This window comes from Protopterus annectens, chromosome 8.part1 (genome assembly GCF_019279795.1).
Source record: "Protopterus annectens isolate FY-2018-M chromosome 8.part1, PAN1.0, whole genome shotgun sequence".
In the NCBI taxonomy this organism is placed as follows: domain Eukaryota; kingdom Metazoa; phylum Chordata; order Ceratodontiformes; family Protopteridae; genus Protopterus; species Protopterus annectens.
The window spans coordinates 464,600,721-464,672,809 of record NC_056742.1 but is presented as its reverse complement, the minus strand read 5'-3'; positions in this window follow the sequence as shown (position 1 = coordinate 464,672,809).

The following is a 72,089-nucleotide window of genomic DNA, read 5'->3' as shown; positions in this document are numbered from 1 at the left end:
CCTCAGACAATGTGTATGAATACATATGTGCTCTAAGTCTGTCAATGTATCAGGTTAATAGCACCAACCTACTAAATGTGTCCCTGAGTTTGTTATGCAGTGTTCCTGATTCAGTGTTCATTCTTCCCCATTCGTATGAGAGGTCTGCTAGTGAGAGAAAGCGCATGTTCCGCCGACTACCTTAGAAAGATGATAGAATAATAGGGTTGGGATTATCACCTGTCCACATTTGCAAGGGACACTCCCCTTTGGGCAGTTGTGTCCTGCAAAATAAACGTAATTATGGCAAATGTCCTGTGATTTAGGGCAAAGATTTCCTATATTGTCTGTAGTAGTTGCATAAAACAATTATTTTGTACCTGAAACACCTAAATGTTATAAGAAACAGTATAAGCAACTATAATGCTACAAGAATAACCTTTTATTTAGGCAAAACTGTGAAGTACTCTCCTTTCTACTGGCTGTGGGTATGTGTTGCCCTGCAAAATCTGATGTTTCTACATACAGGTCCTATAGGGTTGCCACCTTCCAAATGGCCAAAGTGGGACATGTAGAAATGTCAGACTTTCCAGGACAAAACATACCTACAGCCGTGCATATTACAGAATTACACTTATTTGCACAAATAAAAGCTTATTCTAGTAACATTTGAATTGCTTATGCTACTTCACATAACATATAGAAGTTTCATATATAAAATAACTGTTTTATGCAACTATTAAAGAAACGTAGAATATAATATTGTCCTGTAATCAGGACATTTGCTATGTCTTGATTATTTTCGCAGGACACAGCTGCCTAAAGAGGGACTGTCCCTCGCAAAGTGGGACAGGTGGTAACCCTAAAGTCCCACCTTGGCCAATTGAAAAGGTGGCAAACCTATACTAGGCATGCGGTAGCATGACTCAGCCAATGGATGTGGCTCCCACAACCCAACTACTTGTCTGTATTGAAGAGCCTCGGTTCCCATGTATCAGCCAGATGGGAGCAGATTGTATGAGGAACACACAAATAATATGATTAATTCACTGTACAGGCTGCTGATTCTGTACAGTCGAATGCCATGCCGTCTCCTAATGGGCAGCCATTCCCAATACCGTAGTCATGTAGTCCGATGTAATAGGCATCACAAGGTGGGTGCAGATTGTATGAGGAACACACAATTAATATGATTAATTTACTGGACAGGCCGCTGGTTCTGTACAGTCGAACGCCATGCCATCGCCTAATGGGCAGCCATTCCCGATACTGTAGTCAGGAGTGGCCTTAGGTCAACTGGTGCCCTAGGCAAAAGGGCACCACGTCACCACCCACCACACCACCCAGTGCCCCCATCCTGGTCTACCTACACCAAATAAATACTGGAAAAGTGTCCCTACTAAAGCGGCGCCCTAGGCAGCCACCTAGTTGGCCTATGCTTAAGGTCGGCTATGACTGTAGTCATGTAGTCCGATGTAATAGGCATCACAAGGTGGGAGCAGATTGTATGAGGAACACACAAATAATATGACTGATTCACTGGAGAGGCTGCTGATTCTGTACAGTCGAACGCCATGCCGTCGCTTATATATATATATATATATATATATATATATATATATATATATATATATATATATATAACTTTTAGTTATACATACATATTGTAGATAGATTTTATGACTAGATCCAGATTTTTAGCACTTTTAGCCCTTTTTAGCCTTTTTAGTCTTATTTTTATCTATGTTTTTCATAGCTACAGTATTTATGGAGTTTACATCTATGCACATTACTTAGGTCTTTTACCAATAGTTTTGTATATAGTTTTTGTATGCAGTTTTTATATGCATTTATACGCAGTATTTTATATGTGTATTTTATATGTGTCTTTTATATGCAGTTTTCTCTATATGTAGCTTTCTCTACATTTAGAAGTTTTATATAGCTTTAATGCCTTAATTGACCTATGACATCAGTGATTGAGTCAATAGTTCCATCTGTATATAAGCAATGGAGTGTTTTATTTTCTTGTCTGATGAAGCAATTAGTTTTGCGAAAGCGCTCACCACTGTTCTTATTTTTTGTGTTATAAAAGACGCTATTGTGTGGTACCTCTGTGTATTTTTTGTTATATATAGTTCTGGTTTTGTGCACCTGGGTTTTACCTGAAGCCGTTTCTCTCTTTATACTGTAGTCATGTACTCCGATGTAGTAGGCATCACCAGGTGGGAGCAGATTGTATGAGGAACACACAAATAATATGATTGATTCACTGGAGAGGCCACTGATTCTGTACAGTCAAATGCCATGCCGTCGCCTAATGGGCAGCCATTCCCGATACTGTAGTCATGTAGCCCAATGTAATAGGTATCACAAGGTAATATTGTGGTCCTCGCTCCCACCCAGGGGTGACAGTGACAGATGCAAGCACCAATGTCAGTGCATTTGCAAGTGTGGGAGCGAGCGGGTGTAAGCACGTTTGGCTACCAGTATGCGAGTATTGCACTGGTAAAGCAATGTAGAGGCTAACTGAGTGTAAGAAGTTGTAACTGGAGGTCAGCAGTGCTTAACACTTCACAAACCCACTCACACCCGATCCCAACTGCTTTAATGTGCCTTACTCCCTCCGTATCCAATGGGCTTGTTCTGCCCTGCAACCAAATAAACGTCCTTTGCAAGGGTCGGAACCAGGACCCTGCGCACACAGCTAATGTGAATTACCAATACACCATGGCAGATATACAGACAACGGACAGTACCACAAACATATCATACATCACAGTCATTCAACAGTATAGGAATGTATCCCATCATGTAGATGTATATGTGAGTGTTTATGTCCAGCATATTGGTACATACATACATATATAGAGATATATCAGGAAGATACCATGTGGCAACAAAGCATTACAAATGAATGAAATTGAAAACACCAGCGACGCCTGTATTATGTAGTGGTGTTGCTGTATGTGATCTCAAGACTCCCTCAGACAGACATGTGTCAGTCATACACGCCAATAGTTGTACATTGGCCGTATACATTACTCTGTGCATGTAATGTACATTAACACAACAGTACCTGTCCAATCATTATGTGTGAACAGTACTCTTGCAAGGTGCTGTGTGCAACATCATCATCATGATAAAGGTAAATGGGGTAACCATATAGGGACCGGTAGTGTTGTGTGTACAATGGGGTCGTCCTCATCACATGTACCTGGACCATGTAGGAGTGATGTGCATACCAGGATCGTGCACCTGAGGGAAAGGGGTGAGGATAACAGGAGTGTGTTGTGTTGCATATTACAAGGGTTTCATGTGTCCAGTAGGCACGTGTGTGTAATGGACAGCTATGTATAGGGCAGATGTTGTCCTAGGAGCCGATTGGCCATATGTTTCCATAGGTGAGGGTTGGATGTAGGGGAAGGAGTGTAGGTATGGCCGTGGATGATAGGTAGGATCACAGAAAAGACAGCATGCAGGGTTGGTATATGACACATGTGGGGGGATACACCCCAGACGGGGATGGGTGTTCGGCATTCACAAGCCCGTGGGAACAGTGGGACAGAGGTCCCCAGCCATGGGCAACTGCCATTGCACCTAAACAGCTGCAAAGGAGGCAGTGCTGGGGGCTGTCCAGGAGGGGCAGCATTACCCTGTAAATGTGACACTCCACCCTTGAGCTGGTGTATCTGGCTTCCGAACCCCTTAGTGAGCCATCAACGCAACACATCTGGGACAGCACGACAGCACACATGTACCTGTCTCGTCCCGCTCCCAGGGGGGACATGCTCCATCCTCAGTGGTGGTACCACCAGAAGGTGGTGCAGAGCCAACAGTGGTTGATGTCTAAGGCCAGGCCCCAGATATGCTAGTGCCCAGTGCCATGGTCAGCTGAAGTGGGACAGGAGGTTCTGCTGGGACCTCCCAACCCATTCAGCCTATGGTGTTGCAGTTTAAACCCACATATGGCTTAGTGATAGACAACAGCCTACAGGTTACCTACGATAGTATGCATAGATATCACCAGCAACCCAACAGATGGTATACATTTGCAAAGGGAGCACAACACATGCATATATACTGCATGCCATCTGTACAATGTGTAGTAGATGTGTGACTGCAGCTATGAACAGTTGCCCATCATTGGCTTGTCACTGGGAATCCCACACAGTGTCAGTCATACCACTGTCTCGTGTGACAAATGTCCAGTCAGGGATGTGATGGCAGTAACACATCCCTATCATCATGCACTGTCTACAATCCTCACACCATGCTTCTGCTGTGCACAGATGTGTGTTCAGTGTGTAACACAGGAAACAAATGGTTGCACACACTGACCAGTTCACAGATGGCCCTACAGATGGGGTCCCTCATGAACAGAGTACTGTCATGTCTGTATTATAATATGCAGATTAGCCATTACCACACACATGTTAAACAGGCAGTAGTCTCAATGCAGCATAGCTACACTTACATGCTGTAGTCATGTGTGGCACATCACCCTCCTGTCTTTAGGCTATTTCCCACTGTGGAAAACGATTGAGGTACATCCAGATATCATCTGTGATGCCGTGTCAGAACACCGCATCCAGGTACCACTCACAGCGACTGTCGTGGCCAAATAACAACATGTTTTCCCTAGATAGTGTACTGTTTATCATGTGGATGGCTATGGGAATACCATCACAGATGTACCACATGCAATCAGCTAGAGGAGGACTGCAATAGGTGCAGAGGCCATCACCTGACCATGCCCATCAATTACAATACACATGCTGCTGCTGTGCAGGTGTACTCCTTCACATCCACCAGAGACTGTGTGGGTGGGGCAAGCAAAGTACACCAGCGAAGGGCTTGGAGACTTAACCATAAGCATGATCTGCCACATGCCGAACAGTACAGGGGTCAAACCCCTGACTGACTACTCATTACTACTACATGTGCATGACATTCCTACATTTGCCACAAAGGTGACATGTTGCTGTGCTGTAAGAACATATATGTGTGTGTAGGTGAGTGACATCTGCAACAGAGATATAGTAGACATACATTAGGTGTGGCACACATGGCTGTCCATGTGAATGGATGCCATTGCCACCACAACCACACTCTCTAATGGACATGCATTGACACCTTTGCCAGGGCCACAAATACACAACGTAACTACTTAGTTTGCCACACTGCAGTAATGCACAGGACTACATGCACCACAGGGGATATCTGGAGGTTTTATGGGCGAGGGCATGTGAAAGTGCTTGATATCTGTTGGTATGCCAATGAGGGTTATAATGGAAGTGACTGTGGTTGGGAGCATCACAACCCACACTCAGACACAGGGTGCCAGTACTGGCATGCAGGTATGCATTGCTTCATGGATCTGTAGTGGTTGGCTGTGCAAGATGGCTGTACAAGGCTGGGTGAGGGGTAATCCTTGGCATCGCGTCACCCGACAATGGTGTGCAGTGCAGGAGTGTAGTGTCTGCAATGTTACACACAGATGTGTACTGCATTATCTGGCCTGACACCCTGGTTACCAATGTGTATGGCCATAGCTTTGCAATGCATGCCATGTCTGTGCTTGATAGTCCTTCACATGAACATTGTGTGGGATGTGCATGTCCCACAATGCTGTGCAGTGACATGTACAGGTGTACCTGGTTTGGCAGACATATCGTGTACAAAGCCTGTTATCCCCTGATATGCCAGTACTAGCCTGGTGTGGCGAAACCTGCTTATAGTGAGCAGGTCGACCCAGCACCTGAATGGATAGTATGATACAGGTATTCCATGGTGTCAGTGGCATGGGTCCATACAGGGCACATGTGTACAGCATTGTCTGGCCTCTGTGGATCACATTTGATGGCACCACATATGTTGCAGGCATTCAGTGTGGAACATAGTGAAGGCACACTGTCCACATATATGTGCCTATTGTACCACTGTACAGGGTGCCATGTCCTCTGCAGGCCACTGCATTCACACCATGCCTACCATCTGTAACCAATGTGCAAAGTACTAGCAACATAGTGGGATATCCTAGCCAAGTTTGTTTGTGCATGGCACATGGGTGTGGGACATATACCGGGTACTAGTAGGGCTGCATACTTTGTTCACCTGGCCTTTTGCCAGATGTATGGGTATGGCTTGCCAACACAGTCATGTGGCTAACTGACAGCTGTACTCCTTGTGATGTGGCCAATGTGTCATAAGATGGACACCATATAGGAAAACTAAAAAATAACATGTCCAATGGTAAGACAATAACGGCCACCTCTACACAGGCTCTGACAGACAAACACACACTTGCCATGTCCTGTATACAAACCCCTACCATATCACACTGCAGCAATATGTGTTTAGGGCACACACTACGGCAAATACTGGGTTGCAGCACGCCTACAGGTGTATATCTAGGTGGGTGACAACAGCAGGAATGACAAAGGTGGTCATGCAATTTGTACAGAGTGTGCATACTCTACAAAGCACTGTACTTGTCTCACGCAGACACACACACACACACACACACACAAACACACACACACACACACACACTTGGCATGTCTGGGATTAAAGCACTGTCCTAACTACTTTATTACAGTACAGCATTACGCAGTTACAGAACGTGCTACTGAGATTACAGGGACACAGCGCTCCCAGAGTTGTATTTGTAGATGGGTGACATCATCAGCCTTGCCAAAGGTGGGTATAAGAAATGTATGGAGTGTGAGCAGTCTAAAAGCATTACTCTGTCCACAGGCAGATGGTGACAAACACACACGCACACACACATGGCAAATCTGGGATTAGAACACCGACCTAACTATATTATTACACTACAGCATTACGCAGTTACAGAACGGTGTATTTGTAGATGGGTGACATCATCAGCCTTGCCAAAGGTGGGTATAAGAAATGTAAGGAGTGTGAGCAGTCTAAAAGCATTACTCAGTCCTCAGGCAGATGGGGACAATCACACACACACACACACACACACACACACACACACACACACACACACACGGCAACAGCATTACGCAGTTACAGAATGTGCTACCGAGATTACGGGGACACAGCACTCCCAGAGGTGTATTTGTAGGTGGGCATCATCATCAGCCCTGCCAAAAGTGGGTATATGAATTGTATGGAGTGTGAGCAGTCTAAAAGCATTTTTCAGTCCTATTGAAAACGGGGACAAACACACACACACACACACACACACACACACACACACACACACACACACACACATACACACACCAGTGGTGGGAACGGAACACCTGCCTATTTACAGATCACTATTACAATACTACATAGCTACGAGTCACGCCACACATACTACACATTTCAAGGCTGTTATTATGACATTCTAGGAATGCAGACATCAACAGGGATGCTGCCAGTTAAGATGTACATACCTGTGAACTTGTGTGTTTAAAGTAGGAATCCATCCTGACCTGGAGTATGCCCATCTGTGGAATGGATGACTACTATCACTATACAGGGTTACAATGGCCATGCCCATATACAGAGGCACATAACCGACACAAGGTGTCACTGGGCATGCTCACACACTTAGTAGCACAGGGCTGTTCGTAATGCACTATGTGTCCATCTACACAAGGTTATACTGGGCATGCTCATACACTTAGTAGCACAGGGATATCTGGGATGCACTCTGATTCTAAACACGGAAGGCCACAATGTCCATGCTATTACAGGTAGATGTAAAGAACACATTGTAATGAGCTCTGGTGTTAGTAGTTGTCATTGTTAGCAGGAACACTGCTCTACATATATTTGACACCGGTGTTTTACACGTCTGCTGCTGTCCATCACCTTAGATGTACCATCCTATACCAAGCACAATATCACCACTCACAGTGATGTCTTGCTAGGAGTGGAAACTGCTTAACCAATACAATGATCCTTGCTAGAGGTGGCAACTGCTTGAACAACACAATGAGCTAATGTCCTGCTGTAAGTACGAGGTTGTCCAGTGTTTGTCATTCTGGGATGACATGACTGACAGTAGACAGGACTTTGACACATATCACATGCATCCATGATTCAAGGGAGTGGGGATAATACCCATCCGCCCATACAGTGCCATTACAAGAAAAATGTCCTAAACACAGGATAACACCCTGACACCTACAGGACAACTGCATTGTATGCTTATGCTAACCAGTGCTAGATGTGTAGCGTCCATAATTACAGCTGCTCACTGTAGATACAACAATGGCATGTACTGACATCTGTGCAGTGAGGAACACCTGGCTGATGGCTCTATAGTGCACAATAGCACTACCACCATATACCTCAGAACCAGACATGTGGGCCATAACACAGGTACGGACCTCTCCAGGTGGTGGTGTTCTCACATACATAGAGGCCACTCACATGTACTGACCGGTACCCCCACAAAAGGCATCGCAGATGAGTCATGTGCAGGACACAGTGTCACATGCTGCATTCTAGGATGTAAACCTCAAGACACCACCATGCCCTCGGACCATCAACACACATCCATACATATTGTAGGACATATAAGAGTACACCACCATGTGACCCTTGACCAGTGGACTGTACAAAGCTCTACATCGAATATAGAGAGTACCCATGTACTGACACAGTTGCATCATGTGTTATGCAATGCAATGATACCACTGTCTGTAACCAGGTCAGCTATACACATACCAGGGGCCCTCGGTTATTTACAGCATTAGCAGATGACTGTTGCTGTACACCAGTACACACCCTCATATATGGATATGATATACATGTACCTGCCCTGGGTATGTACATGCCACACACACAACATACATGTAAATAGCACAGCTGTTGTTGTCCTTTGTGCAAACAGGTGGCTACAGCCATTACACACATGCACATGGAATGTAAGTCCATGGCTGCTGAATGCTAACAGTACATAAGGTGTGATATCAATGTTGACAGAGGTAACATTCCATCTGTACCGGTCATCCATTACACCTATCATATCATACAACAATCCATGTGTCATGTATGTCATTACACATGTCCACCAATTGCAATGCCTACAAACATACCCAAATGACAGGATTGTAGGACCTACACACATGTACATGTCGTGGCATGCATTCAAATAACATGCGTATGCAGTTGCTGATGTATGCAGATGACATGTATCCTAGTACATCATGCAGTTGCAATGCAGCCTCAACATTGCCAACTGTATATAGTGATATGCTGAATGTATGGAAAGATGTACCTCAGGTATGGACAGATGTGTGGAAATAACTAAGTGGTGGGGCATCTTTGCAGATGGATGTTTGCTGAGGACAGCTCACAGGTGTGTCACAAGCAGTCCTACAATAACCTGTGTAAGCGGTAAGCAATGGTAAGCAATGGTTTCATTAATTGAAGGACATAACATACAACTTAGACAGCAGTCAGGGTGACAGCGAAGGTAAATCACTTGACACCTGTTAACAGTTAAGATGTCCCGTGTGCATATATCAGCACTGTTGACAAAGGAAGCGTCAGTACACTTTGTAATGCGTGCAATACTGCTGCAAGTCTGTCATACATATTATGAGCTAGGCAGGTCTTTGATTCACAGTACTGGCATGTGTGGTTGTGTGTGTGTCCATATATGTCACGTATGGTAGGGAATACATCTCAATTTTTACTCACTCTCCTGGACACTAGTGTACACATCTGTACAGACTGCAATGTAGAAAGCAGGACAAAGGCAGGGGCGTGTATCTCACACATGTGAGGTATCTGTATGTGCGTGACATAGGTGTATTCAATACTGAATGCCACAGTGTGTGTATGTGTGTGTGTGTGCGTGTGTGTGTGAGTGTGTGTGTGTGTGTGTGTGTGTGTGTGTGTGTGTGTGTGTGTGTGTGCGTATGTATGGCTGTCTGGTCCCTGGAGTGAGGATGTATGTTACAATACTGAACTGATAAAACCCCTCCCCCATCCAGGTGATGTAATCTACTATCCGTGTTGATGTCCCCAATCTTAGACCATACTGACTACCTGTACATGTGTATTCTCTGTGGCACGTCATGTAGGTGCACAGTACTGTAATGATGATTTTCACATAGGCAGGGGTCCTCACCTCACCAGTAGCAACTGTGTGTGAGTGTGTGTTACTGTGTTGGTGAATCTGTGAGTGTGTGGGTGTGTTACTGTGTCACTGAATGCATGTGTGTCAATACCTGAGTGTGTGGGTGCAGTTGTGTGTTGGCATCCTGTCATGGGAACTTGTATTACTGCTTCCCTAATGAGGCATCACACTTTCCACTGGCCTCTACCCTTGTAATCAGCTAGACCGCTCTCTTACCTCACCACTCCATGTAACTGTACCTGTGATGTCACCCTGTATGGATGTCACGTCTGCAGCCACAGTAGCTTAATACACAGCTATCATGCTCTTGTATCAGTAGACGTGTTTGGAACGTGGGACATTCTCACTGTTATGTGGCAGCTACACAGTGCATACTGGTATATTCATACATACCTGTGAGTAGTCCACATTGACATATGAGACACTAACTGCAAACAGTGACGTCTACCGGCACGTGCAATTAGACCTGAAGGAGGACAGCAGAACATCATGACCAACATGCAGTTACTGTTGTTACACAAGACACATACTGTTAACAGAACAAAATGCATTGTACACCTGCAGTACATGGTATGTCTGCTGCCTGTCAACAGTACTCAACAATGGTAAACTACACCTATCTTCCTAGTCTGTTCACCCTGTGCATCAGACCATATGAGCATGTCCCTGCACCAATGGTGTGGATGTCAGGGTGCGCCACAGGCATCATCATATGCACAGGGTGATAATGTTTGCCAGAGGCCTAGGCTGCACCATTGGATGACATCATGTGTGTGGGTTAGGGCCTTTGATCTAATTGGGTGTGTGTGGATGCATGTGTGTGTTACGGTGCATGTATGCACACAGTTCTGGCATGTGTCTGGCCTACACAGGGGTATTATTGACAGCTGCAGACTGTACAGGTCAGGTTTTACAGTTCTCAGTGTCCGGCTGCAGATATGTGACCTGTGCCTACCAGGGGTTGCACGGGCACTACCAGGCAGAGGTGCAGATTGGGTACTGTCTGATGTCACTTGTCCATTGGAACCGTGTCCCTGTTGGGACTGTCCCTGGCCACGTGCACATGGCCTGCTGTGTCGTGGTATGGACAGTACAGCACCAGATGCACTGCTGCTGCTACCGCCACTATGGGAGCGGACATGTGAGGTAGCTCGTACATGTAGACCTGAAACAGTTGATGTAGCAGGCCTACGTCGACGTGCCTGATGCCTCATTCCTACCAGATGTTGCAACACAGACAGCTCATGCTCACGGATTGTCATGCCATGGTCAAGGACTCCAACCATGTCACCCAACCGTCTATCCAAAGCTTCAGCAATTTGCTGAGCGTTTACCATTGCCTGGATGTTGTTGTTTAAAGAATGGACAGCAGCCCTCTGAAGCCTCTGATCTTCTCTGTTGTGCCATTCAGCATGTGCCTGTGCCTCCATTACAGCCTGAAACATGCATCTGGTGACACCAGCTGCTGTGCTCAGTCTTGCAGGAGCATGTTGGCCAGAGGTCCTCCTAGGAGAAGCACTGGCCACATGTCTGCGTGGGGCACCACCAGTCAGTTGGCTGACACCATGGTGTGCAGGCACATCTTCCATAGCCCCACACTTTCCTGTTCCAAGCTACCACATGCCAGCTGTCTTTCCTCTATGGTCACTGGTGACGGGGTATGTGCAGGCATGGGATCTGTGTGTGGGGATGACGGGGATATAGCTGGAATGGCAAACAATGGCACGGTTTCAGCCCCTGACAACTCTGCCTATGCCTCAATCATACATTCATCGTCACTGCTAGAGTCTGTGGGGACACTAACATCAGATGTACCGCAGGAGGGCAACGCACCTACATCACCTGTGAGGGCAGACAAGAACTGTACATTACAATCTATAAAATAGACACACACACAAAGACACACACACACACACACGCCATATGATATGACAGAAGGCATGCAACATGCATGTGATACGGCAGATGGCATGCAGCGCAGACAATAATAGTGGTAGTTATCATACATCCCTTTGTTGCACACAACAGCATGCATGTGTCATAGCAGACAGCATACAAATTACACAATCATAGTACTAGTTAGCATGCATCCCTGTGTTACACCATTTAGACCAGCACAGGTTAACAGTACACCTGCCTGATGTGTGGCATATGACCTTGACAATCACATGTAGTATGACATGTGATCTGCTGACGTGTGCAATGACATGCATACATGTTTAACACAATGGTGTCCTGTCAAATATACAGTGGGGTAATGGTGTCCCAATGCAGTGTTGTGTGTCCGCCCTACAGATATACTGCACATTTAGCTGATGTGCATGGCCATTGCAGGGAATCATGAGGCATCTCTATTGCTATACAGTGTGAGTTACAGACACAGTTCATAGCCATGACTGTGTTCAGATACAATACATATATACTGTGAAATGTGATCCACATCACTGAGGTGTATACACACTAAACATGATGTGGAATGTGTGACACATGTCACTGAAGGGTATACGAATGACACCCCTGCACATCTGCAACCATATTCCTGCTGCCTGGCAAATATGGCCAGACATGGCGAACACATCATTACACCATGTCCCATATGACATCTGTGTACCACACACACACACACACACACACACACACACACACACACACACACACACACACACACACACACACACACACACACACACACACACACACACACACACACACGAGGAGCAAGTATGACATTGATGTCCGACACCAGCAAGGGGAATGTACTGTATCTGTGGGCTGATGTGGATACTGTACAGGTGACTGCTGTCATTTTCTGACACCCTCAAGATGTTCAACACATCTTATGTGGTGGATTGATGTCACACCTACACAAGATGTGCACAGGCCTGTAGGATGTCTAGTGTTCCACATCTACAATATAGCCATTACACAAAGGCCATAGTTGGACCATGTGTAGCCATTGTACGACAGGGTGTACACACAAGCACATCACGTCTACTGTGTGTGTTGCTTTATGTCTCTGGCCACCCTCCATGGCCATGTGTGTACATGTGTTGGCCAAATTATTGTGACGGGTGTCTATTTCACATGTCTGTGTTGTCCCATATGACATACACCCATAGATGTCATATGTTCCACTGACGACAGGGTTATGCAGACAAAGGGTGGTATGTGGGATATGTTAACAGGTTAGTTAGGCAGTGTTGCAGCCAGGCCACTAGATGTCATGGACATGTCAAGATAGCACATCACATTGTGTGACATTCATAGCAGGGCTATGATCCACACCAGTGAATCCTGTGGGCTGGCCATACTCCAGCCCACTGTGTAGTACTGTTTGTATTCCCTACATGTGTAGTTCTGATCTGTAGTACATGTCCCTACAGTGAATAGCACCTCCACCATTGTATGCACAGCTGTCCACGCATCTGGCCATGACAGTTTGAGAGGATTCATGTTGGTGAGGTGATTCACATAGTTTGCAAGTGTTGCACATGGGTAGGCATTGTGATGCATTGCAGGTACGACCTGTATATAGTGACAGGACCATACATTATGTGTACATGTTGCAAATAGCCACATGGCAGATGGATCTGTGCATTACGATGCCTGATAAATAATAACAGTCTCACCTGCAATGGGCTGCTGTCGCAGTGAAACGTCAGAGGTACCTAAATAGGAGTAATACAGCAGTATGAGCATTACCCACGCCTGTATGATGGCTACAGGGTGCAATGTGCATAACACATACACAAGTACATTAGACTGTATGGTGTATGCACATGTGTGCATACACAGATTAGCATACTATAGCATGCGGCATGTGTGTAAACATGCCTTGCATATGATGTTACAGTACATATTGTACAGGACACATGCAATTATATGGAATATAGTTGTTACAGGTGCAGTACTGACTTACCAGGCAACTCCAAGCTCAGTAGTTGAGAGACACCCACCTCCACAATATTGGCTAAGGCTTGTGGATGTGGTTCTGCAGGTGTCCCCAGGTTGACCAGTAGCTCCTCGGTACGTGTGAGTGGGGGCTGGGTTGGTGGTCCACCATCTGTTGCACCTTGTTCCCTGGCGATTGCATTCGCACACTGTTTCGCCCATCTAATGAGGTCTGTACAGTGTCTGTGCACCTGCTGGTATGTGCAGTTGTGGTCACCCACATCATTAGCTCTCCTGCGAAGTTCCATCCACAGGGCATCCCACTGCAGTGCATCCTGTGGCACATGGCTGAACAGGATATCATGATTGTCAAGTAGGTATGGGATGAGGGCCTCATCCTCCAAGTGGGTAAAAGGGGGTAGCCTTGCACGCGGCATACCTGGAAGACATAATGATGGAGACAGGTTACAGTAACTCACAGAGACATACAGAGCTACAGCTGAACACACATACATGTGTATCGCATTTATTATGATTAAATAGTTGTATTTGCAAGTCTACATGACATTGACGTGTTTGTGTCACACACATGTGACACTCAATGGTGAGTGGATATTATCACCATATATGTGTGTGTGTCACCTGATTACATTGCTCATACTCCATGTGGATGCTGTCTTGATGTGAGCATGTCTGTTTGCCTGTACTGGTGTTCCTACCTATCAGCACATGGCTGGGTGTGTCCACATTAATGCAGTTGACCTTGATGCTGTGTATATGTCACATATAAAGACTTACACTGCCTTAACAGACATGACCTGTGACCCTGCAGACTTGCTCACATAAGGTTTTACATGTATGTGTTCTGCCATATACATCTACATGGCACTGTACAGCAATTCAACATCCTGCCATGTATCACCTGTGTTGCACATATGATACACATGGGACACTGGCTAGCCAGATGGTATTTGCAGGGATGGATATTAACTATAGCATGTACAGTCAAAGTCATCTAGTAGGCTATATGTCATGGGCCATGTATGAATCTAGGATAAAAGGTTACCTGGCTGTAGCCAACAGGCGGGTCTCTGGGGCCAGGTGGAGCAGTGCCACATTACTGATCCACAGGGTTAATGATACATTTACCATGTGGTCATCACACCATGTCTAAGAGGGGAGCGTTGTGCAGCTTTGACGGACAGGAATGCATAGTATGGCAGGACTATGTAAAGTGTATGGGACAAGGATCAGTCCAGCATGTGGAAGGTGGATGTCCATGAAGTATGTGTTTGAGATCAGGATGTGTACGTGCAGCATGTCCAACATCACTGGGTTGGACATGGATTTATTCAGGGTATGCATCATGCTACATAGTGGAGATGGGGAATGGGAAGGCTGGTGTAGGCCATCTGCACATGGCCAATACCGCTTAAAGGAAATATGTGATCTGATATGGGTCACTTGAGTGTTGTGTATGGTTGGACAATGATCTCTATATTCATGGATGGCACCCTGTCATTATTAGGTTTGCCTCATATGGCTACCTGACAGGTGTGGTGACATAGCTATCACAGGAAAGACAACTGCCGAGCTGCATCCCTTACATACAGTGTCCATTATGTTGACCACTGCCTAGGTGGTAGTTCATGGGTACAGGGTTATTAACATAGGGGTGACAATGCAATATGTAGCTGTCAGATTGTGGCCATATGTCACACACACCTCACCCACAAAGCTCCTTCTGTATGTTGTCCACAACACTCTTGAGTTGGCTATTGCTCCTAGGTCATAGTCATTCTCATACTTCAATAGGCAGATGCCTTCTGTTTGTCTGTGAGGTATGGACTACAATGAGGGGGAATACAATTAATTAACCCTGTCTTACTGTAGCTGCCACTGGTGTGATGAGCATGTTTTATTCAGACACCTTCTGTAGTGTTGGTTCTGCCAGCAGTCCCATTGCAAAACACTCGTGTGACATTGGAACGTACATCTAGTATACCGAGTGTAGGTGGAACACAGTATGGGTGATGATGTCCTATGACCTGGCAAATTGATGATATGCAGTGTGAAATCAACCTTGCTATCATCTACATCTGTACTGCTGACATCAAATAATTTGATCAAGGTTCATGGCCTTTCAGACCAGACTCAGCAGGGTAGTAGTGCACTACTTCCCATTATCAGTGGTGTCTCCCCCTTTTGTGGGTTGTGATTCCTGTTGGTGTGCACCATTCAGTGTGTACACAGCTTGACATGGAGCTATGTTTTACATGATGTGTACGTGGAGAGGATCTTGTTTTGCCATATGTGTATGATACAACCTGTGATGTGGACAGGTCCCATGCAGCCTGAGTGCAGCTTGTACCTGCATAGTTGTGGGTACAGGGGCTCTGTGGTGTACACGGATATATGATTGTGTACCTGTTGGGGGGGGCAGTGTGGTTATGTTATCCAAGACCCTGTCTGGATTGCTTATTCATGCTCAGCACTTGTTCAGAACTTGTAAGCACTACGTAAGCTACTAATTACTATAGCACTCAATCTTCCTCATTACCTAGAGTAAACAGGTTTTGTACATGCTTTTCTCACTTGCTTAGAGTAAAATAGCTCTTGTACTCACTTTCCCCGATTATCTAGAGGAAAATAGTTTTATATTCAGGCATGTCCAAGGGTCAGCTGCCAGTGTTCTCTCCTGTCTATCTGATGAATCTGTACATCTTGAGTAATGTAGACATTGCCTCATGTACACAGACAACCCTCTCCGCCTACCACCCAACACTACAACCTGTGAGAGATGCACTTATCTAGCCAAACTGGAGGTAAAGCTCTCTCCAACCAAGCCTGACCCTGACAGTCATGTGGAGAAGGTAAACATTCGCACCACACCACACTCATCACATAGTCTCACTGAATCTACCCCACCATTAACTGAGAAAACTACTCATGTACCAACTCATTAGCTCAACGCTTTCTGGAATTCATAAACACCAATGCCCTGGATCAACATATCCACACACCCACCAGGGGCAACAATATCCTAGACCTAGGCATTGCCAACATGAGTGACTGGTGTTCCACACCTGAAGCCAACTCCTCATTGGTCCGATCTGACCATGAGCTGAACACCATTGATATCCACATCCCGCCCCCACCCCCCATTAAGGAAACCACAGTATAATATGTCTACAAAGCCAACTTTATGCTTCTTAAGACAGACATGGTGAACGTCATGACACCCACGCAGATGGACAATACTGTTACAACTGCTGAATTCTACACAAATGCACTCTATAAGCACGCACACGAGTGCATGGATTGTTCTATCCCAAACAGAATCAAGACGCTATACTCCTAATTAAGGAAACCAATCTGGTGGTCCCCTGCCATAAACAAACTGTACAACAGGAGGAAGACACTGTTGCAAAAGAGAGTACAATCCCGTGCATGGAGGAGCTCCCTGGTCAGTCTCAGAAAGAAGGTGAGATCCCTTATAAGATCCTCCAAAGCTAGGTATGAAAACAAAACCGCCACTAATTCCAACAACAACCACAAAGCATTCTATAGCTATGTCAAATATCTCGATGTCAACACCCAGATCTGCTCTGAGATACAGCACAAAGGCACGAATATTACAGATCCAACTGATATTGCCAATATCCTGGCAGATAGGCTCAGTGCTACCTTTCCCCCCTCTCAAAGCTGCACACTCTAAAGCCAATATCACAGCATCCATGGGACCGGACAACATCCCAGGCTGCGTTTTACATGAACTTCAGAACGTACTAGCTCCCCACCTACGCACCATGTTCAATAATAGCCTTGCATCAGGCTTTGTGCCTCCTGAATGGCGCACAGCAACAGTTATCCCACTCCACAAAGGTGGCTCCACAACAGACCATGGGACCGATTGCCCTATAGGCCTGACTAGCCTGCTCTGCAAGGCTATGGAGCACATCATCATAGATCTCAGTCACAGAGACATTGGGTACGTCCAAACCTTTGACCCCTCCCAGTTTGGCTTTGTTAAGGGCAGACCATGCCTCCTAAACCTGGTGGACATCTTAGAGACAGTTACCAAGGCATTAGATGAGGGTAAGGAGGTCCACACAGCCTACCTAGATCTCTCAAAGGCTTTCAACACCATTCCTCATTCTAGTATTATCAACATACTCAACCACCTGAACATTAACCCCTACGTCATGTGATGGTTTGCAAAGTGGCTCATGGACAGAACCTACACAGTGGGAGTTGCATACCCTATGTCCGACTATATACCAGTTAGAAGTGGCGTCCCCCAGGGCTCAGTCCTAGGACCCCTCATGTTTGGTATATAATTCCCTGAGGTATGGCAAGCACAGGAGGGCTTTGGTTGAAAAGGTTTGCAGACGACTGCAAACTAGGAGACATAATTGTTTCCCCAGCTGCTACAGACACCCTCTGGAAGGGTCTCACTGAGATGGATACCTGGTGTCAATATTATGGCATCAAGCTGAATGCCAAAAAGTGCATAGTCATCCTTTTTGGATATAACTAATTACCCATGGACTACCAAATAGGTGCTAGTCCCCTACATACAGAAAAGGTAATAAGGGATCTGGGAACCTTAGTAGATAGCAATCTCTCCTTCGATACCCATAATGACAAGGTGGTTAGAATATCCTTCTATGTGCCCCCCCCTAATCTCTAATGGTTTCTCATCCAGATCCAAGGAGGCCATTGTGCCTCTCTACTCATGACTTATTAGACCCATTAAAGGATACAGCACCCCATTTGGGATATACCTTACAAGACAACTGCAACAGCTTGGAAGACCACAACAGTACCACACCAAGAGGATTACTGACCTCAAACAGATGACCTATGCATCCCAACCTAAGAAACTCCAGCTGTACTCGGTTGTATACCGCATACTCACAGGTGATCTCTGCTTGACATACAAGACCCATGTCCAACCCAGTATTGCTGGGTATGCTCCACCTAAACAGAGGCCTCTGAGAGTCACATGCTCTAGGGATATACACCTAACCACAATGATAACTAGGATGTGCTGGACAGATAGATTCCTGACCCAGACACTCCCCATGCTTAGGAACTTGATTCCAATGTACATCAGGCAGGGGCCCCCTCACTAGCACTCTTCAAGGGAAACCTTGACGTGTGGATGGGAGACAAGCATGTACCCCGGGGATCACTGCAGTGGCTCTGCTGGACAGAGGCACAGGGAACTAATGGCTCTGCCGTACAGAGGCACAGGGAACTAACCTATGGGGTGGCGAAAGTCAACACACTCTAGCTAGGCTTATAAATACCCTTGGTAAGACAGCCTAGTACCTACCTTTGCACTAATTACATGTCTTATGTGCATGGATAGTTAACTAGCTCTTCCATTTTACTTTGCTATCATGCTGATAAACTGTTGGGTAACTACATGTCATATGTATCCTGTTATTGTGTATTGTAAATGCCAATAGACATAACTAATGTTTGCTTAACATAACAGTAATGCTGTGTAACTAGTAATACATATCTGCCTACAATACTGTACATTACACAGTTATTGGCACAATATCCCACAATGCAAATCATCATTGCACAGTGGGTCAACCTTCGACATGTTATTCTCAGTAATACACCCATACATATGGCTACTGTTACAATATATCAACATATACTATCCCGTGTTATAGCACATACTTGTTGGACCAGCCCTGCCACTGACAGCGGCTGGTGAGGAATATTTGTGTTCAAAGTCCTTATATAGCATCCCTTGTGGTGTATGCGGTGTTTGCCTTGTGACCTACAGCAGTACACACATAAATACTACAAGCGTTACTATGCTCAACAATACATCACTACAAGATAACTGTTTCCACTATATGGATTGCATGCACTTTAAATATTACAGAACAGGTACTAAATACACAGACATACTGAGTGTTCTACATACCTTATTAGTAACCCGAGGTGTCGTTGACTGTTGATTCAATCCTTTTCAGTTTATGTTTCTTCTTTGTAACGTTCTGCTGGTATATACGGATGGTTTGAATGTGTGATAAGCCATCCTTTTCTAGTTAAACATCGGTAACATGTGCTATCCAGAACACCAATTGGTGTTCCAAAGTAGTTAATTAGATGCACATCAGCTGTGCAGCTACTCCATTAGCCGATACCATGGCAACAGTGGTGTATAACTGAGTACTCCTTTTGAGCGTTGTCCGTTTGCCTTACTTTTGAGGAAGATGGCCTGGATGTGTTGTTTGTGATGTATTTTAACAGCTATATGGAGACAGACAGAGATATATTAGCTTCATGACTCCCATGGATTGTGTGTAATGGCTAGACGATTTTGTTCTACATGTGAGTACAGCTGTTATATTTCAGAACATTTCTACTTATGCAGGATTTGTTTGTACCTGATACTTCTGCAGATGTTTCAGTCTGGCAAGGATGTTTGGGCAGCTCAAGGCTATATGGCTATGCATGAACTGTTATGTGGTTTACAGTGTGCTCACCAGACATCCTTGATTTGGTGTATCATACTATACTGTTACTCAGTAATTGGTAACACTTCCCGGTATACACACAACCCTCTGAAATGGGATTAGTGCAAACAAACCCTGTAACATCAGCAGCTTTTCCATTGTATAACAGCAACTATTTCACATAGGACCATGTTAGTGTGTCTCTGACAAGGTATGTTAAGGCTTCTGCAGATGTCGTACAGTGAGTGAATGATTTGGGATGTTAATACAGTTTGTATTGTAATTTGTTTGGGTGTGGGGGTGATGTTGGTGGGTGTCATGACAAATGCAGGTGTGTAGGAACTACTTTTATACATAATCGATATGTGCGTGAGGGTTCCTTCCCTATTTGAACACCTATCCTTTACTGGACTAATATTATGGTAATTGCAGGCTGATTCATTAAGGCACTGTTAAGTGGTTCCTGTATAGCATGCAGGTGATGTTAGTCCTTGAATCGTTTTGGCAATATATCAGAATGTAATAAAGTGTTGCCACATGAAAGCTGTGTATTTCTGTCATAGGTATTTGCAGTCATTGTAGTTGTGTTGGTGACTGACCCTCTTTGGCTAGGGTTGCCACCTTTTCATATGGCCATAGTGGGACATTTTCGGGACACACATCAGAATTTACAGGTCGACACAAACCCACGGTCAGTACAAGGGATAGAACTTTCCTTTCTTGCCTAAATATAAGCTTATTCTTGTAGCAGTTTAGTTGCGTATCCTGTTTCTTGTAACATGTAGGTATTTTAGATACAGAAAGAACTATTTTATGCAACTATTATATTACATATGGGACATAATTATGTCCTACAATTTCAGGACATTTGCCACGTTTAATATATTTGGTCAGGACACAACCTCCCAAAGAGGAACTGTCCCTTGCAAAGTGGGAAAGGTGGTAACCCTATCATTGGCTCATGTCCATAGCACATATTTGTAATAGTGTATAGGCATATACTCTGCATATCCTCTGCTCATAAAGGTTGGTCGTGGCTGAATGTGCGATTGCTATGGTCCATGTTATACTCATATATGAACACTTCAACTGCTGTATATGGGATACCTATGGAATCCCAAAACCATACAGTTCCATCGCCCACAGTACCGAGCCCAGACTCCCATACCCCACATTACCGACAGTAACTAGTGAAAGTAACACGAACATGGAACCCACACACGCACACACAGACCCACTGCTACCCACCACATCCAAACAAGCCATCCTACACTACATATGAGCAAGTGGGCAAGCCCCTCTGCACCCCCCACACCCCCTACTTTAATATTCTACCTCCTAGATTGCGCAAACAGACGCACAAAGCTAACCCACAACCACACATTACAGTCCCCCAGGAACACACACACCACACTCAGAACACACACACACACACACACACACACACACACACACACACACACACACACACACACACACACACACACACACACACACTACAGCCCTCAGAAACACACTTACACACAGTAACATACCAGAACCACAACACCAGAAGCACTGACTAACTGTCCCTTAACATCGTGATTTTAAACCTCGCGCATCTGGTGTTTCGGTACTGTATTCTTTCGGACCTTAAGCCTCGGGATTACGAGTGTCGGTATATCAAGCAGTCAGTATGTGGTAGGTATCCCATTTATATGTACCGCCATGGTTATGTAGATGTTGTTAACCTATCTATATATCTACATATATATGTATATCCCCATATATTGACATATATCCTTCTCTCTCTCCCTCTCTCTCTCTCTCTATATATATATATATATATATATATATATATATATATGTTGATGTGTATATATATATATATATATATATATATATATATATATATATATATATATATATATATATATATATATATATATATATATATATATATATATATATATATATATATATAAAACATACACCTTTCATTGGGTACATGCCGGTTTGTCCTATTTCCACACATTCCTACCTTTTGTGTTTTACCTGTCAGTATACACAACTGCCATTGGTACATCTCAGGTAGCTTAGTGGTATGTTATTCTGAAGATTGTGTACATGGTTGCGTGTTCTAATCCTGGCAGTGGTATTTTACCTCTCAGAGCAGGCACTGGTAGTGCAAGGGTGATTAACGCACATTTCAGCAGTTGTGTGTTCCACATGTTTATTATTCTGTGGAATACTACCTATATATACAAGCTGTGTTTAAGGTATACTATGTAACATGTAAACATCTGAGAAGATTCCTGTCAGGGATACTCCCCATTATTTGGAACTACATCCCTGATTACATTATACAAAACCCCTCACTAACACTCCTGGGAATCCTTGCAGAGTGGGTGGGGAACAGTGGATACACCCCAGGGATCTCGCAATTGGCTCTGCTCCACAGAGGGACAGTTAGTTAATCGATGGGGTGGCGACAACAGACACTTTTTGCCTATGCTTGTGAGTGGCCTCGTGCAGTTAGGCATGTACCTACCTATGTATCTATGAACCTCTGCATACAGTATGGACACATGCTGATAGCTTAATGTACTGTTCAGGTATTGACTTACCTTGTGCCAATGGCAGTTGTGTGTACAATAGTTGAGGGCTACCTATGTAGGATGCACACAGTAGACCACCTATACATGACAATTTTCAGGTGGTCTTGTGTGTGTGCCATCCATGTTTGCTGTGTGTGCAGGTGGAGAAGGGTGTCAGTCCATGAGTGCCTACACTGTCAGTGTGTGTGCTATACATTCCCTCTTTGCCAAGGCATGGGCATACTGGGCACGCCTCCGTCTGCCTACTAGGGCTAGCACAGGGTGTTCATGGTCTGAGTCCCTCTGTGCCTGTGGGTCCCTTGGCAATGGTAGTGGGCTGTGAGGGTCTTCACCATTCTGTCTCTGCTGCAGCTGTTTCCGCAGGATCATATTGTGTAGCATGGCACATACTATGAAGATGTGGGCATGCGTGCCTGAAGAGTACGGCAAGGTTCCACCAGATATGTCCAAGCAATGGAACTGTGATTTCAGCATCCCAAACATGCACTCTATGATGATTCTGGTTTCTGCGTGTGCCTCATTATGGCGTTCTTGCATGGCTGTGTGTGCATTTCTGATGGAAGTCATCATCCAGGGTTCCAGTGCATAGCCAGCATTCCCCACCAGGTAGCCATATGGGATGTCCCCCCTGGCAAATACCTGATACAGCTGTGAGGCATGCCAGATGTGGGAGTTGTGATAGCTTCCAGGGCTGCCAGCACACACATCCATGATAATGCCCTGGGCATTGCACATGACCTGGCAGTTGATGGAGGGGTATCCCCTGTGGTTTATGTATTGCCTACCCTGCTCACTGGGTGGTGACTTGATGTGTATGTGCATGCAGTCTATTGCACCCAGTACCTCCGGGTAGTCTGCCACACAGTGGAAGAGACACATATTGCTGGCCAACTCCTCCTGCATTTGGGGGGATGTATATGTGCTCATTGGCATTTGGTAACATGGCATCCAGGAACTGGTGGAGTACCCTGTATGCTGATGCCTGTGTGATCCCCATGATATCCCCAGTTGGCCTTTGGAAGGTGCCTGTGGCTAGTATTATCAAGCTTACACATACCTTTGTGTCCACTGGGATGGGTTCCCCTCTGTTACTTCTGGCTCTGACGCGTGGCCGGCACAGCTCAACAAGTTGCTGTATGATGTCCCTGTCCACCCTGTAGTGCTCTACTATCTCCAGATCATGTAGCTCCAGGTAGGTTACCCTGGGTCTGAACACTCTTCTCCTCCTCTGGTGCCTGGGATGGTTGTCAGCATCATCCTCCACACCACCATCAGTCTCCAACACATGCTGTTGAATCAAAGCTATGGCGGCCCCTAACAAGGTCATATTAAAAGTTCCCCATCTGTATACACCAATGGTGCAGAGTGTCTGGGAATACACAAGTGTGTGTGTGGGGCTTTCACATCTTATACTATTGTGCAATGGATGATGCTGGTGTAATTGGGTGTGTATGTGCAATTCCAGCTGTGGGGTATCTTAATTATTGGTTTTACAGCAGGTACTGCTATTGTGGGGCCTTTGGTGTTGACTTACACTTGGCTGCCATGATTCATCTATTGCCCTTTACTTCACTTTTCAACCCGATTCCCCTCCCATTGTCAGGCATGCATCCAGCTGCTGGCATTCTTGTTTTGTACTTTCACAACCCAGGGTTGTGTTGGGAAATGTGTCATGTAGCTGATCTACTGCAAGTTTGCTTTGTTCTGCTGTGACAGTTCTCTTTTCTTTGCTGTATGGCACCTCCCCTTTCCTGTTCTGCAGGTAGCTGCTAGCAGCCTTGTTAGCTGTTGTCAATGGCCCACTGTGAGTTCCTAGGTGTTAATTACTCATTTGTACTCCAATTACCATGCTGCAGCATTTCCTTATTGTCTTCCTGTATCCTTCCTGTTTCAGCTGTGGTGTGCGCCGCACACAGCCGTTTACTGGGTTTTGAGGTCGTTTTCATCCACATTCACATGCACTTTCGGTTACCTTCTGTGATCTCAGCTAAGCAAAGCTATGGCTACTTCCACACCCCTATCCTGCAGCTTTGCTTAGCAACAGGCAACCCGGATTAGCAATGGTTCAATGTGCTTACAGTCATGATGGAGCACCACCCCTCTCTTGATGTCATGTTTACCTCCGGGCCACTCCTGGGTGTTGTACTGCTATGCTGTTTGGTACATCCTCATGCCAGCGGGGCGTTTGCGATTCAGTATTACTTGACTCATTTGCATGGCATTGACTACTAATTCTTAGTTACCACGCAGAACACTGTCACAGACCCTTAGCAACCCTTGCGCCATAGTTCTGGTGTAGCATGCGTGACATTGACCATTATGGGGAATTCATGAATTGTGTTACATTGCAGTTATATGACATCTAAATATATTTTCCTTGTGATCCCATTTGTGCACAGATGCACTGCGGTTTTACTTTGTGTTAGTGTGGCCATGACATTAAATGTTATTTTTTATGTGTTGTGCATGTTTTTTTATGCCATTGGCTATATATTTAGTGATTGGCATATATTAACATTATAATACGTAAGTTTGGTCCGCTTTCATGGCTCTGATTTTATGTCTGAAAAAATGTAAACCATTTTTTGGTTTACATTTCTTCATGCTTATGCTACACCTGCACCACTTCATGAATCGCTATATACCTTCATTTGCATGCTACACTGCTGCGCGTGGGGTAATTAGCATACATGCACCTGGAGCTGCGCAGCTCTGGCGTATGCTAGTAGTGCATGTGGAAACAGCTCGTACCATCAATCGCTTGGTGGCCATATTTGGTGCTAGATCGCCGACGCTACTCTGGCGTCTGGTGCAAGCTTAATGAATCCCGGGGACAGTCTTATTTTGGAAAATGAACTTTTATTCTCACTTCCAAAATGCAGCCAAATTATTGCCGACCATTTTCTTGAAGTACCAACAGTTCTACAAAATGTTCTGTTTTTAACTGTTATTTTTGTTTTTCTTTTGTAGAAAATACAAAAATCCTTTTCAAGAAATATTTTTGTTTGTTATAACAGTTAATATGACAAAATGAAAAGGAGGACGCAAATGCATGAAAGGTGTAAGGAATGTGCTTTTGTTGTTGACAAGCTGCTGAAAACAGTGAGAATTAAATGTCAAATATATATTCTTAAAGTATCTCTCTACGCATTTTATGAATGCAGTTCTAGTTTTGAACTGTCATTTGATTTACTTTGATTCAAATATACAAAGTAATATTCTGTATGGCATTTGATGCATTGGGTGAAGGCTGTGAGCTGCAGTTCATGTGTTACAGGGTCTGGTTCCCTCAGCCTTTGTTTGCTTAACGTGTGACCTTGCACAAGTTGATTAACCACACATTGCTCCTAGGTCACCTGTCACAAGGGACTGTGGCCCTTCCTTGTTAACAAATGGGTGTTATTATTACTATTATTATTATTATTATTATTATTATTATTATTATTATTATTATTATTATTATTATTATTATTATTATTGTTATTATTATTATTATTATTGTTATTATTATTATTATTATTATTGTTATTATTATTATCATTGTTATTATTATTATTATTGTTATTATTATTGTTGTTATTATTATTGTTATTATTATTATTATTATTCTCTTTTGTGCAATCATTTTGACTGCAGACAGAAGAGCTATTACCTTTTATTCATGTCTGAATCTCTCATAAAATATGTGAGACTTTGGTGCAAGAAAGAAAATATGTTGTTTTAATACACTTTTCAGCTTCACAAGAGATGCCACAGGCCTTTTAAAATTAACCAATCTAAAAAAAATGCAAACATCTGAAGATTAACTGTGGAATCACAAAAGATGCTAAGCGTAAACAAGAACAAAGGTATATGTCAAAACGGGCATTCGCAATAATACACTTTGCAAGTTACACGGAGCAATATTAGACTCAAACTGTGGGAGACAAAAACAACTGCTTTGCACCTTCACTTAGACCTGGTGATTTTTTTGTAAGGTGCTATTCTAAACTGGAAGATGTAAACTGTTGTGCTTACTACAGCTTGTTCTGATTACTGCAGTCCGGCTAGTATTTCAAATGATTCTTCATCTATTATTTATAATAGTGTATTCAGTCTTGATGAAGAAATTACTGCTCTGAGCAACTGCTGTTACTTGTTATTCATTGATTACAGTCAAATAGCATCACAACCTCTTTGACTGGATACAAAAGTAGCTCTTGTGTGAGAGATTAATGTAGTTTATATGAGATTAGCAACATATCTCCATACTGCTTTAATAATTCACATAACAAGGAACACAACAAACTGCTATGTCCATGGGGTAGAAAGGTATGATTAGCAAAAATAGAACATTGTGCAAAGCAGAATAGATATGAATTTTTACCATTTTATACTGTAATTTTACAAATGCATATGTATTTCTGAACTTGCAGATGTAACTGATGCAATAATTAATTTTGCATCAAAGTCTGTTTTTATCAAGTGTATTTGATCATTATCTGCGGGTTGACGGCTTGCCACAAATTAAATTGCCTTTTATATATCTTTGTCAGATAAACCTGCTGGAAAAGGGATTCACATTCACAAGTGACCCAGCAAAATAGCTGATGACAACAATGAAACCAATTATGTATGTATTTGGTAGTCTGATCCACAAGGACTATCTTGGTCAATCACCTAGTAAGTAAATGGAGATAAAAGGAATCAAACCCTGAACCAGGAAGTAGTTAATTAACAAATCAAGAGTTATAATTCTCTGTACTAACTGCTAGACATCAGAGTGTATAATGCAAAGCAAGTAAAAAGCATATTCTCAGGGTGTTGGCTGCTGTCTCAAATACAGCCTAAGAAGTGATAATTTAAATTTAATGTGACAAAGAGTTCAATACAACAGCAAATGAATAGGAAATGGGACCACCTGTCACACATTGATACACATTCCAGTCTTCAATCAGTCAGCAATGTCGTAAAAATAATAATAATACACATGTGTTAACCAGTACAGGCCTAATTAATACATAGTTCCTTTTCAAGGACAACCTGGGAGTGATGTCTGGTTAAGTGATTTGCTCAAAATCACACCGTGGGCAAATGAGAGCCAAAGGAATCAAGCCCCAGTCCATAGGAACGCCACGGGTTAGAGGCAGAAGCATCTGTGCTAACAGCTAGGATGTGCACGGAATGCAAAGTTATGCCTCACAAGGTTTGATTTTGGTGTGTTGTAAAGGAGAACAGACAATTCAGAGTTTATAGTGCATTAGGATTTGGCATGAAGGCACATTCCCCAGTTTATATAAGCATTAAAGGGTGTGGTCTTGGTTAGCGATTAGTCTAAATAATGGGCAGGTCTAGTCCAAGTTAATTAGTAGCAGCTATCTGTTACTTCCTCTCCTTGATTTTCAAGTTATCGCTATAGATAGTGTTGACATAAACAAATAGCAAGACCGAGTCAAGCATATGAAAACCTACTGTATTGGACTGCTAAGCTATTAGATATGATTACAAATAACTAGACAGAGACATTAGTAAACTAATAATGCCTATTTGTTAGCCGAGTAGGGTCACTGGGCACACACACACTCTGCATTTTTGGGACAACATCTGGTTAAGTGACTTACTCAAGATCACACAGTAGGTAAATGTCTGCTGAGAGACTCAAATCCTGCACCAGAGGAGCTATAACTGAGAGCCTTAATCCTCAGCATCAGCTTCCAGATATGTTCTGATTGTTCATCCTTTGTATATAGGTCATGTAATACCTATAAGCTATAATATTATGTACCTACTGACCAGCAGAAATGCTTGAGCTGGAATGCAGAATCAGTACCCAAAGACATACTCTGATGGCAAAGCAAAGGCAACATTTCAAACAAGTTTTCAGTAACAAACAAGGATATAAGATGTATGGCAATAGTAGGCTATAAATTCTAATACCATTCAAGAGGCTAAAATGAGAATAGATTTTTATATATGTGAACATACATATGTTTAGGTTTGTATTTATACATTTTGTAGATTTGTAATTTAGCAGTCTGTTTATGCTTAAATTGTGCATGCCCAGTAATATTACTTGGGTTTTTGCTTTTCTGTACTCTACACTTTTTTTAGTCTAGAAAGACTTTTCTTGTCTTTGAAGGTCTTCCATTATTAAATCTTAATGTGACAGAGTCCACGTGGCAGTCCACAATAGGTGTCCTTGTTCAGTAATCAGACTGTTAACATGGGATGGATAAAAAATTCATACTGATGTAAGGAATCACATAGTTCATATCACTGTAAAATAAGTGTATATTGCTTGTATGTTGAAAGCTGAAATAAGATCAACTGATTTTACTAGAAACTAACTGCTATAAACCTAGAAGAACACATACTCTTAAGTTAGACTGACTTACATGGTCCTTTTGGATCAGAGGTTAGTTTCAGCAACATTGACCATTAAAATACTGTAGGCAGTAGGTTCAATCAATGGCCAGAATCTGATCTGCCACAATTTTTTTATGTGTAGACTGGTGTTTATTTATGTATGTATGTATGCATGTATGTATGTATGTATGTATGTATGTATGCATTTATATATTTATTTAATTTATTACTGAATTCTAGTGAAAAATGAAAGAAATGAAATGAATGACTATTATCTTAAGTCTGTGCATGTGTGTGCCTTCTGTGGAAGGTTGGGTGCCGGACTGGCAACTCGACACTGTAAAACTCCACTGCCAATCATGAGCGGACAAGGTGATCCGCTGTGGCGACCCCTAACCGGGAAAAGCCAAAAGAAGAAGAAGAAAATTATCTTAAGTCTAGGCAAGCAAGGGAAAGGGAAAACTGTAGGTATGAATGAAATGCATTGAATAGCAGATTAAGTGAAGGTAAGTGGTGTGAAGTTATGAATACTACCAGACAGTGACAGTGGTTACCTTCAACCAATGTCCAGAAACATGGTGCTGGGTCTTAGAAGGAATTCCTTTATGCCACTCTGAGAGTGAGGGCAGTATAACTAAGTTACAGTGTTATATAATGAGCATGAAAGGTGTGACAAGCATAATCAGGTCTAGAGGTCAGATGATGGCTGAACGTTGTACATTGTCATAATTTAACTTAAGTGGGATGGAAATGGAGACCTTCCTGGGCAAGACTTTCACCTTCATCTCTTACTATTGTTTTAAAATCACTTTTAAAATTATAGAAAATATCCACACAGGGTTCAATGTCTGAAAGATGGCAAGTCAAAGTTTCATTGCATTTCTTTAATCTTTCTATGTCAATGAAAACTGTGTGTTCAATAAAACATGATGAATGTTAACCAGGTAGACTTTTCAGTTAGATTCATAGGTTTGTTAAATATTTTATTTGTTTATTTGCCTGTTTGTTTATTTTGAGCAGATAGGTGGACTGACCATGGTTAGAATTAAAAGAAAAAATGAAAACCCACAATTATAGCAGAAAGAATAGAGAAATAGTGGAGCAAACCCATATTGATCAATAATTAACACACGAATGTCTAAGGCAAGGTGAATATAAACTCATATGTAAAAGGTTGATAATCTCAGCTCAAAATATTGGACTATATATGTAATGGTTCACATCTGTCCTTCAGACGAGATATTAAAACAAGGCTCTGTTTGCCTGTGTTGCTGTATGTAAAATATCTCACTGCTCTTATGGAAAAGAGTAGAGGAAATTCCCTAGTTCCCTGACCAAAGTTCTGTTAGTCAGTATGAATACCACCTCAAGTCTCCCCTGAAAAGAGGCCACTAGTCAAGAAAATATAACTAACTAAATACAAAATCTACAGATAAAGTAGATGAAACAGACAAATATAGGTTTAGCTGCATGGAACTAGAAAGAGTTGCACATCTTGTTGCAGGCTGTGGTATGCTCATGACTAAAACTTTGTATACTGAATGATACAATAGTGAGGCATGTTTGTTACACAGGAGACTATTCTTCTTCTGGCTTTTCCCGGTTAGGGGTCGCCACAGCGGATCACCTGTCCGCTCATGATTGGCAGTGGAGTTTTACAGTGTCGACTTGCCAGCCCGGCACCTAACCTTCCACAGAAGGCACACACACACACACACACACACACACACACACACACACACACACACACACACACACACACACACACACACACACACACACCTAGGGCCAATTTAGAGTGTCCAGTCCACCTACTGCATGTCTTTGGGATGTGGGAGGAAACCGGAGCACCCGGAGGAAACCCATGCGACCACAAGGAGGACATGCAGACTCCGCACAGAAGGCACCCCAGCCAAGAATCAAACTAGAGAACCTCTTGTTGTGAGGCGGCAATGCTAACCGCTGCACCACCGTGGAGACTATATAAATATTAAAAAATGTGGGTGGGTGAGAAGCCCTAGAAACATGAGCCAAACGATGACTGAAAATGAAAGTGTAAAGATCATGTGTGATCATCCAATACCAATAGTTTAGAAAGTAGAAGGGAAAAAGCACATATCACAATTAAAGAGAAAAGGACAAAAGTAGAACTGATTGTTGAAATTGCAACACTAGCAGCTGTAGTGTCCTTCATACTGAAAGACATAGATAGTTCCAGTGGTAGTAGAAACAACTGATCTAATAAAAATAGGAATGTCTATGTATACTTAAATATGTTACCAATACAGGTCACCCAATGTGAAACATATAGAAAGAGGCAATTCTTGGTGAATTGCAGGTGATGAGAAAAAACATCTGTGAACTTTATACCTTGACTTAGGAATGGAGTCCATTCCTTTCAAAGTATTAAAAAAACGCTTGGAGAAATTAAACTTTACTAAGGACAAAAACTAAACTAAAAAAGACAATGTTCATTATAATTACAATAACAGGCATTTATTTATTTTATTTATTTATTTTACATTTGTTTACCGGGATAGACCGACTTGATACATGTCCATTTTCAGCGGAGGCCCGGGGAGAAAAGCTCCAAATAGACAAACTTACACAGATTACACAAGAAGTTAGATAACATTAGAAAATATAAAACAAAGTGATTATGTACAATGGTTTAGTAGAAATATACAACAAGGCAACATAAATTAAACATTTCATTAAGAACAGTTACAATAAACAGATTGAGTTAAGAGAGTTCAAGCTAGGCAGGTGAGTTCGAAGGAAAGGAAGAGCTATATTTAGAGCAACACTTTTGTTTTCTGAAGGATAGTGAAGTACATACCGATATAAAGTATGCAGTGGGAGAAAGGTAGGTGGAACTTTGCTTAAGGTCATTGGTGTGTACCACATTAACAACCATTAGGGTACTTACAAGCCTAGCTGTGCAACCTAAATGTGACCCCCAAATTTGATTTATATATGGGGTAATTTACTGACTGCCTCTCTCCATCAGAGACATAGGAGCCAGACCAGTGGTGAATTTCTGATTACTAATCCATTGGTCCAAGTTGTACTTAAATAGGGATAGGAAGTAACTCTACTTCACATGGATGGGGATCCTATTCTAGGGAATGGGAATACTTTGAGAAACATATCAGTTGCTGCAAATGTCCTATTTATGATGCAGGCAAAATTAAGGTCTTTTAATCTAGTAGTTCTGATGTTGTTTGTTTTGCAGATGTGCAACAGGTTCATCAAAGCAGGGTCAAGGGATGCCTTGTATGTCAGGCAAAGATAACCTCTGGGAAGTCTGTATGACACTAAGTAAAGAGACAGGGCTTTGAGACAATGAGCATAGCACATTTTGTTTATTCCCAGTATTCTTTTTGCAAGGAACCTTTGTGGACATTCCAGTTGCTGCATATATTTGGTCAGGTACACACTGAAGAGGCCATTATACTCTATGATGGGTCTGATAAGGGGTAAGTACAGTGGTATGATGACCTCTCTGAACCTAGATGCCAAGCCCTTGTTTATAAGTTGAGCAACAAAGAAGGATTTTCTTACTACCTTGGACACATGTTGGTCAAAGGCTAGGTTACTATCTACATGAATTCCTAAATCCATGACTACATAATAAACTTCTTGGGGCGTTTTATTGATGACATAGTTACCAGGGGTGGCTGACTTCCCAAAAGGTACTATAAAGCATGTTTTGGTATTGAGTTTTAAGCCATGGCTTTGGCACCAAGCATTTGTCTGTGTTAGACCTTCCTGTAGGGTGTTATCATCTTGGGGGATTCAGTGACTGCTCCCAGTTTGCAATCATCTGTGAACTTGGTTAGCTAGAGGCCTTTGACATTGGCTTTGATCACAGGATCATAGGAGGTTACTAGGCTAATGGCCCTGGGGCCCATACAAGCCTAGCCAAGCTCAACCCTTGTTCTCTTAAGGGCCTAGAGATATGGTCAATAATTACAAGCCTATCTAAATCAGCAGCAACTGCACCTGTCCAGGAGGGACATGGGTGAAACCCCTACGGTGATGTCAAAGGAAAAATATACTTAAAAAATGATAGGTAGGTTCAGATTAAGGCACTTTAATCTTGCAGCAAGGAGACAAAAACATGCTAATACAGAGTTTGTCTAACCAGAAACAGGAAATGCATTAATTTTTATAGGTTATCAAATTAATCCTGTCCTACCATGCTGACGTAACGAATTACCACCTTTTGGTCATCATCTGCTGATCATCTTTCCCATGATTTTCTGCTGATTTAAACAATTTTTATGTGAAACATCCTGAGGAAAACAACATGGCCTTGGTTACTTTCAGTTAGATACTTGTTATGTTACATTCAAGATACTATAGCTAAATCGAACACAATGCTAGCAATTCATTTCTCTAAAAAGCCTTGTCTAACTAATCTCTAAACTACAGCAGCTGCAGAGGTTCCCATCCTCTGAACAAGGCTGTCTGTCTGGAATCATTACATTTATTAAATGGTATATTATCTATTCATATGCTTCTGACCTAGCAGATTAACACCTGCTTCTCAGGTACATTTCCACAAGGCATAAACAAGAATATTGCTGTGCTAGCAGTTACTAGGTCAGAGGGCAACTTGCAAGTTTCAGTAATCTTGCTGCAGTTTCAATAAGGCATATTTTGGTCTCATATGAAACTCAATTTATATAAATCACAGTGCATAAGAAATAGAATGAAAAGCATATTAAAAACACTTGATTATTAATTTGTCATTAAGCATACACATATTAATACATATTTTTCTAACATCTCCCTCCTGTTAATACTTTTTATTCTATTTTCAAAAAAGGATAAACAGTTTGCTTCTTTTCCTAACCTCTTCCATTTAGGATTTGCAGTTAAGAAAGTCATTTAGTTTAAACTTTTATGAAAGCGTCTCACATTCTAGCAGCTCTTCAAATTCAGTACTTTAATACATAGTTTCAGATACGGATATATCCATGAATTCCTTAATTAATTTCTTCATGCAGGGGATTCCGCAACAAATACAAGCTCCTATTAGGAGTAAACCTACCCCAATAGCAATCAGTATGTTCATAAAGATGGAGCCCCACCCCCCCAAAGGCATTCTGAAAAAACTCTGTCAGAGGGTTTGGGCCTGGTTTGGTCATGGCTGACACTTGCTGAATCACCTCGAGATGATCGTTTATCTCATGCTGGTGGTCAGGAATGAACGCACAGCATTCTTCTTTGATTAAAGCGCAAGTTCCGCCTCTCGCCGCTAGGGTGAAGTCAAGAGCCATTCGGTTTTGAAGCACTACAGTTCTCATGGCATTCAGTTCATCAGTTATCAGTTCAAGGGCAGAAAAAGTTGCATTACTCATTATTTCGAGAAGTTTTGACAGTTTTCGCAGTTCCCATATTGATTTGACTCCGCCATACATGAGTGATATACCTGCCCAGGATATAACAGCATCGCTCAAGTCCATGTGCACAAGTTTGGTTCCCACATTACGATGGTTTTTCCACCCTGCTTCGATTCGGCCCACTGGATTCTCCGGTTTCTTAACAGTCTTTTTGGTTACGTCTCGAGTATTTCGAATACTCCCTTGAGGCAAAGCTGCAGTGTGTTGGATGGCCGGAACCAGGTATCCCAAAAAACAACTGCCAGACCAATTCTCAGGTAACCATTTATATGCCTTTTTCCCACATACAAAATAACAGTCCTCTACTTTTGTCATTACTTTGTTACAAAATGACTGCCCTGCATGAAACATTTTCTTATCTATCACTGATAACTGTTTGAAAAGTACAGGATTGTGCTGTACCTGATCAAGAGTTTTATGCATAGATTTCAAAAATGAGTCATAATCTGTACTACAAGAGCCACTCAAATCATTTGGTTTTCTATAACATTTGTACTGTACAGTAACATTACATTTACTCCACCCAACTTGGATGGAGGCATTTTTATAAAAGCATACAATTCCTTTTTGTGTCACAGGCAAATACAGTGCTACCTTATCTTGTGCTTTAATAGCAACTGTGTCAAAAACCAGATTTTCCCAAGTCTCATTGACCCCTGGGGGATAGCAATCATTAACAAACCCCCGTATGCTGTTGGTATGGCCGTACAGACCCAGCAGTTCGAACCATTGAAAGTCTCTGCGTATACACGTGTAATTGCCTGATAAGTGTTAAAGTTCGGATGCCAGTCTATGTTTGGTTCATTATGTCTAATCAGTTCAACCTTTGTGGCAGGAAAAAAGTATGGCCACAGCAAAAAGAACAGTGTGATCAATATTGCAACAAAAACAATCGTACAAGTTTTTTGAAATTGCTCAGTGTCTCTACTCACTCTGTATCTGGCCATTTTGATCTTGTTGTGCAACAGTAACAAAGTTTTTGTCCAGTTCAAAGTTTTTAACCAGTTTACAGTGTGTCAAATGGATCCAAGAAGCTCGTTCCGTGATTTTGACTGTGGTGGGTGTTGACAGTAGTACCTGGTACGGACCTTCCCACTTCGGAGAGCTCCAATTCTTCCGTTTCGTAATCTTCACCCATACCCAAGTGCCTGGGGCTACTGGTGCTTCCGATTTCAGTTGCTCTTTATCTGAAACAGAATTTAACTGCAAAGGTTTGTTATTCAAAAATCTCCTCATATATCCTGCAAGTGAACTGTCAGCATCCTGCTCTGTAGACATGAGAGGTTTCCACTGAGGTGTATAATATGCCCTCCCAAACAAAGTTTCAAAAGGAGTTAATCCCTTTACATTTGGAACAGTTCTCATACTCAACAGTGCTAAAAACAAACAGTGCACCCATTTTTTCTGTGTTTCTTCTATCAATTTCCTAAGTCTATTCTTCAGTACCCCATTATGTCGCTCTACTAGCCCTGCAGATTGGGGGTGATACGCACAGTGATTCTTTAACGATATTCCGAAGTAACGACTAAGTTGTTGGATTGTTTGGTTCACGAAATGTGTCCCGTTATCACTATAAATCTTTTCCAGTATCCCAAATCTGGGTATAATTTCTTTAACAAGGACCTTTGCAACCATAGCTGCATCTGGGTTTTTAGTTGGAAACGCTTCTACCCATTTGGAAAACATGTCTATAATAACTAGGCAGTATTTCTTATTCTCACATTTATTCAAGTCTATGAAGTCCATACAAATAGAATGAAATGGATATGGTGGTGTTGGAAAATTCCCTCGCTTAGGCTTCAATGCCCCTTGTGCATGATGCTTGTTACAAACATGGCATACTGCACAAAATTTTTTTGTATAGTTTGTAAACCCATAGGTTGTAAACACTCGATTCACTAACTGTACCATCCCCCCTGTTGAGACATGGCTCTGCCCATGGCTCAACAACGCTGCATATCTAAATAAATTAGATGGCAAAATCGGTTTCTTTTCCTTGGAGATGTACAGTCCCTTTTCGAGGATTGCTCCTCGTTTTATCCACTTTTGTTTCTCAAGATTTGTAGTAAGTGTCTGCATTGTTTTTAACATTTCTAAATCTAAAGTCTCTGAGGGTTGTAATTCCTCACTCAAAAGAAAAGTTTCTGTGGCTGAAGTTGCCTGCTTTGCAGCTGTATCAGCCCGTGCATTACCTTTTGAAATTCTATCCTGTTGTTTTGTATGAGATACGCATTTGCAAATAGCTACTTTCTTAGGTAACTGAATTGAATCTAACAAGTCTAAAATAAGTTGCGCATGATTAATCAGTTTACCAGTAGATGTTATCATTCCTCTATTTTTCCACTGTTGCGCAAAAACATGTACAGTAGAAAAAGCATACTGGCTGTCAGTATAAATGTTCACTTTCTTACCTTTTGCTAAGGTGCATGCCCTCGTTAAGGCAATCAATTCTGCTGCTTGTGCAGATAAGTTGTGTGGCAAAGATTTTGCTTCTAAAGTTTCAGTATCAGAAACAACTGCATACCCCACTAGGTTCTGTCCTGTAGGATCCCTCCTGCACAAGCCATCCACATAGCATGTCACCTCGGCATCATCAAAGGGAACATCCATAAGGTCTTGTCTAGGTAATGTCTTTTGCTCAATCCCCTGCAAGCAGCAGTGCGGTTTGCCATCTACAGGGGTTGGAAGCAAAGTTGACGGATTCAAAGTTGTGCATCATTCAATTGTCATATCAGGTTGGCCCAACAGAATGGTCATACAGGAAAGATGCCTAGCTGGAGAAAGATATGCTACTTTTTCTTGCAGTAAATAACTGCGACTGCATGAGGCACTCTTAATGTGAGAGGGTGGAATAATACTACTGAGGCTGAAGCCTGCACTGCCATTGCAGCTGCAACTACTACTTGTACACAGTGGGGCAAAGACTGCGCCACTGGATCTAACTGTGATGAATAATAAGCTATGGGGCGTTGTTTGTCCCCATGTTGCTGTGTCAACACTGATGTCATATAACCTTGCTTACAGTCTACAGTTTTTGAATAAACTGCTTGTTATAGTTTGGTAATCCTAAAACTAAGGATGATGCTATCAATTGTTTCAGCTTACAGAAAGCTGCTTCTGATTCAGGTGTCCATTGTAATCAATCCTGTGCAGCCATCAGCTTTTTAAATATTAAATCAGCCAGTGGAGCAGATTCCAAAGCATAGTTTGGTATCCAACTCCGACAAAAATTAGTAGTTCCCAGGAAGGACATCATTTCCTTCTTGGTAGTTGGTCTAGGTGCTTGTAAAATCGCTGTTTTCTGCCTTCATCTAATATTCTACCTTCTTTGGACATTACATATCCTAAGTATTTAACTTGTTTTCTCCAAAGCTGTAACTTGTCTTTGTTTACTTTGTGACCTTGAGTAGCTAAAAATTGTAACAAAGTTATTGTGTCTTCTTTGCATTCTTGCTGGGTGGGGGCTGCCAGCAGAATGTCATCTACATAAAGTAGAATCTGACTACCTTTCGGTGGGATAAATCCCGCCAGGTTGCTTGCCATTTCCTGTGCAAATATCGTTGGACTTTCACAATACCCCTGCGGTAATCTGGTATATGTGTACCGCTTTCCCTGAAATGTAAATGCAAACCAATATTGGTTGTCAGAGTGTATCGGTATTGAGAAAAATGCATTACTTATGTCTACCACTGAAAAATATTTCTGTTCTGGCTTTAAATCATTCAGTAAGGTGTGTGAATCTGGCACAGTTGGTGCTCTAGGTATAACTGCATTGTTCACTGCTTGTAAGTCTTGGACCATACGCCACTCCCCATTTGCTTTCTTGACAGGAAATAAAGGTGTGTTACATGGTGAGTCAGGGGATTCTATTAAGACTCCTTCCTTGAGTAAGGCTGCTATGATAGGTTTGATTCCTACCTCTGCATCCTTTCTCAAGGGATACTGTCTTTTCTGGGGTCTAAAAGCTGACTTTGGCGTTATGGTAACTGGTCCTGCTGTTCGTATTAGTCCTACATCTGATTTCCTTGCTGACCAGAGAATGTCTGGTATGTCTCGCAAGGCTTTTTCCTCTTCTTCCAATAATAGTAATACTCAGCTATCTTCACTAGCCTGTGAGTGTACAGCTGAGTGCGTCTGTGTGATCCAATTCAATTTCTGTTTCTGTACTCCTTGTTCTGAGAGTTCTAGTTCTGTCTGTTTTTCCCACTTCATGACTTTCTCACCTAAGTCTGCCCATTTTAAAGTTTTATTCTTAGTCAAACTAACATGGGGCAGTCGATTAGATTTGTAGAGTGTCAAAAATTCCTGGGGCAATGAACAGCTTGCTACACTGTTCCCTTCTGCATCCCAGTACAAATTTCGCAATACCAACCTGTTTGCATGGTTCTGAAACAATTCCTGTTCATAATCTTTATCAGGACCTGGTCTATTACAGTAATATAGAGTACAATGCAACAAACGCTGTTTGTCAATGTCAAGGGAGGGGAACTTGCTGATATCTACATTCATTAGTTCTTCGGTTACTGCCCTTGGACCAGTCGTAACCAAGTCCTGGCTGTACCAATAATGCATTTCACCCTCCGGTCGCACCACAAAAGTGTCCATTTGTCGCTGTGCTTCCATACCCTGCATGGTTGGAACTACTGCTATGCCAAATATCTGCATTAAATCTCTACCCAAAAGATTCACTGGGCATTTTGCAGAAACTACAATTTTACTTTTCTGAGTCATCCCTAAAACAGGGTCTATTATTGTAATGTCACGGGAGAGTGGCTCCTGATATAGCTGTCCATTAGCTGCTTTCACTAGTATATAGTCTGGTGATTCTGTATCTTCCGGTAGTTTGGAAGGGTGTATCAGGGTGTGTGAAGCCCCCGAGTCACACATAAATTTAACTTCCCTCCCCTCTACCAGAAGCGTCACTTCCGGTTTTGTGTCTGCTAAGTAAAGGTCTAAGCTCAAAAGAGCTAGGTCCAAAATTTCATTTTCTTCCATGTCTGTGTATTCATATACATCCTCTACCCCTTGTGTCACATCCTCTTCTCCTGCTATCACAGTTACACTTACCTTTTCCTGCTCACTTTCACCCAATGATTCCTGACTATCATATAGTCATTCCTCATCTTCCTTATTTTCTGTAGTCGCCTTCTTATTTAGCCTGCAATCCCTTGCTAAATGTCCTTTTTTCCCGCACTTAAAACACTCACCCTTTTTCTTTCTTTCTTCGAAATCTTCTGATCGTTTGTCAGATTGTTTATTTCCCTGGGTATTTTTCTTACCCTTTTTCCCAGTTTGTACTACAAATACTTCTGACCCATCTTCTGCTGAAAATACTTGGGTTTTCTTTTTCTTTTACTATTAAAATGTCTTTCTGCATGTCTAGCATATTCAAGTAAGGCTTGTAACCTACTTGTTCGATGATCTATCATATGCTTCGTAATGAAGCTACTAATAGGTGCAATGCACCCTTTCAAAAATGCGTTTTTCAATTGTTGTTCATACGGGGAATCATTTGCTTGATTTTCAGGAACTGCCATGCCACTATGATTGTTAAAGCATTCTAATAATCTGGCATAGTACCCATCTACTGTTTCTTTTTCCTGCTGTATGCATTGATTAATACAAGTCCAATCAGCCCTAGGCTTCCACTTTTCAGAGATTTGGTCTGTCAGACCTTTCACTCTGCCATCCAGTTCTGCGTCAGTAAGTGGGAGTGGTCTAAGTTGTGCGTCACGAGGATTCCAGCTGCCACAAATCATGTGCCAATCTGGACCTACAATTTGTCTAACTACTTTTTCTACTTCCTCTCCATTCAAATGGTAACTTAATCTCATACCTTGTAAATCTTCTAAAAACTTCCTAAAATTCACTTTTGGGTGGGGAATACCTTCTGCGGCTTTCTGGATATCTCCCGGTGTCCACGGTCTATAAACTAAAAGAGTCGGATCCTGTCCTGCCTGTCCTGCCTGAGGATTCGGTACTTCTATGAGCGGACATATCTCTTCTTCACTCATAGCTTGTGATGCTCTATTTAACTCATTTAATTCAATTTCCCTCCTCAAGTCGTGTGTTTGAGACCTGGTCTCGATGGGATCCCTGACAAACGGTTGTGCTTTTGCAGGGACAGCTGGGTATAGCGGAGGTGGATCAGCATGTCCACTTGCTTCATATTCTGGTAACGGAAGTGGAGGGGACGAAGGAGGGGCCGTCGCTATTACTAAATTATTATCTTCTTTGTCTAAAAACATCGTTTTTGAATTTTTAATTCTTTGCTCCCTACGATTTGCTTCCTCAAGCCACCTGTGTGCCTGAGGGACTCCTAATTGTCTCTGCTTTTTTAATTTGCCTTTCGCGTCCATTTTTAACTGTTTTACAAGTTTCATAAGTGCGAGTTTATCTAAATTACCCTCGAATTTGTACTTATCGACCCATTTGGTATAATATTTAACATTATCGGAACACTGTAATTGCATATACTTCGCGTCTTCAGTTAGGGGCGTGTCCCGGGAACTTTTTGTGCACTGATTTCCCATTGGTGTCTTAGCTAAGCTGTAAATTGTTACGTAACCCTTTCTATCACGTGGTACCACAAATCTACACCTTTTTCACAGTTTATCTAGAATAACTGTCTACCTATTCTGTTTCCCTGATCTATAACAAAAAACAGTAACACCTTCTTCTGTCTCTAATTTGCATAAGCAATTTACCTGACAAAAAAAGAATAGTTCTGTAACTAGTCCCTGATCTTGAAACAAAAATAAGGTAATTCCTCCTTACCTGACCCTCCGTGAGTTGATCCACCGGATCGTTGACTCGTCCTCCAATCCCAGATCAGAAACAGTGGCTGGCCTCTTTCGAACGACAATTCAGTTGGAGGTCTTTCAAAGCAGAAGAGCCGATTTGGCCTCTTCTCCGTACGGATGCATGTCACTGGGCCCAATTCTGACCTAGGTCCAGAGCGAGAGATACGTTTTCCGGTCCGAAGGACCAATCTGTCAAAGGAAAAATATACTTTAAAAATGATCAAAACACGGTAGGTTCAGGTTAAGGCACTTTAATCTTGCAGCAAGGAGACAAAAACATGCTAATACAGAGTTTGTCTAACCAGAAACAGGAAATGCATTCATTTTTATAGGTTATCAAATTAATCCTGTCCTACCATGCTGACGTAATGAATTACCACCTTTTGGTCATCATCTGCTGATCATCTTTCCCATGATTTTCTGCTGATTTAAACAATTTTTATGTGAAACATCCTGAGGAAAACAACATGGCCTTGGTTACTTTCAGTTAGATACTTGTTATGTTACATTCAAGATACTATAGCTAAATCGAACACAATGCTAGCAATTCATTTCTCTAAAAAGCCTTTGTCTAACTTATCTCTAAACTACTGCAGCTGCAGAGGTTCCCATCCTCTGAACAAGGCTGTCTGTCTGGAATCATTACATTTATTAAATGGTATATTATCTATTAATATGCTTCTGACCTAGCAGATTAACACCTGCTTCTCAAGTACATTTCCACAAGGCATAAACAAGAATATTGTTGTGCTAGCAGTTACTAGGTCAGAGGGCAACTTGCAAGTTTCAGTAAGCATGCTGCAGTTTCAATAAGGCATATTTTGGTCTCATACGAAACTCAATTTATATAAATCACAGTGCATAAGAAATAGAATGAAAAGCATATTAAAAACACTTAATTATTAATTTGTCATTAAGCATACACATATTAATACATATTTTTCTAACAGGTGAATTATCAGTTTCCTATCCAATCATCCAAGTTATGCTTAAATATGGTCAATGAGGAGCTCTGTTTAACTTGAACTGGAAGTTTATTCCAGAGGAGAGGTAACCTCTGTGAGACATATCTGTCTGTCCAGCAAGTTCTGTTGATGTTGCAGGCAAGGTTAAGGTCCCTAGAGCAAGTGAAATTTGTACCATTTGACTTACAAATGTGCAGCATAGCTGTTAAGGCTGGATCAGAGTAGTCTATATGATACAGAATATAGTGACAGTGATTTCAGTCTTTCTTCTTGAGAAACCTTTGAGCAGCTCAGATGGTACAGAAGTATATTCCAGACTTGGAAGTGATTACTTTAATCATCTCTTAAGAGGTGATCTCTGCTTGCTTTACAAAGTCATGTCCAACCCACCTCTGTTAGAAATGCTACATCTAAAGAAATACAAATCCCTCCATATCACATGCTCCAGAGACATCTTCCTGTTGTTGTATATCCTGTTTATGGCAGATGTCCACAAGGCAGGCTTGTTCTTTCTTGAGGATCTTGCTGTGGTCCCATCAGGTATGGCTGAGTCAATACAATTGTACAGATGGATACAGAGCATCAGAGTATATTCCAGTATAGATGTCCTTGCCGTCACTGGGGACAGGAGCTTTGAAGTTGTCAATGTCATCTCTTAAGAGATTGTAGTTGGCTTTGGAGACATTTTGTAGCCTAATTTCTCCTGGGGTGGGGGGTCTGATGTAATCATTACTTTGAACAAGACTAATTTATGATCAGACTTCACCAGGGAGGGCCACACACTTGTGGTGGGACACTGATAACTCATGTTGGTGAGTACTAGATCAAGAATATTCGGGCTCCTTGGGGGTGCCAATGATCTGTTCCAGGGCATTGGAGTTAAGTCCAAGAACCTTTGGGTGAGTGTGTTAGTACCTGCATAATTTGCCCAATCTATGGACACATAGTTAAATTCATCCATAACCAGAATGTTTGGTTGTATTTTGAATGACTCAAGTAGATCCAAGTAGGCAATGTGGATATCATGGTTCTTGGAGGAGGGCCTGTAGCTGATGATAAGTTGGAGGGAGGGGTCTTTCCTACAGTTATTTGTACTTTGGAATAACTCTAGGGAATCTTTCTGTTTAACCAGTCTAGAGGTGTATTTGTCTTTGATGAAAATTCATACTCCTCCATCTTTAGTACTCACACATTCATTTTGTGGTCTGAATGTGTGGAAGGCATTATAACCTGGCATGGTCGGGGTGCTCTATGCAGCCTTGAACCAGGTCTCTGTGACTGCACAGACATCTGCACCTTCCAAAGTGAGGACTGCTTCCAGTGAGTGCAGCTTTAGATTCAGACTCCTAGTGTTTAGCAGCATAACCTTGAGGTTGTTTTTTTTTTATGATGGGAATTTTGTTCTTGTGACATTGCCTAAAAAGGCAAGTGCCTTAGTTAGTAACCAAAAGCCTAGAGGTGACAGGTGAAGACCATCTCTGGCAAAACATTGTGATCTATTAACCATATCATCCCAGCCTGACAGGTACTGGATCCACTTGGAATGACACCAGAAACTAAGCCAATTGTTGAAGTCAATAACTTTTTGTCTGTATTGTGGCATCATTCTAGATGAAGGTAGAATGCTGCTTAATGCTATGGACATACCCACCTAGGACACAAATTCAGAGAGCTCAGTCATGTCTCTCTTCATATCATCCAGAGAGGTATGTCTCAGGTTGTTCACGCCAACATGGACTATGACAGAATCATAACACTGTTGAAGGGTTCGTTTGACCCGAAAGAATCATAACAGTACCTGTTGTTGAGATACCCGAGTGCGTGTGTGATGTAGCAGATCCTGACACCTGACAGAAAGTTGACTGTGACCTTTTCTTTATCCAGCCTAGTGAGAAGGACATCTGTGTGTCTCTCAATGGAATCACCTATGACTAATATGTGTGTTTTTGTGCTTTGCCTTAAGGGCTTGAAGCTATTATGTGTATTGTGTTCTGCAGAGGAAGTATTATGTGTAGTGTGCTTGTGTTTGTATTTGGGAGGTCTCTGGTGTTTAGATATGTTTCTTGTGAGGACCCCTGCATATGTACGGATATGTGATGTGGGTTTAAGTGGAATAGGAGGTGAGGTGTGCATGCTGACAATCCACTCATTGTCTTATGTACTGGCTGACCATGACTTTTTTCTTATCCAACCTGGTGAGTGGGACATCTTTGTGTCTCACAATGGAGTGATCTATGATCAAAACATTAGATTTTGTGTTTTGCCTTAGGGGCTTGTTAGTTGAGAGACTGGTGTGTGTGTTTTTATGTGTACTGTCTTTAGCTGCTAATGAATTATGTGAGGTATGTTTATGTCTGAGAGGTCTCTGACCTTTAGGTAGGCTTCTGGTGAGTACCTCTGCATTTGTGGGTTTAGGTGCTAGGGTTCATATTATGTGATCGAAGATGCATTCTGTCGAATGCGTTTTGATCGACCATAAAAGTACAAAAAAGCAAAATAGTGAAGTGGCTTTTAAGCAAATTCTTTCCCTGGGAAAGAATTTGCTTGGCCACTTCCATTACTTTGCCATTTTTGGCACTGTAGTGTGATATCGGAGTTGGTATATTTAAGTAGGGGGTGTGTGGAGGGCATAGCTCCCCACATCGGGGGGGTGAGGGGGCGAAGCCCCCCATTTCATGTGCTGTTTTAAAGTTGTTTTTTTTTGTTTGTTTTTTTGAAACAGTGATTTTTTCCCTTGGAAAAAAAATCACTGTTCTGGGGTTGCGACATTGTAAGCTTTCGCTTACATGGGGTCGATTAATCATCATTCGCTTATTTAAGCGTTCGATGATGTAATATAGACCCTAGGTGCACGTGGTTGGTGCAGTAGATGAATTTTGTGAGCTGACATCCCCTTTAGTATCTGATATGCTGATTTGTGAGTGAGAGAGCATAGATTCTAGATTTTTAATATAGATGCATCTCACTCATATTGAATTTGTGTGACATAGAAGTAATGGGTATCAGTGTACATGAGGCAGTTGCTAAACTACCTCAGGATGCCCATGTTGACCAGGCCAGGTGGAGAAACTGTGGGAAACTGTCCATCCATAATACTAGGTATGGTACTGTGGTCAGTAATGGAGAGAGGACTAGAAGGACCAGGGTATGACTTTAGGATTAGTAGAAGTTCTAAACTGCTAGAGACTTAATGGTTGAGACTTGTGTAGGTACCTCAGAGGACCAGCTGCATGCCTCTCTAGGCAGTGAAGCACAACAACAAGAAACCTCAGATGGAACACAAGCAGTTAACTGAGGGGAAAAAGTATCTGTCTGGGACTTTGCATCTATTCCCACCAATGGTAACCACCACTGAGGTGTAATGCACCATAATGCACGATGGTGAACACTGCGCAAATGCAGGCAATAAGTAGCAACAAAATTAAATGGATTTAAAACACTCTAACCAATGATGGTACATGAGAATGGACCCTGGGCCAACAATCACCACCCATGTGGGTCCTTAGCTATACTCTTCTCTCACACGAGTGCAGGGGGAGACCCTCTTTTGTGGAGGAAACCTGGATTAGTGCTCAGAAACTGCAAAAACAGACTGGGCCAAGCAAATCTGAACCAAGTCTATGACAGGCTAAAATGTGCAGCTAACAGCAAAATACAGTAAAAGTACAGTTGAAAAATAACAGCACACAGTAAAAGACAGTACAAGACGTGCAGCTGAAGTAAAAATGGTTCTTATTTTGCAGTAGAAAACAGAACGACATCCGATAAGTACATGCCAAACAGGAGTGGGGCTAGCACAGAGTCCTGGGGGACTCCAGTGGTGACCAACCTCTTTGTGGAGGTAACCTCACTGATTCTAACTTCCTGGGTCTTATCAGTGAGCCAGCTAGCTATTCAGCATGTTATAAAGGGGTTTATTCCTAGTTCCATAATTTTGTTGACAAAATGCTTTAGCCAGATCTAGGTAGGTAGTATGCACCGTTTTCCCCCAATCCATTGCTTAGTGACCTTTTCAAAGAAGTCCATCAGATTCAGTAAGCATGACCTTCCTTTGATAAAGCCAAACTAGAATGGATCCAGTGTCTGGAGGTTTCCTATGTCCTGGTTGATAAATTCAATATTATTTTTTTTCCATGGCTTTGCAAATAAAACTAGTCAGAGTAATGGGTCTGTAGTTTCTAGGATCTGTTGAAGGGGAATAACCATTGCAGTCCTCCATTCACATGGCGCAAAGCCTGTTTTAAGACTATAGTTAAATAATGACTCTGGGCGTCCTGATAAATCATATTTTAGACTATTGAGGAGGCATCATGGCATGTTATCATGGCCCATTGAAGCTGTTTTCTTGGCTTTAGTGAGTGCAGCCAGTTATAGTTGGAGGGGTTATGTATGAGGTTTTTTTTTGGGGGGGGGTGGTTAGGAGTGAGAGAGGAGTAAAGCTAGAAATTAATTTATCCTCTAACAGGTTCAGTATATCTCCAGGCTCAGTGACTCTGGCACCATCCTTGAGGTTTCTATCATAGCTGTAGAGGGCCTTGTGGTTATCATTCACCTGGGAAAGTTGGCTTTGCTTGACCTATTTAGCCCTCTTAGCTGGCTATTCAGTTTGATGACAGAGTTTTTATCTTTATGGAAATTACCCTTTATGTTTTTTTTGCCATAATGTTTTTCCTCTTGTTGTATATCCTGTTTAATTTGGGATGCCAACAGGGCGGTTTGTTTCTGGGGGTTGTTCTAAGCTTACTTCTGGTAGGTACAGCAGCCTCTATGCTGGCCTTGACATGGATGTACAGAGTTTCTGAGGACAATTCAGCCTAGGTTGCTGTGTTCTCTGGGTTTGGAAGGGCATTGAATTTTGACAAACCTTCACTTAATAAAAGGTAATTTGCCTTGGAAAAGTTCATAACTGTTACTGATTTTAATGGGATTACAGAGATTACTTTGATTTTGAAGGAGACAGCTTTATGGTGGACCTTACCAGGGAGGTTGAGACAATGGGGATGGTGGCGGGGAATGCAGCATTCTCCCCTATTTGTAAGCATGAGGTCCAGTGTGTTGGAGCCTCTAGTGGGAGTATTCCCTATATGGTCAAGCTTGAGCTTAAGATGGACATACTTATCATTAACAGGAGACCAGACCAAAAGCCTTGTACAAGAGCAATACCAAAATACACTGCTACTAGGCTGAAAAAGGTAATCTGCACTGAAATAACGAGCCATAGAATATGGGTGCCTTGGTATAAAATCAAGTTTAAAAACATAATAATAGGTAATGCAACTTAATGAATGTTTCAGCCTACTGATTGCTGTAAATGGGGATTATTATATATGCTTGTATTTGTGTATGAGAAATTATCTGTGACTAAGTCATGACAGGCAGGTATAACTAATTTTGACATAAAGGACATAGTATCTCTAGTCATGTAGGTAAACTGAATATTTTTATAATTTATTAAAATCATGTTTCAGTTCCAGTGGGCGGACCTGACAAGCTAAGGTATCGAATGAGTGGCAACTAGTATTACTAGTATTACCAGCTTTGGGAAAACTAAGTTAACGTAACTGTACATTCCCATGGCATCACATAACTGAAAGTTTAATACAGGGCCTCTCTGTCTGGCATTTTGTATGCTTGGGCTTGGCTCATATTAAGAAGGCATGGCTGCAAAACAAAAATAATATGAAGTAAACAAATGACGGCAGTTTTTGATACATTTTTCAAAGATATATCGCTTTAGGTTTCTAATACAAACAGTCCATATGAAAATCATGCATCCATGCACTGACTGTGTCCACTTCAAAAACAGCCTTACTGAAGTCCTGTTATCATTGGGGAATGCAGGTACTCTAGATATCTTCAGAACATAGGTCTTCATCTTCCGCACTTCTGGAATGGCCAGCACTTTGTAATTTCTGAATATTATATTTACAGAAACAAACAGATTTAATTCACAAGTTATGAAACTGTGACATTGCTGATGAAATGGTATGTCAAGAGGGATTAAACAGTGAGTTTAAAGAATTAACTGCTTTGGTCATAGTAACCGACTAATGTTTTCTCGGAAGTCATTTGGAAAGTTGTACCATAGCTTAGCGATCTGGTAATTCAACAGCTCTGAGCCTTTTGTGAATATGCACTTTTTCTTCAGCTGAGCGAACAGTAAAGTACAGCTAGCCTGCCTGCAAACTGATCTGCTTTTAACTGTTTTCAGTGAGAACTGGGTAATTCTTCCATCTCAGGCAGGCTGGTAACACCAACAGTGTCCTTACTTTTATCCACTTTTGATGTGTTCTGATTTTTGGATGTGGACCTCTGTTATATTTGTTACAGCCCTACAAGCTTCTGTGTAACAGGAATCTCTGTGACTGTGCTCAGGAGTGGCCTTAGGTCAACTGGTGCCCTAGGCAGAGAGCACAATGGCACCCCCATCACACCACCCAGTGCCTCCATCCTAGTCTACCTACACTAAATAAATACTGGTAAAGTGCCCCCACTAAAGTGGCGCCCTAGCCGGCCGCTTAGTTGGCCTATGCCTAAGGTCAGCTATGACTGTGCTTGATCTCTCTAATGCACTGGAAAACTGATGGAATATCAGAGCCAGAAATATAGTATAGTCTAATATGGTATAGTATGGTATAGTGTAGTTTAGTATAGTATAGTATAGTATAGTATAGTATAGTATAGGTTTTCTACAGTATTACCTGAGCATATAAGCCTTTATTTGGCTTCACTGGTCCACCCTTCCTCCTACATTCCTTAATCTCATACCTTAATTTACGTTCTGCCCTTAACTCACTCATCTCACTAGCTCTCTCTAATCTTCTACTGTCTTCTAAAAATCTATTAAGCAAATCGCCTCAGAGAAACATTCTACTGTAATTGTCTTTATGCAACTACATTATGATAAAACTGGGTTTTTGTAACCACTTACCCCAAAAACTATATATAACGACATATTTCTTTTTATACATCTTGAAATAGTTATGCTATACTCCTGATTACTGACACTGTATAACATTGTATTGCTACTTAATGCCTTGTAATAATCCTGTAACATTGGTGTTTAATGCTAATTTATAATGAAAATTGTTTAAAATGTTGGAGCTTTTCTCCCCGGGCCTCCGCTGAAAAAGGGCTCTTCAGCTCATTCGGACAATCCCGGTCAATAAATGTAAAATAAATAATAAATAATAAATACACGTGACACAGACTTCTCTTCTTGTTCCTTTTTGGACTACTCTATTGTCCTCATTTCTTCCTCCTAGTTCTCTTGTACTTTAGAAAAAATTATCCCATTTCTCTACTTCCTATCGATGAAAACATTCCTAACTTACAGCCCTATAAAGGAGACCCAGGAAATTGTTACATTCTAGTAAGTCTAATCGTGTATTGAAGTCTTTCAAGAAATAGTTAACCTTCAGCTGCAAATGCACAAAAATTGAAATCTGAAAATTGTCAGTGGTTACGGTTTTATTCTTGGGGCATGTCCTTCTACCCTCCATGTAGGGGCCTGTGCCCCTAACATCCCCTATTACTTATAGATTATGTGCAAATGCCAGTTCTGCAGATATTCCAGTTGCTGTATTATAAACAAATTGTAGAGCTTTGTACTTGCTAATACAATTGGTGCATTTACAGTAGGTCACAAATTAACATAAATATTAAAAAAGATGCTTGAAGTATGTATTACATGCACGCTACATGCATTTGTCTGAGCATTACATTTAAACATGAGACAATGACATCACCTGGTAAGTGGCACTCCCTGAGAAGGGTAAAGGAATATTCAGCATTATTTAATGTATAATTATGTGCCGACACCCATATGGCCAACACCATATGATCGGCATTCAGAATGCCGCCAATGCGGAACCGGCATCTCACTATAGTGCGGAATGGAAATAGTTCCATTCCTACACTGTAGTGTGATCTCGGAGTTGGTATATTACAGTTACGGGGGGTGTGGGGGGCAGAGCCCTCCACTGGGGGTGCAGTGGGGCGTAGCCCCCCTGCTAGCAGTTGAAAGGAAATTTTATTTTTCTTTTCTGTGGACTTCTCACAATGTCGGCATTCTGAATGTTGATCATATGGTGTTGGCCATACGGTTGTCAGCATTCTGGAATGTTGGCGTTGTGTAGGGGATCCATATACATACATACATATATATATATATATATATATATATATATATATATATATATATATATATATATGCATTAATATTTTAATTTCAGAGCACAGACAGAAAATGAGATGTGTATGCTTTATCCAAACAGATAAAATTCATCTGAGGCCTATACATAGGAGATTTGTGTGGTATGACTTCATAAGAAGGGACGTAGTAATTGGGCTGGAACAAGAACATGAAACTTTTGTGGATACGTTTTCATTGAGATTTTAAATTATAAAAGGATGAAATTTTGAATAAGAAGGGAACTTAGTAATGTCTTTTAAAGTGCTAGACCATTTTGTTGATAGATATCTTTTCAGTAGGATTTTTAAGTTGTAGATGAAATGAACTATTTCTAATATCTGTTGAGAGTGAGTTTCAAAGTTTACCAACATGTGCATATTATAGACAATCATCATAACTCTGAAGTGTATCTCATTACAAGGAACATTCCTCATTTGGAGTTTTAAAAATGTTATATTCCTTAAATAGTCAAATTCTACACTATTCTTGCTGTTGCTGTTGTAAACTTGCTTTTTTTATCTGAACTCTGATGTATGTCTATCGTTCCTTATTTGACTTTATTGATCATACATGCAACTTCATGTTTGTTCATGCTGCACCTGGGTCATAGCTGAAAGGGGTCTGTTAACGTGTTAATTTACCCTGTTATCAAACTGCAATCAACCAATCAATCAATCAATAGTACATCGTAATCAATGGCCCATTACTATTTTAGTAGTTTTGTATTTATTGTTAGTTCAGTTCTATTAGTATTGACAGATAATATTGTTAAGCTGCAATAGTTTGATTGGTAGTTTGAAGGTGGAAGTATTATTAGTTTATTTTTATTTGAATTTAGGAGTAGTATAGATTCTTCAAGCCAGTTTTCAGTATTAGTAAAGTACTTGTAAAGGATGCTGTAGGACAGTTTGGAGATATTTTCAGAAGATGTTACCCATCCTAGCTGTGAATCATATGCACATTGGATTGGATTTGTCAGGGAGAGAAACTGTATGCATTTTATTCATGAATTAATTAAATAGTAACGGTCAGAACATTGAACCTTGTGGCATATATGCTGTCATTTGCTGAGCATTTGATAGCTTATTTTCCAAGTGTAACTACTTTTATATGGTGGATGATCTAAAATTTAAACTTAAGTGATTGTATTATTGTTGAAGCCCAGTTCTTTGAGTGTGAGTAATAGTATAGGGTGTGAAACTGTATCAAATACTTCTGATAGATCTAAAATAGGGATGTAATCATTAAATCTTGATTTTGTCTTTACAAAGTTAGTAATACAAGTTAAGTGCTATGGCCTGGTTTAAACTGATGCTGTGTTGTGGAAATTAACTTGTTCAGTAGTTGGTCAATGCACTTTTTAAATATTTTGGGTAAGAGAACAAGATGCCTACAGATTTGCATTTTGCTAGATCAAGATATTTACCACCTTTGTGTATACAATAAGATGGGATTGTTTTTAGAGTTTGGACACTACAGCTTCTGGAAGAAAACAATTTATATGTATAGATATTGGGTATCTATTGCACCTATATACATACCCCTTGTTACAATAGAAGTTATATCAGTGAAGTTATATATAGCAGTGAGGTTGGTAAGGTATTGAGTGTATGGGTGTATTGTAAATATTTTAAGCTTGTAGATATTCTAAACTTCGTTCTTTATAAAGTACATTACTAGAACACTGTCGGTTACTGGAGTATTATAAACTGGATACAGGTGTGCCATAACAAATACAATGTAGTAGTGTTGGCCACACTACAAGTTGTTTTTACCTTCTTACATTACATGTGCTATTAGCATTGCCAACCAGTTGGGCAGCCTGATGGCTAAGTGGCCAAAGTTTTTTTCTGCGTTGAGTTAAACAAATCAAAATAGAAAGTATCAGCAGAAAGTATCAACTTCCATAAGTGCAGAATTTGTTCACCATGTAAGTCACTGTGAACAAGTTATTTTTACATCAGCTTTTTACACAGCACAAGGACACCAAATATCCTAGCTTCAGATAAATATAAATACATAAATGAAATTAGAATGGTAGTCAGTACTGAAGCATACTATGCTCAGTACTATGTATGCTTATTGTCGTGTTGGCTATCAGTTTTAATATGGATATTAATTTTTTTGTTTCATGTTCAGGATCGATACCATAAAAGGTGAAGTTATGCTGGGGCATATGACATCAATTCACAGACGTTTGGTAAAGGATCAGAAATTTCTGTGAAATCTCCATAGAGAGGGCAGCAGTTTTGAAGATGGTGTTCAGTTTGAAAGGTCTTGGCTACATCCTTGGTCAAGCTAGCTTTGGGATTATTCCATGCCTAAAAAACTAATTTCCCACATTCTGAATAAATGAATGACCTTGCAGCTTCTGTGACAGCTATTTGCACTGTCAATGTCCCTTTAAATGTTTATTCAGTTTTCTTGTGTAATCAGCAGGATCAAACAAAACTTGTTTCAAATAGAACCTCCTAATTGCACAACAATTTAAATGTAAATGAACCTAAACAGCTTTGGTGTGAAAGCCTAAATGGCTTCTCAGTCAGAGACATGACCTGACTTTTCATAACATTTTGCAGCGTAATTAACTCACTAAATACAATAAATATTGTGTCTTTGATGTTGGATTTCTTTTTATACTATTAGTCTCATACATTTTTCATCTTGTATTTGTTTGTTTGTTTACATGTTTATATATACATTTATGTGTTTATTTATATTTTGCTTACATAGATGTCTGACCAAGCAATTTTCAGCAGAGACCTTGGGAGAAAAGCTCCACTGTTCTGTGATATTAGGACAATTAGTAGAAACTACCCCTTTACAAACATTAAGTTTAAACAATGCAAAGTTTGAAACATCTAACTTGATCCAATGCAGTGAAGGAACAAGTCTTATTGGGAATTTCAGCTACAGATCTCAGTGGTAAAATAGCTTGCTCATAGCTTAAAATCCTTGTTTCAGTTGTGACTCCAGTTACTGTTAGTGTAGACATTTGCATGTTCTTTCTCTATCCTGGGCTTTCTTTGGGTACTATGGGTTCCTCCACCCAAAAATGTTGGTAGATAGGCTACACTAAATTCTCCTTATATACAACATTTATTGTATAAGGTCTGGGTTATGGCTGAAAAGGGTCTGAGAAAGAACAATTCACTTACCAAGTTAAATCATAAGCAAATTAAATTATATTGAAATGTAGTTATCCTGTTGTAGGTCGCATTAATTTAATGAGTATCTCGAGAGAGAAGTATAACAAACAGATGGGCCTAAGGAGAATAGAAAGTGTAACACTGTTGTAAGTTTCTGGTCTGCATCAAAAATGAGACAGCCTTGGTGTATATAAAGAAGGCCAAGTTACTGGCTATTTTTCCTAGTGATGAAATTTAAATACCCTCATACAGACATATCACTACTGAGCAAGTAGTTTAAATACCTGAATTTTGGAACTATACGTAGGATCATAGGATGTTACTAGGCTACTATCCCTGAGGCCCTTACAAGCCTAGCCTAGAATTTAGCCCATGTTCGACAAGTTAGCACGCGATGCCCTTGTCTAGCAGGGACACAAAATATCTGCTCATATCAAACCCTGTCCCTTATGTTTGCCCACCAGGCCAACTCAGCTCTAAAAGTCCTTTGCAAGGCAAGCAAGACTGGCCTTTGGGCAACTGGTGCCCTAGGCAAAAGGGCTTCACAGTGCCCTCCCCACACCACTTGCTGCCCCCATACTGACATACCTACACCATCCGGATTACTGGAAAAGTGCCCCTGCTAGAGCAGCACCCTAGGTGGCCACCTAGTTGGCCTAGGCCTAAGGCCGGCTATGAAGACAAGCACCTTAAATATTATGACAATCTTCCACATAGAAATGAAAGCATATAGATTCATAGATAACTGCTAGCTAACTGCCATTGTGGGCCACTTACCCCATGTGAGAATCAAACCCTGCACCTTGCGCTTATAAGGCAAACACCTTAACAATACAGATGACTTTTGTTGTAGTAATAATTTAATAAGGTCTGGGGGTTTGTGGCAGTGATGACAGTCTGTAGCGTTTTGTTGACATTTGCCACTGGCCTCATTTTTTTTCTTTGTTGACTAGGTTAGTCCCACTAGGCTAATAACCTCTTTTTAGGGGAGAACCAAGGTGGTATTTATACTATTAGCAGAAATGTGGCCAGGCATCAGGGAACTTCCTCTACTCTTTTTGATAGATGTGGGAGCTTTTACATCCACCTGAGCTACCATCAACCCAAGCAGATGAGGCCTCAGTTTAACATTTCATCCACAGGATGACAGACTCATGAGTGCAGAACCTCCATTATGCTGCACTGTAGGGTCAGTAATTGATCTACCTGGTTTGAGAATAGAACCCGCAGCCTTCTGCACCAAATGCAAGTGTGCTACCTGTTGTGCCACAGACACTGCTAATTTCTTATGCCATTCTATTGACTGGATGATATACATGAGCAGGAACATGCTTGCCCAGAGGTTCTGGACTTTGGGAATACAAATGCTCTGGAACAGATAGTCTGCACCCCCAGAAGGGGCTCAAATGTCCTAGATATGGTACTCACCAACATCAGGGGGGTACTGCACTCCACCCTATGTGATGCCCTCCCTGTTAAGGTCGGACCATAAATCAGTCTTGTTCAAAGTAAGTATTGGACCTGTCACCACCACAGCAGCAAAAAACTAAAAAATGTTTCCAAAGTGAACTACAGCCTACTAAACTATGGTATAAAAAGTTTTATATCCCCTGCAATCACAGACAATAATGACTCCTATGCAGAGGTGTACACAAATGCCCTGTATAAACACTTAAGCAACTGTATAGACTCAGCTGTACCTGACCGGATTAAAACCAGGTCCTCTGGAAAAAGCAAGCCACCCTGTTGGACCTCAAGTATAAACACATTATATAACAAAAGGAAGAAACTAATATCTATTAACAAGAAGAAACTGACTCAGCAGAGGAAGAATTCCCTCCACAGCTAGAACAAGCAAATCAGAAATGTTCTAAATCCTTCTAAAGCTAATTACAAAGCTAATATAGCATCCCTAGCTAAGGATAATCATAAGGCATTCTTTAACTACATCCGTAATCTAAAAGGGGATTTCCAGCTATGTGCTGAACTGGTAGTAGTTGGTACCACTCACACTATACTAGAGGAAATTGCCAACCTGCTACCTGACAGATTTGGCACAAACTTTATCCCTCAGTCTACACCAGTAAATTAAAACAAGGTGACCGAGCTTAAAGAACTAACTCCTTTATTGGTAAGCGCTTTCGTTGGCAAAAAATAAGCCAACTTCTTCAGACCATCAAAACACATCCAAAGTACATCCAAAATACATTCCTCCATTAGAAAGAGTGCTTTTTGTATGTAATACTAATCCAATTAAGCAGTCTATTAATTAAATAAAATAGCTAATCAATTATTTAAATAAAAAAGCAACCAAACATTTACTTGCTGAACCAAAAATTTGCTTTTGCACAGGTCTGCCTAAATCAGCAAACCTTAACCGCTAAACATTAACAGTGCTACCCTGTTTTAACATTAAAGGTTTCAACCAAACATCTACGTGAAGATAGCATAATTGTTTTAAAAATTGACTATAAAAACATGTAGAAAAACAAATTATATTATAATAACCCCAATAAGCCCCCATATTAGTTATTACTATATTCAAAACAGCTTATAATGTTTATCTAGCTAAAGCTCTAATTTTAAGTAAACATTTAATAGAAACATATTCATTCAGTCTACACCAGCCATCTCCCAAAGCATACCTGCCACTAGTCCTCTGCCTAGTATCTCTAGAGATAAAGTCATATCTCTACTCTACAAGGCCAAAAACACAGCCTCAATGGGAGTAGATAACATCCCAAATTGCTTATTAAGCAATCTAAAACAGGACCTAGTGGACCCACTTGGTGTTCTGTTTAACCATAGCCTGAGAACTGGCTTTGTGCCAGCAGAGTGGAGAACAGCAAAAGTAATCCCCTTGCACAAAGGGGGGCCATCAACCGACCCTGGGAACTGCAGACCCATAAGTCTAACCAGCCTCATCTGCAAGGCCATGGAAAGAATCATCACGGGCCTTATCAACAAGGACATAGGTGACCTTCAGACTCTAGTCCCAACCCATTTTGGCTTTATTAAGGGAAGAATCATGCTTATTAAACACAGTAGATTTCTTCAAGAAAGTCACCAAATCCCTGAATGAAGGTAAGACAGTGCATACTGCCTATCTTGACCCAGCCAATGCTTTTGACACAATCCCCCAATCAAGTATCATTGAGAAACTCGCCCAGCTGGGGATCAACCCTTATGTCACTAGATGGGTAGCCAATTGGCTCACTGATAGAACACATACTGTCAAAGTTGGTTACTCCACCTCCACCAGTACACCCATCACCAGTTGCGTACCACAAGGATTTGTGCTGGGCCCTTTACTGTTTAGAATCTATTTCCTGGAATTCCAGACTAAAGTAGAGAGCCTTTGCCTACCAAGTTCACTGATGATTGCAAATTGGGTTTAATAATCAAGTCCCCCACTGATGTTAACATATTACAGACAAGTGACTGGTGCCAAAGTTACGGTCTAAAATTATATGCAAAAAAGTGCATTATTATCCCACCTTGGAAAATCAGAATTACCTGCTAATTACAATACTGACAGCACCTCCCCCCCAAGTTCAAACCCAGTGGTGTGAAATCTGGGAACACAGGTAGACAGCAATCTGAACTTTGACCATTAAGTTTCTACTGTGGAAAGGAAAGGCTTCTGCGTTGCACATTTCATAAGTAAGAGCATCACATCCAGGTCTAAGGAGGCTATAACTCCTCTGTACTCAACCTTCATCAGACCATTACTGGAGTACAATGCTCCCTTCCACAGGTACCTCACAAGACACCTACAGTAGCTGGAGAGACCACAGAGGTTTCTCACTAAGAAAATACAGGACCTCCAAACCATGACTTAACTGAATAGACTGAAGGTCCTGTCACTGTACTCTGTATCGTAGAGGCTGCTGAGAGGTGACTTGTGCCTGGCCTACAGGGCAGTCTCTGACCCTGCCCTGATGGAAATGCTATCTATCCACAAGTAAAATGGCACAAGAGTCACTCAAGCTAGGGATCTTAACCTAGCCTGTGACATTAACAGAACATGCTGGTGAGACAGATATGTCCCCGGGATTGCCACTACTCTGGAATAAACTTTCAATTCACATGACACAGAGCTCCTCACTGAACCTATTCAAGCATAACCTAGACAAATGGATGGGAGACTGCAAATTAACCCCAGGGGTGGCACCCATGTTTCTCATGGACAGGGGTAGTCAGTGTTGATCATAGACTCGCTCTGCAAATTACGTCCAACTAACCAAGGACAACTGAGGCATCTTGGGATTAACATGGCTAGGCTTGTAAGGGCTCTAGTCCCACTAGCCTAGTAACCTCCTATGAACATATTTCATTTGCCATTTCACATGGCACCTCATTCTGGATACTGAGGTAATTACTAATCCCAGATACTTTTATTTCCATGTTTTTTCCGCGACTATCCGACAAAGCAGGGGTGTTTTCCCTGCTCGTTTTCTCTCACCACCAATGTACATAATGTTATCTTGTTACCATACAAGTCACATAAGATCTTACAGGAGGCCACCTCTCCTATCTGTGACCATCAGTTTAATCTTATTGTCCTCTGGGAAATAGTTGATTAAAGGGTCAAACTTAAAATTTATAGGACTTCTTGTATTGCACCCATCAAGTCCCACATGTTTTTTCTGCCCTCTGTACTTAAGAGGATTTAATAAGTTAAAATTTCTGATAATTTCCCTAAGCTATGAACACTTAGGTAGTGGAAAGACTTGACATACTCCTTGTCTAATGGAAAGGGCAAAAAAATCATCAACAATTGATAAGAAAGGCGTTTCACCACAAGAAGTTTCAGGCCAACAACAACCCATGAGAAAGGAGCAGCATCACAGCAAAAAGTGGAACGGGTGATGCAGGCGAGTCAGTTGGCCAAGGATTTGACACTACAGACAAAAATTGGTCAAACACATTTGGAGATTTTTAAAGTAAGTAGCAAATTATCAGACTATATAGCAAACAACACTTACAAAATCCAACAAATTGAGGAAATTCTTACAAGTCATTCTGATGTTATCACTGATGGTTTCTGATCATCTTACCATTATGAGCCTTTTTCATACAATACCTAAGGCTTTACTAAGTCCAGGCACGTCAGCTCTTAACAGCACTTTCCTTCTGTGCTTCAGTGATGATTCAGTCACAGAAATGGATCAAGTTTGACTGCCAAGGCCTCTGTGGTGTTAAACAAATCTGTCATCAGCCAGAGAATTCTCATTTATGACCAGCTCCAGTCTAACCCACAGAATCTTTTTTTAGAGACATCTATGGGTTTAGTGTGAGACTCATAGGTTCGCTACTGCCTAGAGTCATTCTAGAATTATCTCTGTAATGGAGAACTATGTTTGCCAGTTTTCTGGTATGCATCACTATTCCATTTTCTAAAGGGAGACTATACATTTCTGGAAGTTGTTCTCAATACATTTTAGCCTGTCCATATGCAAATTTTTTTTTTTAAATTTACAATACTATACTCTATCACTTAGTTGCTGCTGTTTTGGTTTAACTTATGATTCTCATGATACTTTGGCATGCAGCTTACCCACAGTCTATGTCTTACTCCACCAAAGTTCTTTCAGTCCTGTGTCCCTAGACATCTTTATGTGCATAAGTCTCCATTTGCACCTTACCTATACTCCAGCGCATGTTTCCAGCCTCATGCCTTTAAAAGAAGTGGAGGCTTCATTGCAAAGATGGTTCTAGAAAGACTCCAGACAATAGCAAACTTATTAATATAACTAAAACAGACCATGACAGATGGGCAAAAATAAGCTGGAAAGATATGAAGACAGAGCATAATTGTTAGGGAAGTAGGACTTAGTGTGGTAATAAAACAGAACAAGGTAACAGGTAGCAAATAAAAAAATAAGGGGTGAATGATGAGTGATAGCTACTTTCCCCTTTTTTTCTTTCTTACTCCAGTTATACTGTTCTAGCCTCTGTCATCTAGTCTAAAAACTAGTGCCACTTCCATACCAATCTATTAATGAAGAACTGCTTCTTAATATTCAGATGGTTGATTTAGGTTTGTGTAACCTGGTATGGCTGTCCCCAGCTTACCCTCTTGTGTTTTATTGCTAAAGAAATCCTATATATCTTTTATGTATAATTCTTATTTCATGTTATCTACTAATGGTTTTCACTAGAAGAGGCTTTGTGGCATTTTCATAAGTGCCATATAAACTATATTCCTCATTAGCAGAGTGTACATTGTTAATCTGATACCCTGTAGATGTTTTTTACTCTCTCATTACATTTACAAAATGATTTAAACTGGAAGGAGTCATATAGCCTGTGGACAACAGTTGCACAATCTGTGTGCTTCTTTAACAAACTAAACAATCTAGTGTCGCTCTTTCTGCATATTTTTCTGTTTACCTTTTTTTTTTAACAAATTGTATAATTTACTGTTGTTCTTTCCTCATATATCTTTCTACTTTGAAAATGTTATATAATCTGTTATGTTCTTGTTCTATAATCTGTCAGCTTTCCTTCTTCTTCTTCTTTCAGCTTTTCCCGGTTAGGGGTCGCCACAGCGGATCACCTGTCTGCTCATGATTGGCAGTGGAGTTTTTACGGTGTCGGGTTGCCAGCCTGGCACCCAACCTTCCACAGAAGGCACACACATGCATGCACTCACTCACACCTAGGGCCAATTTTTTAGAGTGTCTAATCCACCTACAGCATGTCTTTGGGATGTGGGAGGAAACCGGAGCACCCGGAGGAAACCTATGTGGCCACAGGGAGGACATGCAGACTCCGCACAGAAGGCACCCCAGCCAAGGATCAAACCAGAGAACCTCTTGCTGTGAGGTGGCAATGCTAACCGCTGCACCACCGCGGCTGCCTAATCTGTCAGCTTTCCTTTGTGTCTTTCGGCTTTTCCTGGTTAGGGGTCACCACAGCGGAACTCCGGTCCGCTAATGATTGGCAGTAGAGTTTTACGTGCTGGCTTGCCGGGCCTAACGCACAACCTTCAATGAAGGAACGCCCATTTACACATGTTGCCACACAGAAGACGCTCTAACTGAGAACTGAACGGGCAACGTCTAACTGTGAGGTGACAATGCTACCACAGCACCACCACCGCAGTCTTGAATGAAATGTTTTCATGACGTTTTTTCTCTCTAGGCTACAACCCAGCTTGTTACCCAGTAGCCAAGATATACATACATACATACATACATTCATACATACATATCTATTATATGCATAAGTGAATAAATACAGAGACAAACAAATAAATAAATAAATGTCTGAACATTGACAACAGTTAATTTCTGTCAATAATCCACTCCTTTACACATCTGAAGAGAGAGCTTACCAATACAAAACAGCTAAGTTTCAAACTGCTTTATAGAATTCATAGGATTCATCAGAGATTATTTTAGTCCAGTGACCATGTACAGCTAACCAACACCTACCTTCAGGCTTAAATAAGAAAGTCCAGTTAGTTCTAGAGTAAATCTGAGAATACCCATCCAGTCATCAAGATTTAGTCTAACGAAAGATATTGAATCATATTGCTTAACCTGCAGAGGAAGTTTATTTCAGAGAAGGGAGAGGCACTGGAAACAAAAGATACTGAATCATATTGCTTAACCTGTGGAGAAAGTTTATTTCAGAGAAGGGAGAGGCACTGGATGATTGATCTCTACATCATGTTTTGTTTATCCATTGAAGGTTTACAACTGGTTCTAGTGTCAGCTGCATTATTTCATTTATTGAAATATAGATGATCTTGTTTCTTTTGTTGAAATATAGATGAGCAAGGACCAATAGGTTTCTAATGGCATAGTAAACAAGCCACAGCTCACCCCTCCACATAGTATCAAGACATGTCTTACAGCCTCTCCTGGTATCTAAGGTTTTTGTGACCAGAGATCTTTTTGGTTAGGAAGGGTGGCCACAGTGGTGCAGTGGTTAGCATTGTCACCTCACAGCAAGAGATTTTAGCTTTGATTCTCGTCCGGGGTGCCTTCTGTGTGGACTCTATATATCCTTCTTCAGGTCATGTGGATTACCTCTGGGTGCTCTGGTTTCCTCCCACATTCCAAAGATATGCAGTAGGTGGATTGAGCACTCTAAATTGGCTTTAAGTTTTAGTGTGTGCATGACTGAGTAATATGAATGAACTACAGTGACGGGGCTAGCCACCTGGTGGTGTAAACCTTAGCTCAAGATGATTGTCACTGCAGAAGTGACATCCCGACCCCATGTGCAAAATGGAAAAAGGGGTTGAGGATGGATGGATCTTTTTGGTTAGGAATTACTGTTTTGGAGGAGGAGTCTGAATTTTACCATGTACTAGGATGTTAGGATGCAGTCATCCTTTTGTAACTATTGTAGGACTGCTGTAACCCCCTCAAAAGTCATTGCTTTCACCTCATGCCAACTGTAACCTCTCTTCTCAGTTCTCACCCACTTCCTTTTTAACTTCATCACCACCAGTTCTTACCCTCTCCAAACTTATTCCCAGTCCATCCTCCCTATCCCCCCAAAATTTTTAAGACTTATACAGTTTGTAAATGCAAAACTGAAATTGTATTCCTTACCAAGTATTTTCCTATCATATTGCTCTACTAATGTTATATATCAGTTTGATTTTTATTTTATCTTTATAATTGTCAATGTTTTTATGTTAAATATACTTTTTTTACTCTTCTGGGCTAAGACAAAAATGATCTGTGAGAATCAGTTCTCAATCTTGTTAACAAAAAGAAAGAAAGAACGAAAGAAAGAAAAGGTGAATGTTTTATCTTGCTTCTCCTTAACATGCAGCAATTTCTCCTGTGAGTCATATAGGTACATGGTAATAAGTGAGATGCTACAGTTAATGTGATGCTTTGAAACTAGAAATGTAACAAATACTGTGCTCCATATTAAATGAAACCTCTGACCATCTGTCAGTACAGTAAAACATAGGATGTATTTTTTTCAAATATACAGCACGGTGACCCTTCCATCTATCCTCTTCTGATTTGGCACATCTTTCTAAGATATAGACAGTAAAGATTCAAGGGGCAGAGCATATATCCAGGTACTGTTTATCTAGGAAAGCCCCCTTTCAAATGTAGAAAGAGACCTCTTTCCTTTATCAGTTTGCATGGAAACCCCCATCCCAAAATCAGGACTGCCTTTTGTTTTGGGACCTGTGTACAGGGAAATGTAATGTAATTCATTGTGAAATGTAAATATAATTATTTGGAGACTTGCATTCATGGAAGTATCAAAAAACAAAAATAAAGCCACATAACATGACTCTTTAAATACTTCATCATATTGGAAAATGTTGCTCAGTTGCGAAGTATTATCTGCACTGCTTTTCCTACGCACGTAAGCAAACAATCACCGACTGTTGATGTTCTTGTTATTCTGTTTTATTGTAGCATTGGTTGGAAAGTACATTCAATATTAGTTAACAAGCATTCTTGTCAGTTATACTGAAGTGTCTTAATGTGAGACACTGGCCAAAGAACAATCAATAAACAAATAACAAGTCTGCTCTCCTGAGTAATAAAATTACCTTCCAATCTGTATTTTGTATACAGTCTTTGCAGATTATATTCATGAGAGGCAAGAAGATTGTTCAGGGCTTTGCTGAAATACAAAACATATCCATGTCCTGGTTGTTGCATTTATCATCATTTCTATCATCTTCTGTTCTAGACATACTTTTTTGTGTGTGTGTAAAACTAGTGCAGTCAAAATAACCTATTGCTGAATTGTCCAGTAATGGGCCTCCAGCTGTAGACTCACGTTGTCTAGGCCTCAGGCTATATATGCAGTACTTTAAGGGAAAGATTGATTTAATTCTTCTGTCCCTGGTAATCACTAGTACAGCACTCAGTATCTCTGGTTTATATACGAGAACATACATTTTACTCACTTTAAAAGCAAGACTGGATATACGTTGTGAGGCTTATGTTGTCAGTAGTCTCTGCTAAAAGATGTGTGGGTTACTTTCTGTGTCACAAATAAAACAATTCTCAGTATTCCACCCCATATACTATTCTATCACTTCAGGTAAAGTAAAATGTTTTACTGTTGTATGTCATGCGGATGATGCGGCACAGGTAAAAGAACTCTAATGAGAACTATTTTGGAAATTTTACTAATGTCCTTTTTTTATTTTACTCTTCTGAATCAGAGGCCTACATTCTGTGACACAGATAAACCCATTTTCTGCATTCCACAGTCATTCTACTCTCCTACTCTTTGAGCATTTGTAACTATATGCCATGCAAATGATGCAGTAAAAGAATTGCAATGTGCAATATTTTGAAAGTGCCTTTTAGTAACATCTTTTTTTATTGACTCTGATTTGTGTTTACAACATAGAAAGCGACAGCTGTCATTATTAGCAAATTGGGTTATGTTCTTTTAAGCTATGCAAGTGCAAGCCTAACAAAAAAAATCTTTTCTTCATGCTATATTTCTAGCCCCACTTAACATAAAGGTCTAATTGATCAAACTTATTTGCTTTGCCTGTGGGAGTGGATAACCCTAATGGATAATCTATCAGCATGAAGCCCCATAAAGCTATTAACACCTTTTGTTGTTTGCTTGCAGTTTTCTAAACGCGCTGTGAGGTTCAAAAAGGCAAGGTTCACAATCTGTTAGCCCTGCACAGAGTTGTAACTTGTGGCACTATTTTAACTAGCACCCTTCCTCAGTCTTCAGTTAACTACTGCTACTTCTGACACTAAGTAAATCGTTATTTGTTTATGAAGGAGAAACAGTTGAATTAAAAGCTGATTAGAAGTAGAGCTGCGGCACTGTTTGTGACATACGTAACACTGACGAAATTATCCACCCCACCTCCTTCCTATTGATGCATACTCATCAGGGCTGGGTTCTCTCCACAGTAAGGCAAATAATAGGAGGCTCAGAGCTTTTTGCCCTATGGCAAATTGGCAAATTGTGTTAGCTACATGGCTACACGTGTAAACTATGGATCAGTTGTTTGTTTTGCGACCTCCTAATAGTAAGGACCTGGAGGAGGTAATTAGTACGAGAACTTGAACTGGGTCAGGACTGGGAGTTTGCAGTAAAATAACATTTCAGATAGAGGGTAGATTTTGAAGATAAAAGCCTAACACTAAATTGGAGATTAAAAAGCTAACCATTTTTTTTTTGTAGCAAAGCTTCAGGTTTAATAAAGCTGTCATTCCTATCATGCTGTGCTCAGTTAAGATTTTCAGCCCCGAGCTAAAATCTGGTATCTGTGTTTTTTTTTTTTTTTTTTTTTGCAGCCAATCAATACTTTTTTCTGTTAGCTCCTGAAGCTCTAATTACAAACAGGTTCATGCAGAATGTGTCAAAATATTTTGTTGCAAGCACACCAGGAAAATAATCATGCTTGCTATGCTTTTGACGTTTTCTGAATTAGCTAAACTTCTTATTCTTTCTTTAGAAGAAACTGTCACAGGAAAACAAGCAGTATTTTAACAAGTTTTATCTACTCTACTTTTTTAAACCTAAATGAACAATGCACTTGAAGTGCAAACATTGGTTTTCCGAGAACAAAAACTGCATTTGTATTATTTTGTATTGTGAACAAAGGGAATGTAGTAGCTGAATGAAAGTTCAGACAATCTTAAGACTAAGAAATGGACCGATAGCTGCCCTGCACCTTCAACCCAGCATAGGGGCATTACATTCCAGGAGTGCATCTGTACAAAAAGCCCTAGTACAGTACAAAGACTCAGATGACTTGAAAAAAAAAAAAAAAAAAGAAAAGAAATATGGTTACAAATTATAACACTATGTGCCTAGCCATTGTCGGTAATACAGAAGTTTTTTTTTGTCACATTTTAGTAGTGGTAATGCTACTCTGCACTGTTTCAGATGGTTCTGCCAGTTACAGGAATACTTCCTCGTATCTTTCTCAAATACCAGTTTTGAAATCTCTGGAATTCAAGCATTATCTTAGATATTGTTTCAGAGTCTCATAGATAAATCACTAGTACACTGGAGACCTGCTTGTCATTATGCGTTCTATCTCATCTGCTATAATGAAATTAGCACCCCGTCACTTTACCCTTATTTCTTACCCATACACAATGGAACTTTGCAAATTTGTCATCATCCTGAAAAAACAGACAATTAATAATAAATGTATCAATATGTACATTATTACAGAGAAGACAGATCAACATTTGTTCCATGCCAGGCACAATAAGATATTAATGCCCTGTCCCCTGACCAGAGTTGCAGCTATATACACCTCTTTCATTAAGATAAAAAAGTAGTGTAGTAATTTTAACTGTGACTTTTTTGAAGCCCCTAAAACAGAAAATTCAACTGCAGTAGAGTAGCCTGTGGTTTGGGGAGCACATATAAAAGTCCCTTTCTCTGATGGACAGGTCAGCTGTTTTATACCGCTGGTGCTCAGTCAGAACTTCTACTGGGGATGCGTTAGAAACCCTAATCTGCACATAAAAAAGTCTCTCTCAATGATATAGCTTGTTTACTTTCATTGCTTTCAGTCACAGATACCACAATATGACTGGATTATATGTAAGTCCTTTGTATACAGCTGAAGCAGCGTGTGGACTAGTTCTAGTGAGAAAGAACTGACGTGCCATGCACTGGTACATTCCTGCCATATACATTTTGACTTGGAATTGTGTATTAGTAAATGATATTGCATTTGAAAACATGCCACGTTTTTTTTACCGTCCAGCTAATTGGTCTGAAATGTTTTCCTGTTGGGTAAAGCACAGAGCAGCAGTCCACAGATGATGCATGATAGGGGTGAGACAGCCACCTTGGATGAGGAACAGAATATGCACAAACATCATGTATTCTTAAATCAGGTTCTTTGTAACCTCAAACACCAGGGGGCAAACAGATGTAGGGTTATTTAGGCTCAGAGTATGTAGTTCCATTGATGAGACTTTCAGGGACGATATTTTTATTGTGACATTCAATTGAATGAGAGTTTGAATAGCTTTCATTTTTTTAAACATTTTTGTTCAGATGTATGACTTGATTTAATCACTGCATTATATCAAGAGGTGTTGTCCTATCTTCTATACTTTGAATTGCATTTTGTTTTTGGGATTACATAGTTTAGATGACAATGCCGTTAAATGTTTTAGTGCGTCTTTTTTGTTTTTCCTTGATCTACACTGTCTTATTAATTTGTGCAGCTCTGTTCATTTTGCTCCATTATTAGGAGATGAATTTCCGTGAGCTTCAAATTAGTGACATGATTCCGTTTATAATTATCAATACTTGTAAATACTGTTTTGCTACAAAAGACTTCTCAAGATGACAGAATTTCAGATGTAGAATTTATGAAATCCCTACCTATAACATCATAAAATGTTTAAGAATAAGAATGTAATCATGTCATGTGGTCTTGTCAAAAACTCTTTTCCTTTTCAGTGTTATTTATTTTTTTTCACCATCTTTTTTCCTGGTAGGTAGTGCCATACCTCTCAAGTGTACCTTATTTAGAGGAACGCTCCTCATTTGGAGTCTTAAAAAGTACATGTTCCTCGAAGTTCCACATTGACAGGGTCTGACATAGATTCAGATTTAGCAATATTTTAACTGATATCAGTGGTAAATACAACTGAATCATATTACTTCATTAAAAGACTTATTCTATAAGTAAACATATCACATTTTAGACATCCTATGAGGTTCCTAGTTGAAGTTGTTAGTAAAGTAAGCCATTAGTAAGTGTTCCACATTTTGCCCATTTGTTCCACATTATGAGAGACAGTGTTCCTCATTTTGGAGATAGAAGGTTAGGAGCTATGGGTAGTGCAACAGTGTGGATTTCAGCTAACATTATGATAATTAAAATTGTAATCCTCAGGACAGTGTAACTACTTCTGTGAAAATAGAAATATAAAACTATGTCCATAAATGCAATATATATATATATATATATATAGCAGAAGTACTAACCTGACTGATAAACTCTGCAGTTTTCCATTACCAATCAGTAGGGACATGCAGGCGATGCGGGAAATCATCATTAAGAATTAGACCAATTTTTCCAGTCAGGATGATCTAAAATCTATTTTAGGTGAACAACATACCTTCTCCTACAAAAAATCCTCTCCGTTAAGAGCAAGTTTCAAAAACAGGGACTTGCCTTTTCTAATAGGAAACCAGGATCTAACACAAGGACCCCCAGGCATGTTTACTTGTGGCCACTGTGTAGTTTGCCAACACATTTTAAGCTGCAGCTCTTACACCTTCCCACATTGCAACTACAAAGTTATTTTTACGCAGCATATGTACTGCCACATGGAGTGGGTGGTATATGCAGCTATATGCAAAAGATGTAACCAGTTCTACATTGGTAAAACTAGCAGAAAACTTTCTGACAGATCTAAGGAACACCTGGCAGCTATCCGCAAAAAGGATAGCACTAATACACTAGGAAACCACAGCAATAAATGCATGAATTTCTCTGGGTTTCAGTTCTTGGTATTGGAAAAGCTGGATTTATTTTTTGGTGACTGCAACGCGCTGCTGGAAATGAAGGAACTTAAATGGCAGCTCCTGCTGGGAGCTGACTCAGCCCCTGGTCTCAATGAACATATTAATATTAAATGTGCCCTGCGTTGGTTTTGTTTTGTTTGGTTGCAAGACTACTCTAGGGGAACAGGTGTTTTGCTACATGAATGACACACTGAGTTTTGGATTTCTAGAGATTTCCTGGGTTGCTTTGGCAGTTTAAATATTGGATTTCAGCCCTAGTGCTTACTTTGGTTTCAGTGATTACCCTATACTGTTATTTCTGAATATCTTAAATTATTATTGTCCTTTATTTATTTAATTTAATTTGATTAGTTAACTAAGTCACGATGATAATGTACCTTTTAATGCTGACATCTCTTGGTAATCGCAGCATTTTTTATGGGTTGGGTTATTTTACTGCTGAGTCTTATGATTGGCCCTTTGACATTCTATCTCTTTATGACAGGTTAGTATTTTTTGAATTACAGAATATCAAGTGTGTACAACTGATTACACTGCATTTATGTATTTGTTTCTGAAGAAGTCTTATCCATCAATAAAAGATGAAAGCGCTAAAACACTAGTTCATCCTACGTGTTTTATTTTTTTGTTTTATAGTTCGAGGTTCGTTTCTCGTGGTCAGGGTGTTTTAAGTTTTATATATATATATATATATATATATATATATATATATATATATATATATATATATATATATAGCAGGTGCCCCATATTAGGTATGCAGAATGGTGAAGCAGTAAAGTGAGCTTTAAGATTTAAACTTTTGTTTCTGAATTGCACTTTATGTTTTATAGTGGGAGTCCCTTCTTTCTTGTTTTCCTCTCTAATCTATTCAAGATGTTTTGGGGCCAGTCAGTCACTTCAAAACTGTAAGTTAGGACAGGAAGAGCAAACTGGTTTACAGTTTAGATTTTGTTCCTAGATGTCAACACTGTTTTCAGGATTAATTTAAGTCTTCTAAAGTATTCCTTACTAAGTTTTATTCACATCTGTTCATGTTTTATTGTTGATCTTTCATCAATTCCCAAATATTTATGTACTCCCTCTTGCTCAAGTTTTTTTTTATATCACATTCTTGTCCCAAAAAGATGTTTTCTTGGTGCTGCAGTTTTCCTTACTGTATAGCTTCATTGATCTCCAAGTAAATATAGTGCCACTGTTCAATGAAACTACACTCAATCATATTTCTGTGGTGAAATGTAATCCAGTAGTGTTGTCAATGAAACTATGAGGTGTTAACACCCAGCTATTGTGCTATGGTATTCCACTTAAGAAGTATTTCTGTCAGGGCTAGTGTTAGCATTTTGGAGGCCCCTACAAATGTCAACTTGGGGTCCCCGAGGGTATTTCCAGTTAGTATCACCCTGTCACTACCACCCCTGCTAAGGAGCCTTAGAGTTCATGCTACAGGGAGTATTTTGCACAGACTGGACTGTAATTACAATCCTCTTACAGTAATGCAGGCTTGTGTACCGCTCTCTGTTCCTCCATCTCTCAGAGGGACATTCACAGTTACTTGCATTTAGTTTTAATAGTGATACATGACAGCAACTCTATGTATAGCAATGGGCCTAGGTGAAATAGTGCCATAAGCACTGCCTGTTGTTTCATCAACCCCCCCCCCCACATCCTCCAGTGTGCCCCTCTGTTTTCCTCTGTCTCATGCTGCTCCATACCAAACACATCATTTTTCTTTCTTTTCTTATATTTTGTCCTACTATTCAGCTTTTTCAAGATGCTATGATTTGCTATATACTCTGAAGTGCATTTTAAAGTTTTTTTTCTTTTTACCCAATCTTTTGATGGATTGAACAGAAATTATGATTAAGGAAAGAAATTGCGCTGCTGTTGAGATTTAGTTTTCCTTGCATACTTTCAGCCCACCTTTCCTGACCAAGTCAGCACAGTAATAATCATTTAGGAAATAACTTGAATAATTTGTGCAGCTTTGTTCATTTTGCTCTGTTATTAGGAAATTAACTTCTGTGGGCTTCAAAGTAGTGACATGATTCAGTTTATTATTATCAATACTTGCAAATACTGTTGTGCTGCAAAACACTTCTCAAGATGACAGAATTTCAGATGCAGAATTTATGAAATCCTTATCTAAGGTATAGGGGTTTATAGATGTCTGGGAGTGTTTTCTAAACTTTTTAATCCAGAGACTAGCCTGAACAAAAAGATCAGGATTTCAAGGAATACACAAGTTGTGCCCATTACTTAATGTTCAGACCTAACAAAATAGTAGCTCACAATGAGCTAACAAGACAATTAAGAGGATATACAGATCCTATCTGCGAATATTGCGTTCCTCCCTATCTCAGTACAAAAAAATTCAGTCACTGCTTGTGCTTTCCCCTGGTGTTGGACAGGGATGAAAGTAGAGGCTTAGATGGCTATAGTCATGTACTTCAGGTGACTGCTGTCTTACATATACATATCATGCCCCCTCACTCCTCACCCCTATATACATATACATAGCATGGCATATACATATTGTACACAGTATGCCTCTCACCACCCCTACATACATATGCATAGCACATCTCTGCACTCCTTACCCCTACATATGTAAACATACCATGACTCCACACTCCTCACCTGTACACATATATATATATATATATATATATATATATATACATAGCACGTCTCCTCCTTCACTACCCCTATATACATATACATAGAGCGCCTTCTCACTCCTCACCCCTACATACATATACATAGCATGATTCCTCACTCAACATCCCTACACACAAACACACAGCATGGCACATACATATATAAAGAATGCCTTCTCACTCCTCATCCCTACATACATACATACAAATAGCATGACTACTCACACCTCACCCCTGCATACATATACATAGCATGCCTCTTCACTGACCACCAAAACATACACACATATATATATATATATATATATATATATATATATATATACATATATATATATATATATATATATATATATATATATATATTATAGAGAGAGAGAGCGAGAGAGATCACGTCTCCTCATTCCTCATCCCTACATACATCTACATAACATGCCTCCTCACTCCTCACCCTGACATACATATACATAGCACACCTTCTCACTCCTCATCCCTACATGCATATATATATATATATATATATATATATATATATATATATATATATAGCATGGGTCTTCACTCCTCAGCTCTACATACAGGTCTATATTATGTCACCACAAAACCTTTCCAGTGAACACCACATTGTCGACATGTATTCAGCAAAATTCACTTCTGTGATTCGCTGAATACTTAAAGGGCAAACAAATACTTGCCCGCAACCCAGTGGATCTAAATCTAGCTAAAGCAAACCCACCTATGTGGGGGGCTGCACCTCCCACACCCCCTAACTAAATATACCTACTTTGAGATTCGCACTACAGTAGAGAAAAGGGCAACATTGTGTAGTTGGCCAACTACATCTTTGTCCTGTAAGTATTCAGCAAATCGCAGAAGTGAATTTCACTGAATATGTGTCGATGATGTGGTGTTCGCTGGAAAGGTATTTTGGTAATGTAATATAGACCCCATACATTCATATATACAGCACAACTCCTCCCTTCTCACCCCTACATACATA